General features: G+C 44.5%; 2 protein-coding genes and 1 pseudogene across 2 annotated transcripts in view; all 3 read left to right on the forward strand.

Moving 5' to 3' along the window:
* Nucleotides 1-34519: 34519 nt before the first annotated feature.
* Nucleotides 34520-35235, forward strand: LOC140708716 (large ribosomal subunit protein eL34-like). The gene is made up of 3 exons (XM_073005403.1): nucleotides 34520-34602; nucleotides 34634-34859; nucleotides 35155-35235. Exons 1-3 carry the CDS (start codon nucleotides 34520-34522, stop codon nucleotides 35233-35235), a joined length of 390 nt encoding a protein of 129 aa, XP_072861504.1.
* Nucleotides 35236-38611: 3376 nt separating this feature from the next.
* Nucleotides 38612-57399, forward strand: LOC119621899 (small ribosomal subunit protein uS9-like; annotated as a pseudogene).
* An 11368-nt stretch (nucleotides 57400-68767) lies between these two features.
* The window catches only part of WSB1 (WD repeat and SOCS box containing 1), a 19474-nt gene continuing 16152 nt past the window's right edge, over nucleotides 68768-72089 (forward strand). The window contains exon 1 of the mRNA XM_008010734.3: nucleotides 68768-69088. Within this exon, the coding sequence (XP_008008925.1) occupies nucleotides 69049-69088 (40 nt within the window). The 5' untranslated portion in view covers nucleotides 68768-69048. The remainder of the gene's footprint in view (nucleotides 69089-72089) is intronic.

Below are 72089 nucleotides of genomic sequence, written 5' to 3' on the forward strand. Positions count from 1 at the left end.
TTTCTAGGTACTGGTCCTGAATATGCCACTTCATAAGTAACTGTGTACTCTTGGGTCGGTCACATAAGCCCATTGAATCTTATTTTCTTCATCTCTGAAATGAGAGATTTAGATGAGGCATTCTGTAAACTTTAAGATTCTTATTTTGCTGGTTACTTTCAAGGACCTGGGATCTATGCAATCCCAAATATGTCCAGCAGAGGTCAGGAGATGTCACTAAAAGCTCTGAGGTCTACTTTAATCCCAGTTAGCTGTGTAAATCGTTTTATGGTAGTCCCTACTCTGTGTTACTTACCTGATTTTTTAAGGTTGGGCAGGCATTTTTCTTGAAAAATTAAAGTAGAGATGCATTGTGTTCTTTAGGCCTCTTTCTCAAATGTAAACCATTTCTCCACTGGTCAATGACTAGTAAACTACCCAGCAGAAGGTGACACGTGGGAACAGTTTAACCTTTGGTAAACGTAAGCAATTCCATTTCATCAAAACTCTCTCTTTACAAAGGATTTCTTTACAAAGGAATCCTTTACAAAGGATTTCTAAACTCTAGCTAGTGATCTAATATTTTGAAAAATATTCATGATCACACCACTGCACCAGCCTGCGCGACAGAGCAAGACTCTGTCTCAAAAAAAAAAGAAACATATTTATCCAGCAAAATTATTGTCACAATATGGGTTTCAATCAATATTTCTCTTTTTCTCTCTCTTCTGGGTTTCATCAGAAAAATTATCTGGGAAATATACCATTGCAGAGATAGAGAATCCTAATAAATATTTAAATATTATAAGCATTGGTTTATTTAGGCAGAAACAGGAGGACTGATTTAAATGTGGATTGAATCCAAAGAATTGGGAATCAGAGTAAGACCCTGCAGCAAGGTCAAGCCCGTCCCAAAGAGCTGTTTAAAGAAAATGTAGTAGAGACAGTCTGGAGGTTAAAGTTGACTCTGGGTAAGACCTCTGTTTAAACCTTGGTCAAGTTATTTGGTAAAGTTTCTTAACTTTCCTGGACATAAACTCCCTCATTTCCTTATCTATATAGTGAGGACAGTGGTAAAACCTCATGAGATTTGTGTGGGGATTAAATGAGCTAATACACGTATATAAAGAGTTTAGGAAAACACCACCACACATTAAATGAGCCATAAGTGAGAGCTATTGCTGTCATACATTTTACTAGAGAGGAGTGTTTTTAGAAAAAGCAAATGGAGAACAAAATCACTCTGTCTTTTTCCAAATCTCTCTCATGACTATGTCAGGCTAGGTTTGATGATGCTGTTGCGTGTTTCAGCCACCGGAGCTGACAGACCCCGACCTGGCCACCTGGCCTATTGATGGCCATGCAGACCTGACTGGCACCATCATCCCTGGCTCACAGGAGCAGCAGAGGCAGCTGGATGCCCATTCCTGCCAGCCAGTCCTTATCCGTCTGCCAACCCGTCAGCCACAGTGAGAGGCTGCCTTCCCCATGGAGCAGGGACGGTCGGTGGCTTTTCCCCTCTCTCAACCCCACGTGGAGCCTGGGCTGGTGCCGGCTTGCCTGCTCCCCGCTTGGAGGTCAACTTCCACCCAGTGCTTCACCTTTGGCCTCTGAGGCTTTTCTTTTTTTCAGCACTCAGGCCAGGTGAGGGTGGCTCATGCCTGTAATTTCAGCACTTTGGGAGGCTGAGGCTGTTGGATCACTCGAGCCTAGGAGTTCAAGACCGGTCTGGGCAACGTGGCAAAACCCTATCTCTACAAACAATAAAAAAATTAGCTCAGTGTGGTGGCGCACAGCTATAGTCCCAACTACTTGGGAGGCTGAGGTGGGAGGATCTCTGGAGCCCGGGGAGGTCGAGGTTGCAGTGAGCTGAGATCGCACCCCTGCACTCCAGCCTGAGCAATAGAGTGAGACTGTCTCAAAAAAAAAAAAAAAAAGAAAAAGAAAGAAAGAAAGAGAAGAAAAAGAAAAAGAAAATTAGCACGTGGTTTACTCATTGTTACTACTTCTTCCCCTGCTCTGGCAGGCTCCTCTAGGCAGGTCTGCACTGATCTCTCCCACCATCGCTAACACACGGTAGGATGGACTGGGCTCTGAGAGAGCTGGGAACAATGGGCCAAGCAGGGCAGAGAGGCCTATGTGTGTCCTGCAGGAGACAGAACTGGGTCGTGCTGCGCTCTGATGATGAGAGGTATGAGCTGGGTGGCAGGAGGCATGGCTCCCTCAAAGGTTGGAGAAGGGCTGGCAGGGGGGCAAATGAGCAGAACATTCCAGATCAGCTGTGGCACCCATCACCCACCCTGGGCTGTCCAGCAGGGTAGGGGCCAGAGCAGGATTGCTACAACCTGCTCACATCCTTGAGACCCTTCTGAAGACCCAGGCCAGTCATCGAGGGACCTCCCAATCACTCACATTCAAAATCAAAAATGAAAAGGGAGATAGCTATCTCCTTACACTGACCATAGCTGCAAACTTTCTGTAAAAGGCTTAAACTCTTAAGGTTTCTGCTTACTCAAATGGAAAGAAAATGGGAAGAAGTGTTGATTCAAAGAGAAACTTTCTGCTTCCTTCTAAAGATGATTGCAGCCTAATTCTGGCTCTGACACTGTCTTGCTCAGACCCAGTCAAGCTCCTGGCTCCTCCAGGCCTTGCTTTTGGTGCCTGTAAGGCAGCTCTGGAGTAATGGGGGCAAGCCTCACCCGCGAGGAGTCAGGGAAGGCGTGAGTGTGATTTGTGATTGCCAGTACGTGATGCCCACACACCCCACTCACAACATGTGTTACTGTCAATGTAATTTAAGATATTTTTATAAAACAAACAAACAAAAAAATCTAATGTCTTATCTCGTTGGAAATCCCCTTTAGGAAAGTGCTAATGCTAGCTACTGAACATGTATCCATTGCATTTATAATAATCCTGACAATAACTGCCATTTATTTAGTATATAGAAAAATATATAGAAAGCCATGGTGCAGTAGCACCATTCTTTCCATTTTACAGACAGGGACACTGAGCCTTAGGGAGATGAAGCAATCTGCCTAAATGCAGGCTGCTAGGGAACAGTGGTCCCCAGGCATGCATGAGCTCAGAGCTGGCGCCCTTACACCCTTCTGGGTCTCTCCATGCACAGTGAGTTCCTTCTTGGCCCACCCTTGGGGCTCTGGGGACAGGCCTTCCTCGGGACCTTTGCAGGTGCTGCTCTTTCCCCTTGGCATTCCTCTTCTCCCTCCCTCCCACCTCCCGCCCTTCTTCAGACCTCTGCCCCATGCCCGCTATTACTGAGCCTCTCCCTCCCACATGAATGGATCCACCTCTTCCCCCTTTCCCTTTCTTGTTTGTCTTCCTCCCTTCCTTGTTTGATCATTCTCTGTTTGCTTCCCCTACTAGAATGAAGGCCTGTGGGGTCTTTGTTTTGTCCGTGGTTGTATCTTTAGCATCCCGGAGAAGGTGCTCCCTCACTATCAATTCAACAAACCACAGAATGAATGAGTAGTCGCCAGGATTAGCGGGGCTGGTGGGCAGAGCAGAAGTGGTCTGGATGTTGAGATTTGAGGGAAAGTCCCCTCCAAGCCCTCAGGACTCACTGTAGAGTTAACTGTGCCACAGGGCCCAGCTCTGGCAGAGCATAGTTCAATAGCCAGGAATGAGCCCAGCTCCCCTCCCCACTCCCCGCTTCATCAGAAGACTGAGCAGCTTTTTCTCTCCACCGGGCTTCCAGCAATACCTTCCCTTGGGGCCTTTTCTGGTCATTCTCCCTAAGGAGGTACTGTGAGAGTTCAGGGGTTGGGGGTAAGCGCAAGGGTCTCTGGGGAAGGGAGATCTGTAAACACTTCAGTTTTAGCCTTGAAATCCCTGAAGTCTCTTCCCTCTGGCTGGTTTGTCCAGTCAGAATAAACTTTCTTTTGGGGTGAGCAGCTTGGCTGGCTTTTCAAGACTCAGTTCAAACATCTTTGCCACCCATCTTCCAGGTTAGTGCCCTCCTTGCCGTCCTCAGGACTGTCTCAGCCCTCTCCTTGCTTCTCACAGCAGCGTTGCCTCTGTCTGCTTCTCAGTGAACACTCATGGTCTGCGGTCTTGCCTTTCTTCCTCTGGGGCCCAGGCCCAGAACAGCAGGGTCTCAAATCAATGTTTGCTGAGTAAATGAAGTGGGATGGGGAGACAACCAGTGTTACCATCTGAGAGCTAGCACTGTGCATCATCAATGTTTGCATGCCTTCTCCAGCTACAAGTGCCAGGGTCAGCCGCAAATCCAGGGGGGACCATATTTTATGTAGGCCATAGGACTGATTCAAGACAAATGATGCTTTGCCCTGCAAAATCGGTGCTGCTGGGCCGGGAGTGGTGGCTCACACCTATAATCCCAACACTTTTGGAGGTCGAGGTGTGTGGAACACCTGAGGTCAGGAGTCGGAGACCATCCTGGCCAATGTGGTGAAACTCCATCTCTACTAAAAATACAAAAAAAATTAGCTGGGCATGGTGGTATGTGCCTGTAATCCCAGCTACTAGGGAGGCTGAGGCAGGAGAATTGCTTGAACCTGGGAGGCAGAGGTTGCAGTGAGCCAAGATCATGCCACTGCACTCCAGCCTGGGCAGTAGTGAGACCCCGCCTCAAACAAAAGTTTTAAAAAAAGAAAAACCAGTGTTGCTGGTAGCAGGCTGCCCCGCAGTTAGTCCCTATCCAGCTCAGAGAATGAAGACACCAGCATCAGGGGCATCTCCCTCCCTCCCTCCTCCCTTCGCTCAAGCTCCAACAGCTTCTTGCATGCATCCTCAGGCCGACTGCAGAGTGGGCGCTGGGGAGTGGGGACGGTTCTCATTTACAGGGGGAAAGAAATCCTGAGTGGGGCTGAGAAAGGGGAAGAGCAATAGGGGAAGCCCTGAGGGATGGGTGAGCACCCCTGGAAGCACAGAAACCCCGTGACCTTCCGTTCTGACTCATCTGTCTTCTAATTCTTTCTAGCTTCTTGGCAAGGACAGAGGACCCTGCTGAGAGGGCTTCAGGAATGGCCAAAGGCTGAGACGGTGCAGCCTCAGCCACGCCCAGAAAGAACCTGGATAAGTCTGTCTTGCTGTTTTTCCAGTTTTTGTTTGCACCTCACAGGAACAACTGGTCCGCCTTCATTCCTAGCCCCACCAAATTGACAGGTTAGAGTGACTCAGGGACCATCCCCTTTATCAGACAGTTCCCTCACTTGCTGGACTGAGTGTGGTTCTGCAGTGTGGTTGGGGCCCCTGCATAATGCTTTAGCCAGCAACGACATTAGAGAACTCTCTGTCTAGACTAAAGCCACATTTCCCAAAGTTGTCAGGTTAAAGATATCACCTGGAAGTCTGATTGGGTCAGTCTGGGGATGCCCTGAAATCGATTTCTGATGTGTGCCAGATGATTTATAAAATAGCTCAGTAAAAACCAACCTCAGCCGGGCACAGTGGCTCAAGCCTGTAATCCCAGCACTTTGGGAGGCCAAGGTGGCTGGGTCACTTAAGGCCAGGAGTTTGAGACCAGCCTGACCAACATGGTGAAACCCTGTCTCTACTAAAAATACAAAAATTAGCCAGACGTGGTGGCACATGCCTGTAATCCCAGCTACTCAGGAGGCTGAGGCAGGGGAATCGCTTGAACCTGGGAGGCGGAGATTGCAGTGAACTGAGACCGTGCCACTGCACTCCAGCCTGGGCAACAAGAGCAAAAATTCCATCTCAATAAATAAATAAATAAATAAATAAATAAATAAATAATAAATAATAAATACCAACCTCATAGAAAGTGATAGAAAATGTGAAAAAACAAACAAACCTCATTAGCGCCTGGCCCCTTCCCACCTGGCAAGCCTAATTTCCTGCACATGCGCCCTGAGCTTCCTCCCGCAGTTCGCTCTGCCTGGAAGGCCCTTTCCCACCTTTGCCTATCTGGGGAGCTCTGAGTCTGGGTTTTTAGCCTGGGGAGGCTTTCTCCATTACAGAGTTAGGCGAGTCCTCTGCTCCCATAGCTCTGTGGGTGTTTCCCATCTGGAGCCTGCAGCAGGCTGGAATGAGAGGTGGCAGTAGGAAACCAGCCCTCTTTATGAGTAAATGCGTATTTGGTCACCAATACAGCTGAGGTGCTGGTTAAGTCTTGCTTTCCCCGGAACAAAGCTGCTGATTTGTACAGTTGATGACTCTCGCTCACCAGCCCCAGATTATTTCAATGGCTTCCCATTGTGCCTGGGATGGAGTCCAAGATTCAAGTGCCTAGCATGCAAACCACCTGTGGGTCCCTCTGGCCTCATCTCCACCCATCCCACCCCTACCCTCCTTGCATTTCCTCACAAGGGCCACACTCTCGCCCCTCCCACCTTCATTCATGATGTTCCCCCTGCTTGGAATACTTTATCCTCATGTCCCACCCTGTCTCATCTGACTCCTGCTCATCTGTCAGAAGTCACCTCCTCTGGGAAGTCTTCGCAGGTTAATGAGAGGTGAGTCAACTTACTTCCCCTAGCAAGATGGAGAAATCAGGATGCCCCTAAATAGGGGGTTGGATAAATCCAGGATTCTACCTCCACAAAATGAAATAAAACTGGAGATGTGAATTTTCTCATTTCTTTATTAGGCAGTTTTTAAAATACTACTATGTTCGTGGCAATATATTCAAGAATATAAAGTGAAGAGTAAGTCCCCTCCTCCTGGCTTCAGTCTTCCCTGAGGCGTTCACTGTTGTCAGTTCCTTGGGTGGGTCTTACAGAGATGTTCCACCCCTGAACAGGTATACATGTATATCAAGGTGAGAGAGGGGTAAAGATGGGGGGATTTGAAATGTATTTAAGCCATGGCCCCTGCACCTGAGAAACTCACAACTTCTTGGGAAGGTTAAGTCAGCCCTGCCCCATGAGTTAGAGTATTAAAAAAACATGTGGAAACCTGAATGAGGTCACTCACTCAAGGCCACTCAAAGACACTCAGAGCCAGGATTCAAGCCCCAAAGAGACCGAATGGGCTTGTTCTATAAACCACCCACCTGCCATCAGTGAAGGGGACACCTTTCATAAGTGGTATCAAGACAGAATTCCTAACCCCCAGTCCCCAGGTATAGTTCAAATGCACATTATTATAATCCCTCTATTGCAAAGTCCTGGTTCTGGGACTTTTAAAGCTGGGACATAGCTGAGTCTGGGGCTGGAAACCAGGATTGGCAGGTGCAATAAAAGTAATAGTCCATCAAGCTTTGTTGCTTGAAGTACGGTTACCACAAGTTATTACAGGAAAACCAAAAACACTCCATGAAACTGAAGTATTCAAATGAGACTCCAGCTTTGAGAACAGAAACAGTTTTAAAATTGGGGCATCTTTTGGTCTGGTGTCTCCACCCAGGCCATTTGACATGTGAGAAAATCTCGAGAGGTGAAGAGACTTGCCTGAGGTCACTGGGTTGGTTTTGACAAAATGGAGACCAATATGCCTGGTTCCTGTTCTGAGTTAGTCACTGTCCACAGCACCAAGGGGAAGAAAGGCTGCAGGACAAGGTGGGTGCGCCCATGTCCTTCCTGAGACGCAGCCTGCGCACTCTTGAAGTATTCTCTTACTTCAAGGGAGAACCGATGGAAACGTCAGGCTTGCAAGACCAAGTCAGGGACTCAATTACTGCCTCACTGTCATTGTTCCCAGCTACAAACCATAGACACCGACTGCCTGAATGGAGAAGAAAATGTATCAGAAGGTAAACAGGCAGCTCAAAGAACCACCACAAGACTCTAAAACTAGGTTTAAAGCTGCACGGTCAGGGACAACACTCCTGACAGAACCCAAGCCCTATGTGCTGAGAAACCTCAACGTGTCCTCAGCTGGCTCAGTGGCCCCTGCTGTGCCAGGAATTCAGATGTGTTGCACTGCCCACCATCCACAGTGGACATTCTCAGGAGTCCTGGCCTCCCTCAGACCCCCCCAGGTTCCTCCAAGGTCTGGCACAGGTCCTTCTAGTTGGCCAGCCCTGGTCACATGCCCTGGCTGTAGTTGCAAAAGGGAGGCTAAGAAAGGGGAAACAGAACATTTCCGTTTCTCTAGTAGAAGGTGAGGACCTCCTCCCGATCAAACCATAAAGTGAGAGTCCCCCAAACATGAGAAAGGGGTTCAAATGCCCGGTGGCTCCAAAAAAGAAGAGACATGTCCTCTACCTGTTGGAAGTGGAGCATAAGGAAGGTGGATGAGTCCTAGAACAGGGAGGGACAGGAGACCCTCCACAGGGCTGGGGCAACTGGGTCTGTTAACTGCAATTTGACTTCGTGGTGCAGGAACGTGACACGTGAGGCGTAACTCCACTATCCCAATATCACAGGGCCAGGGTTGCCAGATGAAAGTCACATGCTCGGGGAATTGCAACACAGGAAGAGAAGTTGAGCAATGAAGAGAAATTGAGAAATGAAGTCTAAGTATGTTAAAGAGGAAGGGAAGGCTAATCTCTTCCTGCCCTGGTTAAGAAAGAATTTGAATGGAGAAGAGGAGGAAAGGAGGCTGACTTGTATTAAGCACCTACTGTTTTTGAGCACCAGGCCCTGAAATGTGGCTGACATGATCTCCTTTAATATGGAGAAAGAGAAACAGTACAATCTTGATAATTTGGGGGTTTGGGAAAAGATTCCTTCCCCGTATGTTTCTTCCGTTAGTGTCACAGCCTCCTGGCCTCTCTCCCCTTCCTGCAAGCCCCTCCTGGAAGGAAGAGGTGGCTGTGAGTTGCAGAGGACAGTGTAAGCCTAGCTCTGCCTGCCTCCTGCTTTCCCTTGGGGCCTCCCATTGGCAGCTGGCGAGCATAGCCATCAGGCAGCCAGCCCTGCAGTGAGGCCCGCATGTCTCAGTCCTTCCTATGACCAGGCAGGTGGGTCTAATTCTGAGTATGACATTAGGATGTTGGTTGTTGCCTGGTTCATCTAAGCCACACCCTCAATCCGGGCCTTCATCAGCAGAGGGTGATACTGTAATCCATACCTATTTTACTCCTTATGTCTCAATAGTTTAGAACTCACACTGAGGAAAAGGGATGCTCCTTACTGCTCCCTCTCCTCAAATCTCACCCATAATTTCTGGTAGGATTAGCACAACATTTGACAAATATTAAAGGATTCAATTTTTAATCATCCTGGGAAGAGGTGCTCTTAACTTGAGGTTTGGGGATGGACTTCAGAGCATGGGACATTCATTTATTTATTATTTTTCTTTTTTTTTTTTTTTGAGACAGGGTCTTGCTCTGTTGCCCAGTCTGGAGTGCAACAATGCAATGACAGCTCACTGCAGTGTTGACCTCTTGGGCTAAAGTGATCCTCCCACCTCAGCCTCCTGAGTAGCTGGGACCACAGGCATCCCACCACACTCAACCCCTCTACCATAAAGTCTGAGGGAAAATTACTTTCTCTCCAAGACATTCTTGCAGCTGAGAGTGTTACATAACACAGTTGGCCAATGAAGTATAAGCTGAAGAATTCTGGGAGCTTCTGGAAAAATTTTGCTTCCTTAATTGGAGCTGTGATTCTTTCTTTTTTTCTTTTTTCTTTTTTTTTTTGAGATAGAGTTTTGCTCTATTGCCCAGGCTGCAGTGTCAGCTCACTGCTACCTCTGCCTCCCAGGTTCAAGGGTTTGTCCCACCTCAGCCTTCTGAGTAGCTGGGATTGCAGGAGCCCACCACCATACTCAGCTAATTTTTTTGTAATTTTAGTAGAGACAATCTTTCACCATGTTGGTCAGGCTGGTCTCAAACTCCTGACCTCAGGTAATCCACCCGCCTTGGCCTCCCAAAATGCTGGGACCAGCCACTGTGCCTGGCCAATGTCACTACTTTCTTATGTGTCCTTTCAGAGATACTTTATTTGGACACAAGCAATTACAAATACAGTTGGCCCTCTGTATCCACAGCCTCTGTATCTGCAGGTTCCGTGTTCGTGGATTCACTCAATTGCAGATCAAAACATATTGAAAAAAAAAAAACAATAAAAATAGCAGTACAATAGTAAAAAATAAATACAAATACAAATAAATAAATAAATAATACAGAGGGGCGGAGCAAGATGGCCAAATAGGAACAGCTCCAGTCTCCGACTCCCAGCGTGAGCGACACAGAAGACCGGTGATTTCTGCATTTTCAACTGAGGTACTGGGTTCATCTCACTAGGGAGTGCTGGACAATCGGTGCTGGTCAGCTGCTGCAGCCCGACCAGCGAGAGCTGAAGCAGGGCGAGGCATCGCCTCACCTGGGAAGCGCAAGGGGAAAGGGAATCCCTTTTCCTAGCCAGAGGAACTGAGACACACAACACCTGGAAAATCGGGTAACTCCCACCCCAATACTGCGCTTTAAGCAAACAGGCACACCAGGAGATTATATCCCATACCTGGCCGGGAGGGTCCCACACCCACGGAGCCTCCCTCATTGCTAGCACAGCAGTCTGCGATCTAATGGCAAGGCAGCAGCGAGACTGGGGGAGGGGCGCCCGCCATTGCTGAGGCTTAAGTAGGTAAACAAAGCCGCTGGGAAGCTCGAACTGGGTGGAGCTCACAGCAGCTCAAGGAAACCTGCCTGTCTCTGTAGACTCCACCTCTGGGGACAGGGCACAGATAAACAAAAGCAGCAGAAACCTCTGCAGACAAACGACTCTGTCTGACAGCTTTGAAGAGAGCAGTGGATCTCCTAACACGGAGGTTGAGATCTGAGAAGGGACAGACTGCCTACTCAAGTGGGTCCCTGACCCTGAGTAGCCTAACTGGGAGACATCCCCCACTAGGGGCAGTCTGACACCCCACACCTCACAGGGTGGAGTACACCACTGAGAGGAAGCCTCCAAAGCAAGAATCAGACAGGTACACTCGCTGTTCAGCAATATTCTATCTTCTGCAGCCTCTGCTGCTGACACCCAGGCAAACAGGGTCTGGAGTGGACCTCAAGCAATCTCCAACAGACCTACAGCTGAGGGTCCTGACTGTTAGAAGGAAAACTATCAAACAGGAAGGACACCTACACCAAAACCCCATCAGTACGTCACCATCATCATCAAAGACCAGAGGCAGATAAAACCACAAAGATGGGGAAAAAGCAGGGCAGAGGAGCTGGAAATTCAAAAAATAAGAGCACATCTCCCCCGGCAAAGGAGCGCAGCTCATCGCCAGCAATGGATCAAAGCTGGACGGAGAATGACTTTGACGAGATGAGAGAAGAAGGCTTCAGTCCATCAAACTTCTCAGAGCTAAAGGAGGAATTACGTACCCAGCGCAAAGAAACTAAAAATCTTGGGAAAAAAGTGGAAGAATTGATGGCTAGAGTAATTAATGCAGAGAAGGTCATAAACGAAATGAAAGAGATGAAAACCATGACACGAGAAATACGTGACAAATGCACAAGCTTCAGTAACCGACTCGATCAACTGGAAGAAAGAGTATCAGCAATTGAGGATCAAATGAACGAAATGAAGCAAGAAGAGAAACCAAAAGAAAAAAGAAGAAAAAGAGATGAACAAAGCCTGCAAGAAGTATGGGATTATGTAAAAAGACCAAATCTACGTCTGATTGGGGTGCCTGAAAGTGAGGGGGAAAATGGAACCAAGTTGGAAAACACTCTTCAGGGTATCATCCAGGAGAACTTCCCCAACCTAGTAGGGCAGGCTAACATTCAAATCCAGGAAATACAGAGAATGCCACAAAGATACTCCTCGAGAAGAGCAACTCCAAGACACATAATTGGCAGATTCACCAAAGTTGAAATGAAGGAAAAAATCTTAAGGGCAGCCAGAGAGAAAGGTCGGGTTACCCACAAAGGGAAGCCCATCAGACTAACAGCAGATCTCTCGGCAGAAACTCTACAAGCCAGAAGAGAGTGGGGGCCAATATTCAACATTCTTAAAGAAAAGAATTTTAAACCCAGAATTTCATATCCAGCCAAACTAAGTTTCATAAATGAAGGAGAAATAAAATCCTTTACAGACAAGAAAATGCTTAGAGATTTTGTTACCACCAAGCCTGCCTTACAAGAGCTCCTGAAGGAAGCACTAAACATAGAAAGGAACAACAAGTACATGCCACTGCAAAAACATGTGAAATTGGTAAAGACCATTGATGCTAGGAAGAAATGGCATCAACTAACAGGCAAAATAACCAGCTAACACCATGACAGGATCAAATTCACACATAAAAATATTAACCTTAAATGTAAATGGGCTGAATGCTCCAATTAAAAGACACAGACTGGCAAATTGGATAAAGAGTCAACACCCATCAGTGTGCTGTATTCAGGAGACCCATCTCACGTGCAGACACACACATAGGCTCAAAATAAAGGGATGGAGGAAGATCTACCAAGCAAATGGAAAACAAAAAAAAAAAAGCAGGGATTGGAATCCTAGTCTCTGATAAAACAGACTTTAAACCGACAAAGATTAAAAGAGAGAAAGAAGGACATTACATAATGGTAAAGGGATCAATTCATCAAGAAGAGATAACTATCCTAAATATATATGCACCCAATACAGGAGCACTCATATTCATAAAGCAAGTCCTTAGAGACCTACAAAGAAACTTAGACTCCCACACAATAATAACAGGAGACTTTAACACCCCACTGTCAATATTAGACAGATCAACGAGGCAGGAGGTTAACAAGGATATCCAGGACTTGAACTCAGTTCTGCACCAAGCACACCTAATAGACATCTACAGAACTCTCCACCCCAATCAACAGAATATACATTCTTCTCAGCACAATATCGTACTTATTCCAAAATTGACCAAATAATTGGAAGTCAAGCACTCCTCAGCAAATGTAAAATAACATAAATCACAACAAACTGTCTCCCAGACCACAGTGCAATCAAATTAGAACTCGGGAATAAGAAACTCACTCAAAACCGCACAACTACATGGAAACTGAACAACTTGCTCCTGAATGACTACTGGGTAAATAACGAAATGAAGGTAGAAATAAAGATGTTTTTTGAAACCAATGAGAACAAAGACACAACGTACCAGAATCTCTGGGACACATTTAAAGCAGTGTGTAGAGGGAAATTTATAGCACTAAATGCCCACAAGAGAAAGCAGAAAAGATCTAAACTCGACACCCTAACATCACAATTAAAAGAACTAGAGAAGCAAGAGCAAACACATTCAAAAGCTAGCAGAAGGCAAGAAATAACTAAGATCAGAGCAGAACTGAAGGAGATAGAGACACAAAAAAACCTTCAAAAAATCAATGAATCCAGGAGCTGTTTTTTTTTAAAAGATTGGCAAAATTGATAGACCACTAACAAGACTGATAAAGAAGAAAAGAGAGAAGAATCAAATAGACCCAATAAAAAATGATAAAGGGGATATCACTACCGATCCCACAGAAATACAAACTATCATCAGAGAATACTATAAACACTTATACACAAATAAACTAGAAAATCTAGAAGAAATGGATAAATTCCTGGACACATACACCCTCCCAAGACTAAACCAGGAAGAAGTTGAATCCCTGAATAGACTAGTAACAGGCTCTGAAATTGAGGCAATAATTAATAGCCTACCAACCAACAGAAGTCCAGGACCAGACGGATTCACAGCCAAATTCTACCAGAGGTACAAAGAGGAGCTGGCACCATTCCTTCTGAAACTATTCCAATCAATAGAAAAAGAGGGAATCCTCCCTAACTCATTTTCTGAGGCCAACATCATCCTGATACCAAAGCCTGGCAGAGACACAACAAAAAAAGAGAATTTTAGAACAATATCCCTGATGAACATCAATGCGAAAATCCTCAATAAAATACTGGCAAACCAAATCCAGCAGCACATCAAAAAGCGTATCTACCACGATCAAGTTGGCTTCATCCCTGAGATGCAAGCCTGGTTCAACATATGCAAATCAATAAACGTAATCCATTACATAAATGGAACCAAAGACAAAACCACATGATTATCTCAATAGATGTAGAAAAGGCCTTCGACAAAATTCAACAGCCCTTCATGCTAAAAAGACTCAAAAAACTAGGTACTGATGGAGCGTATCTCAAAATAATAAGAACTATTTATGACAAACCCACAGCCAATATCATACTGAATAGGCAAAAACTGGCAGCATTCCCTTTAAAAACTGGCACAAGATAGGGATGTCCTCTCTCACCACTCCTATTCAACATAGTGTTGGAAGTTCTGGCCAGGGCAATCAGGCAAGAGAAAGAAATAAAAGGTATTCAATTAGGAAAAGAGGAAGTTAAATTGTCCCTGTTTGTAGATGATGTGATTGTATATTTAGAAAACCCCATCGTCTCAGCCCAAAATCTCCTTAAGCTGATAAGCAACTTCAGCAAAGTCTCAGGATACAAAATCAATGTGCAAAATTGATGTATAGGAATACATCAATAACAGACAGAGAGCCAAATCATGAGTGAACTCCCATTCACAATTGCTACAAAGAGAGTAAAATACCTAGGAATCCAACTTACAAGGGATATGAAGGATCTCTTCAAGGAGAACTACAAACCACTGCTCCATGAAATAAAAGAGGACACAAACAAATGGAAGAACATTCCATGCTCATGGATAGGAAGAATCAATATCATGATAATGGCCATACTGCCCAAGGTAATTTATAGATTCAATGCCATCCCCATCAAGCTACCAATGACTTTCTTCACAGAATTGGAAAAAACTACTTTGAAGTTCATATGGAACCAAAAAAAAGAGCCTGCATTGCCAAGACAACCCTAAGCAAAAGGAACAAAGTTGGAGGCATCACACTACCTGACTTCAAACTACACTACAAGGCTGTAGTAACCAAAACAGCATGGTACTGGTACCAAAACAAAAATATAGACCAATGGAATAGAACAAAGGCCTCGGAAATAACATCACACATCTACAACCATCTGATCTTTGACAAGCCTGACAAAAACAAGAAATGGGAAAAGAATTCCCTATCATATAATCTGACTTAGTCAGATACAATGGATTAAGAAAATGTGGCTCATATACACCACAGAATACTATGCAGCCATAAAAAAGGATGAGTTCCTGTCCTTTGTAGGGACATGGATGAAGCTGGAAACCATCATTCTGAGCAAACTATCGCAAGGACAGAAAACCAAACACCACATGTTCTCACTCATAGGTGGGAACTGAACAATGAGAATGCTTGGACACTGGGCAGGGAGCATCACACACTGGAGCCTGTCGTGGAGTGGGGAGATGGGGGAGGGATAGCATTAGGAGAGGTACCTAATGTAAACGACGAGTTAATGGGTGTAGCAAACCAACGTGGCACATGTATACCTATATAACAAACCTGTACATTGTGCACATGTACCCTAGAACTTAAAGTATAATTTTTAAAAAAATACAAAAATTAGCCAGGCATGGTGGTGCGCACCTGTAATCCCAGCTACTCAGCAGGCTGAGGCAGGAGAATTGCTTGAACCCAGGGAGCAGAGGACGTATGAGCCTTAATCACGTGACTGCACTTCAGCCTGGGGGACACAACGAGAATTCATCTCAAAATTCTGTAGATTGCTTTTGGTAATAAGGACATTTTAATAATAGTAATTTTTCAAATCCACGAGCATGGGATATCTTTCCTTTTTTTGTGTCCTCTTTAATTTCTTTTATTCACATTTTGTATTTTTCATTAGTTCTGTATCTTGATTGTAGTGGTGGTTACAAACATCTATATATGTGATATACATACGAAATGCTGATTTTGACATGATACCCTGATAATGTGAGATGTGACTACTGGGGAAAACTGGGTGAAGATATTCAGTTCTCAAGATCCGCATTGGGCCTGATCCAGCCCTTGTACAGGCTCTCAGATGGTGTATAATTCTACTTCCTGTGAAAGAGACAGAAAGACGGACCAGGCCCTGGGAAGAAGAGTGAGTTTGGCCCTGAAAAGGGGATTGGTGAGAGTAGAAGGGAGGGAACCCAGAAGATGTGCTCTGTTTATTCAACTCCTTTGTTTGTCGCCATATCTTGCCCACTGTCTATAGACTTATAATGAGTAACTAAATGAATGATGTCAAAAGCTGAGCCCTTGGTGTAAAACAGGCACTCTTCTTCAGTTCCTAAGTGACAAAACCCATCCCATTGCCTCTGGACCCTGGTCCTCTGGAAACTGGAAGGAGGATAATCATGCTTTTCCTAGAAGCTCCAGGCAAGCTGCCAGTGGTTTGGACATTTCATCCCTGCGGCCCTTGCCGGAACTGGACCTGCTGCCCCAGGTACGTGTTACAGTGCAGGAGTGTGGTATGTCAGCCCTGAAGCGTCCTGATGCAAGCCACTGAACGCTCAACTCGAAATGGCTTAAGCAATAATGAAAAGTATCCTTTCACATAAGAAGAATTCCAGAGGTCAAGCAGTTCCAGTGTTGGTTCATTTCCCAGCAAAATTTGGTCATCAAGTACTCAAATTCTTTCCACTTCATCTTCAGTGGATTGGCTATTCAGCTTTTTCGTATTTGCCAACCTGACACATAAAAAATGGTATGTAATAAACAAGACACAAGTTTATTGACATTCTGGAGTAGTCACTAGTAGGCAGGGTTCTGAGAAAATACTCAGACTCTTCTTGCCCCAGAAAGTATATCCAGCAAATCAACTCCTGGGATCTCCAAACAGATTGGATTAAAAATGGAAAATAGCAAAGGATCTTGGCAGAGAATCCTCTCTGACTTAGTCGGATACAAGATTAAAAAAAAAAAAAGTTCTTGTCTTGCTTTCTAAAACAAATTCTGATAAAGACCCCTAAGAATCTAAAATCAATTGAACACAGAAAGTTTAAGGCAAAGGAATTTCCCTACGTCCTGCCAAGAGGAGGAATGTTTACAATCTCTGCACATGGCCTAACATGGCTCCCCTAAGAACAGGCTTCCCTTGTTGTTTCAATTTCCATTAAAAGAGGAGCATAAGGGCTTTTTTTAATTTAATTTAATTTTATTTTATTTTTTTTTTGAGACAGAGTCTCACTCTGTTGCCCAGGCTGGAGTGCAGTGGCATGAACTTAGCTCACTGCAAACTCTGCTTCCCGGGTTCAAGCAATTCTCGTGCCTCAGCCTCCTAAGTAGTTGAGATCACAGGCATGCACCACCACACCTGGCTAGTTTTTGTATTTTTTGTAGAGACAAGGTTTCACCATGTTGCCCAGACTTGTCTGGATCTCCCAACCTCAAGTGGTCACTATGCCCAGCCTGCATAAAGGCTTTTCTAAACTAATGCTACCCCAGGAGAATTTTCTGTAATGCTGAATATGTTTTATATCTGAGCTGTCCAATGGAGTAGCCACTGCCATACATGTGTGACTATGTAGTACTTGAAATGTGGCTAGTGTGAATAAAGAACTGAATTTTTAATTTTAAGAAATTTTACTTAATTTAAATTTAAATAGCCACATGTGACTAATAGCTACCATACTGGACAGAGCAGTTCTAGGTAGACTTGTTTGGGGTTTTCTTTTGCTAAGAGCGATGCCCCAGGTCTTACTGGTTCAAGATGCCCATGACTGCAACCTCTGGACATAACTAGGGTTGTTGCTGATAAACCACAGGATAGTATAGCTTCAGGTTTTTATAGTAATAAAAATAAATAAAGAGAAAGAGTAGAGGATGCTTACACCCAAAATCACAGGCACCACTCCATGTCCACTCCGGCCACAGGCTGAGTCTGCACAAATGAAATCAAGTGTTGAGCTGAGATAAATACCTTGCTGAGAAAGGGAAGTTTGGTAGGAGAGGTGAGGAAGACGGAAGGTCTGAGCATTGTTGAATTACCTGGATGCAAGTGTTTTACTTCACCACTTTGGCCCTAATATCACAACACAATTATTGAAGGGAGTACTTGCCAGGTACAATTGCAATTTTACTTTATTAAATGTTCACAATGTGTAAGCAACTGTACAGAACATAGAAACAATTGTCCTCATCCTCCAGGACTACATACTCTGATGAGATGGGTAAAGATAATAATAAAGACCAGGCGTGGTAGCTCACGCCTGTAATCCCAGCACTTTGGGAGGCTGAAGCAGGTGGATCATCTGAGGTCAGGAGTTCAACACCAGCCTGGCCAACATGGTGAAACCCCATCTCTACTAAAAATACAAAAATTAGCTGGGCGTGGTGGCGGGCACCTGTAATCCCAGCTACTCGGGTGGCTGAGGCATGAGAATCACTTGAACCCGGGAAACAGAGGTTGCAGTGAGCCAAGGTCATACCACTGCACTCCAGCCTGGGCAACAGAGCAGGACTTTGTCTCAAAAAATAATAATAATTAATAACACTAACAATAATAAAGGAGACTGAGTGCAGCTAAAAGATATCATGATGAAAAAAAGATGGATAAACAAATGATGTGTTATTTTCTTCTATTATGGATTTTAAAAATACATACTTTTTCCCCTGTAATTATTGAAATGATATTTGCCCATTATGGAAAAACTGAAATAAACAGATAAGCACAAAGAAAATAAGTATCAGCTATAATAGCATGAAAATATTTCCTTAACCAATTTTCTTTAAAAATATATATATTTTTAGGTTGGGCACGGTGGAGGAAGTTCTCTAGCAAGGAGAAAAATCAAGCTAGAGAATGTTTTGAGGTAAAGGCATTGAAATAAATTACTCACGTTCATTGCTCTCTAAAAACATGATGACAAAAAAGGGAAAATATAATAAACCATAACCCAAACTCTAAATAATACAAACAGCAGACATAAAAAACCAGAGCTAGTGAAATATACCTAGGTACACATCCGTTTGGGAGAGAACACATAGATATTGATAAGGTTAAGAAGCTGACAACAGGGAAATATAGGTATTAATGTAAGGGGTAAACCCCAGAAGAATAAAAATAGAATGTACATCTTACGCAAAGAGTAAAAGAAAATTTATTCTATCCAGTGAAAGGAAAAAAGGAATAAAAAAGAAATAAAAGTACGAAATAGAAAATATGAAATTAAAATTATAGAAATAGCTCTAGTAGACTGGTGATTAGAATTTATGTAAATAGGTTAAATTCGCCTTTTAAAAAAATTACCAAATCGGATTTTAAAAATAGGCTGGCCACGATGGCTCATGTCTGTAATCCCAGCACTTTGGGGGGCCAAACTGGGAGGATCGTTTGAGCTCAGGAGTTGGAGACCATCCCTGGGCAACATAGCAAGGCTCCGTCTCTATTTGAAAAAAATAAAAGAGTATCAGGTAAGGTAGAACTTTAATTTCTCCCCCAAATTGTAAGCCAATTTGTCCTTCATTACTTGTTGAGAAATTTGTATTTGTATTCTCCCATTGCTGAATTGAGATGCCAACTCTGTCTAGTACTCATGATTTATATGTATTTGGGTTTGTCCTTGGGTGGTGGACACTGGCTCCTTCAATGGAAGACTTGTCCCACCACTGGGAGTGTTGTCAGTGGAGTCTTCAGGGGTCATCCCCTGCAAGCATTGTCTGAGCTGCAGAGAGCCACCACGTCTGAGGAGTTACCCCTTCCCAGTGGCCTACATCCAATGACTCATTCCTGTGGGTATAAATGCCTGGACACAGGTCCCACTTGAGACAACTCTGAAGGCCATTGAGCACCCAGCTCCTGTGGGTTTGGCCAGGGCTCCTGTTGGGTCTACTGAATCATGGTTTGACTTATCCCCCTGTTTGCCTGTCCTGCCTCCTTCCCCTCCCATCCACTGGTGGTGATCCCAAGGGTGCTCCTACATGTGAACACCCTGCATGCTCACCCTCGTCTCAGAGACTATGACACTTGACTTTGCATTCTGTGCCGTGCAGTGGCCTGTCGTTTCCCCGGTGCACTGTGAAGTCAGCTTCTCTTTAGCAAGCTTAAGGTCTACAGTGCAAGTCCTGCTCTTAATGACGCAGGACTGAGTTTGTTTAATTTGGTTACTTTTCCAGATGTTTCATTAAGTGCCAGGAAAAAATTTCCTTGTCACTTTGATTGGAATTACATTAAATTTATAAATTTATTTAAGGACAACATCATCTTGATAATATCCAGTCATCCCCTCAGGGAACATGCTTTACCTTGGCATATACTCTTTCTTTAATGTCCTTCATTAAAGGTTTGTGGTTTTCTATTTCTTTTTTCCTTTTCTTTTCTTTTTTTCTTTGACACAGGGTCTCACTCTGTCACTCAGGCTGGAGTGCAGCGGTGTGATCATAGCTCACTGTGGCTTCGAACTTCTGGACTCAAGCCATCCTCCTCCCTCAGCCTCTCAAAGTGTTGGGATTACAGGTGTGAGCCACCACATCCGGCCTGGTTTTCTATTTCCATTTGCATTGTTATTATTAAAATAATGCATACTATATATAGTATGTACATGATATATACTGGCTTTGATATAATCTATTTTTTTACTAACATGTAGAAGCTATTGATTTTTATATACTTATTTTATAACTGGTCTCTTGGGTTTTTAGGTAAATGTTCATGGGATTGTGCAAATGGCAATAAATTTGACATCTTTCCAAAAGTTTTATTTTACTCCCTTTTCTTGTCGTTATTCAATGACTGGAATTTTGAGACCAAGCTTAAGCAGTAGTGGGGATAGTTTCAGATTACTAATGGGAATGTCCCAAGTATTAACCGTTAAGGAAGGTATTAGTTTGGGCCATTAATCATGTCAAAAAAGCAACCATCTAATTCTTAACATAAGAGTTTTTGTTTGTTTTAAAAATCAGCAATGGGCCAGGCACAGTGGCTTACCCCTGCAATCCCAGTCCTTTGGGAGGCTAAGGCAGGTGGGCAGATCATTTGAGGTCAGGAGTTCAAGATCAGCCTGGCCAACATGGTGAAACCCCCATCTCTACTAAAAATATAAAAATTAGCTGGCCATGGTGGCACACACCTGTGATCTCAGCCACTTGGGCGGCTGAAGCATGAGAATCGCTTGAGCCCGGGAGGTGGAGGTTCCAGTGAGCCAAGATCATACCACTCCAGTCCAACTTGGGTAACAGAGTAAAACTCTGTCTAAAAAAAAAAAAATTAGCAATGCTGTCAGGGTAAGTTTAAATATTGGCATCTTTCTATTGCTTTTGCCTGGAATTCCTTTAAGTCTACATATATAGGCTTTGTTTTTCAATTTGGAAGTTTCTTTGATTACATCCTCCATTATTAGGTCTGTTTCAACGTTCCTGTTTTAGCCTCAGCAACATCTTAAGTTCTTAATATTTATCTTCCTTCTCTGTCTTCTGTATTTATTGTCTTTTCTCTTGTTATTTTGAACTTTATTCTTTTCTTCTGCATTTTAGGAGGACTTTTGGGCCTCCATATTGTGGATTCAGTTTTCCATCTTCTTGAATCTAGAGGCTTTACTGCTGCTCATATATTTTCAAATTGCATTATATTGTTCTAGTCTATTTATATTATTTTCTTATCCAATTCCCCTTTTGAAAAAATTTTACTGGCCTCTGTTTTCATCTCAGTCTACTATTTCAGAACATCAGTTTTGAGCTATTGTTTCACAGATCCATGTTTCCATTTTGTTAGGATCACAATAAAGTTTATCATCTAAAATTTATAGGTTGGTGCAAAAGCAATTGCAGTTTTTGCCATTAAAAGTAATGGCAGGGTATTAAAGTAACACTTCAGGCTTCTACCATAACTCTGATGTCAGTTGGATTCAGACAACCCTGGGTCAACCTTCCATCCCATGGGAAGTCCAGTGCCACACCCAAGATTTCTAGGGCTCCTTGTGCTCACTGCTTGCTCCATTTTCCTGTTCCTGCTCACTGGAGCTCATTTGTTTCTTTCCCTTCATGCTTGCTTTCCTCTCTGCTCAGAGCCTACTTTCTTCCCAAGGTTCTTGAACTTCTATCCCTTTCTCTCCCAAGACTCTCCCAGATCACATCCCCTCTGGTCTGTGCCAACTCCTCCCAATTCTGGTTCCTTTCCTATCACTGGATCTTTTTGCTCACCAAACCATCTTAGCTATGCCTAGAAGGCTTCTTCTTCATCTTCAAACATATCTCTGCAGGATATGTTCTTAAACGAAGACATTTCCCCCACCATGAGAAATGAAGTATTCTGCTCATTAAGTAATACTTTTTTCCTCCTCAGTATACTACCATTCACTTTATTCAATAGCTTGGTTTTCCTCTTGAGTGTTATGTTCTCTTCTCTTCGTGATACAGAATACTGCCATAGTTCCATGTTGGTTTTACCACCATTTCACCTTTGAAAATGGAGAGATTTATCTAAACTTTCTAGATGATCCTGAAACAGGGTAAAATGATTTTCTTGGGATTCCTTTACCAGTTGCTGCTACAATGCTCTTCTCTGATCTTAGTTTGAAGGCCTCTTTGATCCTCAGAATAAGGGAAGAGGGGATCCAGAGCTATGAGCTGAAGGGCAGATTCTGTGATTCTAGGTGTTTGGGGATGCACCAGGCTCAGCTTTCTGACTGACCCTGAGGTGACTGGCTTGGAGGCCTCAGCTTCCAGGTGTGTCCCAGCCTACTGTAGTGTCCACTCTCTCTGGAAGGAGTCCCATCCCTACTCCCACCCCCTGATTTTCTCCATGGGTGGCCGCTTTAACCTTGGACCACGTGCACAACTATTTTTAAAGGTAAAAAGGATTACAAGTGATGTGATTGACCCAAGGCCTATTTTACTGTTAACTCTTGCTCTTTCTAATTAGGGGATGTTACTAAGATCTCTATTAATTACTCTAGGATGTTGTTTCCTGGGGAGAAGGGAGGTCAGGGTATACCTGGAGCTTTTTCTTCCATGCAGACTTCTTGCCGTAGTCCAGTAGAAAGTCCTCAATATTTGTGAAATGTAGATGATATCCTTTTCTAGTTGTAACACTGATATTTATTTTACTTATATTGTATTCCTTTCAGTCAGGAGCTGGGGGTGTGGGGTGGGACAGGATTAGATGTTAACATTCAAAGTCAGGCTGGGCGCAGTAGCTCACACCTGTAATCCCAGCGCTTTGGGAGACTGAGGCAGGTGGATTACTTGATGTCAGGAGTTCGAGACCAGTCTGGCCAATATGGCAAAATCCCATCTCTACAAAAAGTACAAAATATTAGTTAGGCATAGTGGTGTGCACCTGTAAGTCCCAGCTACTTGGGAGGTTGAGCTGGGAAAATTACTTGAGCCAAGAGGTCCAGGCTACAGTGAGCCATTGCAGTCCAGCCTGGGAAACAGAGTGAGACCCTGTCTCAAAACAAAAACAAAGTCACCTATCCTATTCAAACATACCAATAATTTCTTAGTTTTTTGTTTTTAGTTTATAGAAAAGTTCTTTCGGTTTAAATCAGGCATTCATAATATTTCAAGTCTGAAACAAGTCTAGAGAAAGGGTCTACTCAAATAATACACCATCACAACCTAACTGTTTGTGCAGGCACGGAGCTGGGTAGCATTGCCTCTATTTTTGTTAGAATGATCTTTGGATTTCCTTACTCCTGTTCCGTTAGGGGAAAAAATCAGCTTAGAAAAATCTGAACAATTCCCAAAAATAATATGCAGCTGAAAATTCCTTTTGCTGTAGTTTTCTCAGGAAGCAGATCAAGCCTTTCCATTTCCTAGCAGATCCTCAACAGTAAAAAGGACAGGGAATGTTTGTAAGGGTATCTTGTGTACTTTTGTTCTCACCAGCCCTCAGGTCCCCTGGAAACACCAGACTCTAATAAGCAAAATGATCTAAGGAGTAAAGAAACAGCAGGCACCTTTTAGATAAGATGCGCTGCAGCCAAGACATTTATGTGAGGTCAGCTGGGCACCAAGTTGCTGTTTTGAATTTGTGAAAGTTCCATCTGTGTGATAACCAAAATCCAGGCGAGGAAAAAACTCTGCTCCAAGTAAACTCAAATTAAGTGGCATTGGTAGAAAGATATGAATAAGATGAGCTTCCATTTGGCAAGCAACATCTTTCTATCAGACAAGCCCATGGGGGAGTGGTACATGTGGCTTTGGGCTAAGTCACAGAGGGGTTCCAGAAATTCTGCGCTGCCAGACAGACAGTCAGGAGTTCAAGACCAGCCTGGCCTGGTAAAACCCCGTCTCTACTAAAAATACAACAATTATCTGGGTGTGGTGGTGGGTACCTGTAATCCCAGCTACCTGGGAGGCTGAGGCAGAAGAATCATTTGAACCTGGGAGGCGGAGGTTGTAGTGAGCTGAGATCATGCCACTGCACTCCAGCCTGGGTGACAAGAGTGAAACTCCATCTCAAAACAAAACAAAACAAAAATGATCTGAATGTGGTGGCACGTGCCTGCAATCCCAGCTACTCAGGAGGCTGAGGCAGGAGAATCGCTTGAACCTGGGAGATGGAAGTTGTAGTGAGCCAAGGTCATACACTGCACTCCAACCTGGACAATGGAGGGAGACCCTGCCTCAAAAAAAATAAAATAATAAAGAAGCTCTCTGAATATTTCCCTTTATGGTCCTCTCAAACACTCTTGCTTAACCTTTGTGTGCCTCAGTTCTTTGGTCCTTCCCTGTTCTGACATTGTTATCTATGGCACGCATTTTCTTACTTCCTTATGTGAGTTTGCTAAGCTGAAGTTGGAATTTGTGAACTTTGGACATTTCTTCTCCATTTCTCTTGTTATTGCTCAGTTTGGAGAAACGAGCGTATAGGATATGGGGGGGGTGTGTGTGTGTGTGTGTGTATCAGATAACAAAAGATCTAAGATACCTCTAGTAAAAAGGCCATCAAAAGAGAAGTGGGTCACCCCTAGATTAGTGGCACAACTAGTCTAAATGGACCCAATATAAAATCTCTGTGAGGTCTTTATGCTTTCTGCAACCTCTTGCATACACAAGAATACTTTGTTTTGCCATACTTTAGGACATTACTTTATTAATAATTAAACACCATTGTTTTTAATAATACCAACATATTATATAAACATTTTAAATCTAGGCCGGGAGTGGTGACTCATGCCTGCAATTCCAGCACTTTGGGAGACCAAGGCGGGTGGATCACTTGAGGTCAGGAGTTTGAGACCAGCCTGGCCACCATGGTAAAACCCCATCTCTACTAAAATTAAAAAAAAATTAGCCGCGTGTGGTGGCCCACACTTGTAATCCCAGCTACTCTGGAGGCTGAGGCATGAGAATCTCGAACCCAGGAGGCAGAGGTTGCAGTGAGCTGAGATAGTGCCACTGCACTCCAGCCTGGATGACAGAGGGAACTGTCTCAAATAAATAAATAATAATTTTAAATCTAACACTAAAATGCAGAAACACAATAACTTAAATAAATTCTGTCCATAGAAAAAATTGTATGTGATCTTATAATTAATCATCATCATGATTTCTTTGGCAAAGTAACCAAATAAGTTTTGCAGTTTCCAGTTGCTTGAGCTACTCTACTATTCAGAGCACTCTGTTAAATAATGTTCCATATTGTTTGCCTACCTTATCAGTATTTCCCAAACTTCCCTGATGATATGAATCACCTGAAAAACATGAGGTGCCTCTGTCACTCAGGATTTGGCGCCCATAGTTGAAGAACAATCTGCAATTCTCAACATCCACCAACATGTTCAAGCCCCGGTGCTCTCAGCTTTTGCTCTTTGTTTGCAATATGAAAGGTGACAGAACAATGCCTCAAAATTGGGCAATAATAGGCTTTATTTAGTTAGTTTATTTTTTTTTTACCAGTTTTCTGCAAGGTATTTATTGGTTTGCTTTTGAATTTTTAAATTGACACATTATAATTGTACTTTTTTTTTTTTTTTTTTTTTTTTTGAGACAGTCTCACTCTGTGGCCCAGGCTGGAGTGCAGTGGTGCGATCTCGGCTCACTGCAATCTCCCCCTGTGGGGTTCGAGTAATTCTCCTGCCTCAGCCTCCTGAGTAGCTGGGACTACAGGCGCCAGCCACCATGTCTAATTTTTGTATTTGTAGTAGAGATGGGGTTTCACCATGTGGGCCAGGCTGGTCTCGAACTCTTGCCCTCAAGTGATCCACCCGCCTCAACCTCCCAAAGTGCTGGGATTACAGGGATGAGCCATGGCACCCGGCCTATCCTGACTTTTTAGTTATTTTGCTAAAATGAAGGTAAGACAAATACACTTTGTGAAATAAATATATAAAATTTTAAAATTATGCTTGTTTCATTTTGTTTTATCTTCCAAACATTCCCGATCTATCAACTGAACATCAAGATATAAATAATATATTTACTAATTTGGATACTTTACATGTATTTTTTGAAATGTTGTCATTTTGAAAATACATTCATCGAGGAAGGAGAGTAGAACACAATTCGTTGAACAATTTGTTTACCTGACTTACGATTTTTAAATATTTAGCCATATGGTCTGTGGGCCTTAGTTCCAGAGACTGGAAATGTTAGGGCTGGCCCTAATGGGTACTTCCTGGGGAGGGCTGTCCATTCTTTTGCACTCATAGCCTTTCCCTTGGCAACAAACTTTTCTGAAGTTCTAAGAAATATAATTTCCTCTACCACCTTACACATAAAGTACAATTAATTTTAAATCTCCTGGACATCAGTTTCTGGCTTTCACATAATTTGTATGTATACCTTGATGTTCTCCTATTGTACCAGGACTAGGACTTTAAACAACAAACTGCTTAAGGTCAAAAGCCTGGGCTGGACGCGGTGGTTCATGCCTGTAATCCCAGCACTTTGGGAGGCCAAGGTGGGCAGATTACTTGAGGTCAGGAGTTCGAGAGCAGCTTAGCCAAAAGGTGAAACTCTGCATCTACTAAAAATATAACAATTAGCCAGACATGGTGGCGGGCGCTTGTAATCCCAGCTACTCGGGAGGCTGGGGCGTGAGAATCACTTGAACTCAGGAGGTGGAGGTTGCAATGACCCGAGATGATACCATTGCACTCCAGCCTGGGCAACAAGAGCAAAACTCTGTCTCAAAAAAAAAGAACATACATTTTCACAATATCCACATTGCCCTGTATACCCCTATACCCACTAAAGTGTGAGAAGCACTTCTGTAACCTCTGGACTGAGGCAAGTAAAGGAATAAAGTTGAGGAAGAGAGGAGAATGGTGGCTGTGGATCAGCTAGATGTCTGGGTCAGGGGCAACCATAGAAGTACTGGGTCCTGGGTTTTATTGCCAGCAGGGAGATTGGGTTAGCAACAGAGGAACCCAACAGTTATGACCGGGCCACTGGGTCCCAGACTGGGGAAGGTGTACTAAAGGATATTTTAGGATGTTTACCCATCCATTCCATCTTCTGGGAGATTCTGCCTCTCGATCCAGCTGCTCCTGAGTGATCATGTGTACTGTGTGACCTGATCCCCCGGGCCATAACCAGTACAATCAGAGACAAACATCAGGCAAAAGGCAGCTAAGTCCTGGCCTGGTCAGTGACTTGTGGCCTGGCTTGAATATATGAGCTGGGCCATCACATTCCAATTTGGGAAATTTAGAATGGTTAAGGCCGGGTGGGTGGAGGTAGGCATTCCAGCAAGTTACAGAGTTAAGGTTGGGTAGCTCTAATGGGCTGCACACGCACCTACTGTATAAGAGAATAGAGACAACGAGTGAGCAGAGGAAGCCAGGTGGAAAGGAATGTGGGAGAGGAGTGGAGAACACACACACCGATACAATATGGTTAGACTTTGTGTCCCCACCCAGATCTCATCTTGACTTGTAATCACCATAATCCCCTTGAGTCAAGGAACAGACCAGGTGGAGATAATAGAATCGTGGGCTGTTCTCATGATAGTGAGTGAGTTCTCATAAGATCTAATGGTTTTATAAGGGGCTCTTCCTGCTTCACTTGACACTTCTTGCCGCCTTATGAAGAAGGTGCCTTGCTTCCCTTTGCTTCCCCACGATTGTAAGCTTCCAGAGGCCTCCCCAGCCATGCTAAACTGTGAGTCAACTAAACCTCTTTCCTTGATAAATTACCCAGTCTTGGGCAGTTCTTTATGGCAGTATGAAAATGGGCTACTACACACATATACACACATACACACACATATGCACACATAGATATACGTCACACATATAGAGAGACACACATATATACACATATACATACTATACACACATACATATATTAACACATACACACAGAGAGACACACAGACACATATATACATAAACATATACACATATACACATATACACATGCATATATACACATACATATACACACGTATATACACACACATTCACACACACATATATTTGTGCACATATATACACACATGCACGCATACATATACACATATGCATACGCATATATACACATGCATATACATACATATAAACATGTGTATATACGTGTATGCACATACACACACCTATATGCACACTTACATATATAATACACATATATACACTTGTGTATATACACTATATATACACATAGATACACACATATATATGCACACATACATACACATATACACACACACACACACACACACATATATATAACACACATACACCCTGAAATGAAGCTGAGCAAGAAAGAGACAAGAGAGAGCAGCTAGACTCCCAAACAGCCTCAGTTTCTGCCCTTCCTCAAATCTATGGTTAATTTTAGGGGCTATAAGCCTTTGCTTCCAGCAACAAAAAGACTCTTGACTAGAAGGGCAGGTAAACTAATGCTAGTAACCTAATTCCAAATACTCTAAAACTATCCATTTATAATCCTTCTATTAGTATTGGCCCAGAAACTGGGGAGAATGGGAAGAGTGAATTTGGGTGGGAAGACAGAATGTGTCTCTGAGGATTGACACCTGGGTGAGTGGGCACTCAGTTTTAGTACTCACATCTAGCCTACAGGTTATCATAGCACATTTTATTTCTTATTAGTTGGTTTATCTCTGTGTTTTTTAAAATTGGAGAAAACACTAAAAATTTCAATAGAAAGTGCGGATTAGGAGTATTGCTGGTTAAGTACTTATTTAGAGCTTAGATTATCCAAGTCAATTTTGCTAATAGGCTCTTAATATTTTAACATGCTAGAGAAGATTAATTAGGGAGATTTAAAATAATACTGCGCTAGCCGTCTTGGCTTTAACTTGGGTCTGGATTGTTCATGACATGTATGGGGGAGTGAGGGACAGTTGGGGGGTGGTGCAAGAGGGGCTCTGGAAGAGTCAGTTCTGGATAATCCATTTACATAAGAGTTGTTGCCAAGGGAACAGGAACATCTGCCTACACCAGAGAACAAGGGTCTTTGGAGGGCAGTGCTGGTCTGAGTGCTAGGGGAGAAGTGGTTCTAAAATATGCTGAAGGAGCTGTTGCCTATAAAAAGTCTAAAATATCAGGTGCAAGCCTCATTGTTTTCATGCCCAGGTGGATCAACATGAGACAAAAAATGGAGGCGGGGTTCCCCACGCCAGCAGCAGATCCTCATGTGGACCTCAGGGCACTGAGGCCAGCAGTGTTGCTCAAGCACCTCGAGCCTCCTGGGCTGTCTAGGTTTTCTTTTAAGCTGGCTTACTGTGTAATGTGATCTTGCTTTGTTCTTAGTCTACACATTTAAATTCTTGTCCAAAATCTGTTTTTTATTTTTTTTCAACCCTGACGTCATGCGTATCCCAAATCTTTACTTGTCTGCTAGTCTCCAACAGGATTTACAATGATGGTCTCTTAAGAACCTGGTCTCCCTGCTCCATTCTTGTCATCCTCTCCATTCTCACCATGGTAGCTAGAAGGAACTTTGAACAATGGAAACTTCCTCTTAATATCCCAATGTCAGCTGCTGTGCCTACGGATAGCCATTCTTTATTCCTTTACTTTCTTAATAAACTTGCTTTCACCATATAGAGATAGAGATAGGGCTATCTCCCAATGTCTTCCTGCCATCCTTAGCACAAGCCAAATCTCTTACCCTGGTCTATACTTCCTTGTGTGATCCAGCCCCTGCCTTCCTCTCTGACATTACCTGCTACCTGCTACTGCTCTCCTTGCTTTTTTTGCTCCGTCCATACGATTTCCTCTTTCTCAAACACCCTGAGCTCCTTCTGCCTCAGAGACTTTGTAGAAGCTGGGCTGGCTGCCTGGGCTCCACCTTGTCTCACCTGAAATGCTACCTTCTATTGCTAAGCCTTTCCTGATCTCTCAGTCTAAAGGGCATGCTCTCTGCTGAAGCCACTTTCTAGTATATCATTGTGTTTTATTTTTTTTTTCACAGAATACATCTCCATCTAGAATTTCCATGAGTCTGTTTCATTCCCTGTCTCCCACCAGTACAATGAAAGTTTCGTAACTGCAGAGACCTCATCTGCCTCCATAGCTGCTGCATTGCCAACACCTAGAACAGTTTCAGGGACGTAATAGATGCTCAATAAACATTCATCGAAAACACAAACAAGCAAACTCCCCAGCATTGCTGATCTCCCACTTGCCACTTGGATTGATTGCACACCTGCTTTAATTAGCTCCTGTGATATGGAGACTCCACCTTCCATTTACACCTCTTTCTGGAAATCCTAATAAACCTCTCAGATCAAGCCCTGCCCCTGGAATTTTCTCTAGCACTGGGAAAGGAAAGCTAATGCACAATTTGACTTTGTGCGTTTAAACTTTTGGTGATTGGAGTAACTGCTTCCTACTTCACAGCCACTTGACTCTGTAGAGAAATATTTCTATAAGTATTTTGCCTTCGGTCTCGCTCCTTCTGCATGTTGACTTTGTGCTCTGAGACAGCAGCCCTGCTGCCTGGCAGCACCTGAGCCTCACATCCAAGGAGGCCACCAACAATGAGGTGCTGATTCTCCCTCTTAAGTTCCTGTTTGAAAACTCCTGGAGGACGCCGGGTGTGGTGGCTCACGCCTATAATCCCAGCACTTTGGGAGGCCAAGGTGGGCAGATCACCTGAGGCCAGGAGTTCAAAACCAGCCTGGCCAACATGGCGAAACTCTGTCTCTACTAAAAATACAAAACTTAGCCAGGCATGGTGGCATGAGCCTGTAATCCCAGTTACTCAGGAGGCTAAAGGAGAATCACTTGAACCCAGGAGGCAGAGGTTGCAGTGAGCTGTGATCATACCACTGCAGTGGTATGATCCACTCTGGGTGACAGAGCGAGACTCCATCTCCAGTAAATACATAAATAAATAATATGGTTTGGTTGTGTCTCCACCCAAATCTCAACTTGAATTGAATCTCCCAGAATTCCCACATGTTGTGGGAGGGACCCAGGGGGAGGTAATTAAATCATGGGGGCGGTCTTTCCCAAGCTCTTCTCGTAATAGTGAATAAGTCTCATGAGATCTGATGGGTTTATTAGGGGCTTCCACTTTTGCTTCTTCCTTATTTTCTCTTGCCGTCACCCTGTAAGAAGTGCCTTTCACCACCCACCATGATTCTGAGCCCTCCCCAACCATATGGAACTGTAAGTCCAATTAAACCTCCTTTTCTTCCCAATCTTGGGTATAGGTTTATCAGCAGTGTGAAAATGGACTAATATAATAAATAAATAAATATTTTTAATTTCAAATATTCAGTTTTTAAAACCAGGTTGGGAAAACTTGAATTTTTAAAGGATGAGAAATATTCCCAATTACATTTCAAAACTATGATGTGGCAGTTACAGTTCTAATGCAGTTATTTAAGAGCAAAGCTTGTGAAACGTATCACTTCTGACAAATTCTTCACTTTCCTCAGTTATGGTTAAGGCTCTCTTGAGTCCTTTCAAATTCTAACCATTCTATTTGTGGCCTGAAACTTTATCCCAGTTGTCCACATTATCTTTGAGCCAGCAACCAAGTAGAAAGGACTGTGTTTATCGTAGTTTCTCAAAACGTGGGATAGCAGAATCACTTGGGGTGGTTGTAAAAACAGATTGCTGAGTTGCACCCTAAACATAGTAACTGGAGGGTCTCTGGGGGTGAGTCCAGAGCTTTTTTTTTTTTTTTTTTTTTTTTTTTTTGAGATGGAATCTCACTGTGTCACTCAGTCTGGAGTGCAATGGCAAGATCTCAGCTCACTGCAACCTCCTCCTCCCAGGTTCAAGCGATTCTCCTACCTTAGCCTCCCGAGTAGCTGGAATTGCAGGCACGTGCCACCACGCCCAGTTAATTTTTATATTTTTAGCAGAGACGGGGTTTTGCCATTTTGGCCAGGCTGGTCTCGAACTCCTGTCCTCAGGTGATCCACCCACCTCGGCCTCCCAAATGCGGGGATTATAGGGGTAAGCCACTGCATCTGGCCCAGAGCACTTTTCTTAATACTCAAAATTTTATAGGTATCCAGCTTCACCTACCCTACCCTCTACGGAACAGCATGCATTGTTCTTACTTGTTAAACGTTATAAATAGCAATTCTCAGATTCCACTGTGGTGATGACAGACAAACTTAAGCCTACCTACTTAAACATAAAGCAAAAGAAAAACAGAATTCATTTAAATGCCAAAAAGTAAGAAAATACATGCAGATCATTCATTTGAAAGTCTTTTGTTTGTATTTGTTTTATTTTAAATAAGATGTTTATTTAAAATGAAAGGGCTATGCATTAAAAGCTTTGCTCTGCTATATTTTATTTTATTTTGAGACAGAGTCTTACATTGTCACCCAGGCTGGAGTGCTGTGGCGCAATCTTGGTTCATTACAATTGCCGCCTCCCAGGTACAAGTGATTCTTGTACCTCAGTCTCCCAAGTAGCAGGGATTATAGGCACGTGCCACCATGCCTGGCTAATTTTTGTATTTTTAGTAAAGATGGGGTTTCACCATGTTGGCCAGGCTGGTCTTGAACTCCTGACCTCAGGTGATCCACCAGCCTTGGCCTCCCAAAGAGCTGGGATTACAGGCATGAGCCACCACACCTGGCCTATTTTATTACTTTATGGTACAGGGAATACAATTTCAGAAACCTTGGTTCATCCAGTAGTTTTCTTAATTTGGGCAAATGTCCCTGATGATGGACTTCTACGTAGTTTCTAGAGATTAAATACCACTATTATTCTTTTTTTTCTCATACAAATAATTTTTCCCCAGAGGTGCACATGGGGCCCCAGTAATGTTAGATGACTCTTCCATTGCCCTCTTGCCAAAGGCGGGAGGATGTGAACTTGAATCTTGAAAATAATTTTTTAAAACTTTTTTTTTTTTTGAAACAGGGTCTCACTCTGTCACACAGGCTGGAGTCCAATGGTGCAATCTTGGCTCATTGCAACTTCCACCTCCCCGGTTCAAGCAGTCCTCTTGTCTCAGCCTCCCAAGTAGCTGAGATTACAGGCATGCACCACCACGGTCAGCTATTTTATTTTATTTATTTATTTATTTAATTTTTTTTTGTATTTTTGGTAGAGACGGGGTCTTGCCATATTGTTCAGGCTGGTCTTGAACTCCTGGGCTCAAGTAATCCGCCTGCCTCAGCCTTCCAAAGTGCTGGGATTATAGGCATGAGCCACTGCACCTGGCCTAAAAATACGTTTTAATATTTAAAGATTCATAAATAATTAACATGATTTTGAGAAAAGAGGAACAAAGGAACAGACTGTCTCTACCAGACATTAGAATGACACAGCAAGAAAAAGTGTGACACTGTCATACAAACAGGCAAAATAGAGAGACAGAATAGAATAGAGTCCAGAAAGAGACACAGTTATATGTGAGGGAAGGATGTAGAGTTGGGAAACCTGACTCACTAAATGGATTTTTAAAAATGGCTCTCCAGGCATGGTGGCATGTGCTTGTAGTCCCAGCTACTCAGGAGGCTGAGGCAGGAAGATTGCTTGACCCCGGGAGGCTGAGGCTGCAGTGAGCTGTAATGGCACCTCTACACTCCAGCATGAGTGACAGAAAGAAACCCTGTTCAAAATAAATAAATAAAAGGTCTATTTCACACCATAAACTCCAAGTGTACAAAACACTTAAATATGAAAGGTCAAACCATAAAAGTAATAGAAGGAAATGTAGAAGAATATATTCGTGACCTTGGATTGAGAAAGAGTTTCTTAAATAAGACTCTAAAAGCATAAAACCATGGGAAAAAAAAAAAAGATGAAATTCACTCTATCTGTGGGCTTATAGAATGCTTTGTCCATCGTCATACTATTCCACATGCATTATTTCTAACCAAAGAGCTCATTTCACAGTAAATAAAGTGTGACCAAAGGCCCATGCTCATGGAATTCACTGTTCTTACCATGTTCCTCATTGCCCTGAAGCAGCTGCCTCAATGGAACAGTAGAATGGCCTTTGGAAGACTCAATTATAGTTCTAGCTAGATGGTAACACCCGTGTGGCTGGGGCAGTGTTCTTCAGAAGGCAGGGTGTGTTCTCAATCAGCATCCAACATATGGTATTATTTCTCTCATAGCCAGAGATTCCCGGGTCTGGAAGTCAAAGGATGGGAATGGAAATAGTTTCTTCTCACTATTACTCCTAGCAATCCATTAGCAACACTTCTGCTTTCCAGCCTCATGAAAGGTCCAGAGATTTTGGCTCCAAAGGGGTAAATACTTCCATCAGGGGCACAACAATGATTCCAATGAACTGGAAGTCGAGAATGCCACCCAGCCACTTTGGCCTCATGCCTCTGAATCAACAAGCAAAGAAGGAGTACTGTCTGTGGTGACTGATCCTGACCATCGAGAGAAAACGGGGCTCTTCCGGGGATGCTATCTACAGGCACTCAGAATGGTCCAGTATTTGACATACCGTGGCAGGCTTTCCTACAATACAGCCTCTGACAAAACTAGGCTGTCCCGAACCAAAACTAGGCTGTCCCAAACCCCTATTTGGGTTTAATAGAATTGTTTATCTTTATACCAAGGTTGGGAAAGCACCAAAATCTACATGCGGCATGTGCCCAGGCAGACTTCAAGGGGTTCCTGCTGTTAGACCTAAAGTTCTTAGGAGATTGTCCAAAACAAAGAAACATGTCAGCAGGGCCTGTGGTGGTTCCATGTGTGCTCAATGTGTTCGTGACAGGATCAAGCATGCTTTCCTTACCAAGGAGCAGAAAAACGTTGTGAAGGTGCTGAAGGAGGCTCACGCCTGTAATCCCAGCACTTTGGGAGGCCCAGGCGGGCGGATCACGAGGTCAGGAGATCGAGACCATCCTGGCTAACATGGTGAAACCCCGTCTCTACTAAAAAAATACAAAAAATTAGCTGGGCGAGGTGGCGGGCGCCTGTAGTCCCAGCTACTCGGGAGGCTGATGCAGGAGAATGGCGTGAACCCGGGAGGCGGAGCTTGCAGTGAGCTGAGATCGCACCACTGCACTCCAGAGTGAGACTACGTCTCAAAAAAAAAAAAAAAAAAAAAAAAAGGTGTTGAAGGCACAAGCACAAAGTCAAAAAACGAAATTTAAAAATGAAACTTTTTGGAGTAATAAAAATGAAAAGACTTAAAAAGAGAGAGAGAAAATGGGGATGCTGTCATGAAATGAGGGTAAGGGGACATATGCATGAATGCAGGAGATTTTCCAGGGTTCCCCTTTGTCCTCCCAAGCCCAGGGATTAAAGTCAACTGAAAACTATAACAACCCAATTAAGACAGCGCTGCTGATGGTCCAGACGGTTCAGGAATGAAGGTCTGGGTTACTCTAGCAGGCAGGGAACTAAAATCAGCTTAGGTGCCTGCTGAGGACACAAATAATAGGAATGGGTAGTGGAAGAAAGTAGTTATAAATAAAGTATGGCAAGGGACTCGTGCTCATGGAATTCATTTTTTGGTTTGTGTATGTGTGTGTGTGTGTATTTTTTGTTTTTTTGTTTTTTTGAAGACAGAGTCTCACTCTGTTGCCCAGGCTAGAGTGCAGTGGAGCAATCTTGGCTCACCGCAATCTCCACTTCCTGGGTTCAAGCGATTCTCCTGCCTCAGTCTCCAAAGTAGTTGGGATTACAGGCGCCCACTGCCATGCCCGGCTAATTTTTTTTTTTTTTTTTTTTTTTTTTTTTTTTTTTTTTTTTTGTATTTTTGGTAGAGATGGGTTTTTGCCATGTTCGCCAGGCTGGTCTCAAACTCCTGACCTCAAGTGATCTGCCCACCTGGGCCTCCCAAATTGCTGGGATTACAGGCAGTAATATGAGCCACTACATCCGGCCGGAATTCATATTCTTATCATGTTCCCATCATTCCGAAGCAGCTGGCTTGATGAAACAGTTTACAGCCATGTAGCAAGCTGCAGAAATAAGAACTGTAATGAATATTTCTTCCTTTTTTTTTTACATGAATATGTTTGTGTCTATATGAATAAAGTAGTTTGATTTTCTTTCCCTCTCCCATAGCCATACTTAATAGCAGGTTAGGTTTATATCAGTCTTTAAATTGTGGAATACCAAAGGACAAGTGTGAATTAGGTAGGAAAATGAACACCCTTCAAAAACTGAAAAGGAACTTTGCCTCGTCTTTCTGGGGAAAGTGTTAACATGTTTTGGGTTGTACATGGTACAGTTGTGCCATGTTAGACAGAAAGATGACTTAGTTGTTATCTTTATTTAGAGGTTAAGTATGGTTTAAAACAGGGGTGCCTTAATCCTGGCCTGTGGAGTCCAGGAGTGGAAGCAGGAGAAAGGCGGGCTGGGAACTGTAGAAGTCTCACCTTGGTGTTCACACAGGTAGGTGGTCATTTTGCTAATGGTTTGGTGAGCGTGCACAGTAATTAGGCTTTCGCACTTTGGAGGATGGTTCTGGCTAAGAGAAGCAAAATGCTTCTTGGGTGAAAGGGCTTTTATTCTTTTTATTTATTATTTATTTATGTTTTGTGGACGTGTGGGGGTGGGGGTGGGGGGAGTAGTGGGGGTTACCATGTTGGGCAAACTGGTCTCGAACTCCAGATTTCTAGTGATCCGCCCGCCTTAGCCTCCCAGAGTCCTGGGATTATAGGTGTAAGCCACAGTGCCTGGCCAGGACTTTTATTTGCGCTTCCTCTTACACATGGTGAGTGAGCACCTGAGGTTCAGAGTGCCTCCTTTGCAGAGGACGCCTATAGTAGGGGCTCAGTGTTTGCTGAATTAAAGGGAATTTGTCTTCCTACCTTTAAATTCGCAACACTTCAGAATTGAATGAGAGACCTCCCTCCATAAAATTGACTTTATAAATCTTTTTCTTTTCTTTCCTTTTTTTTTTTTTTTTTTTTTTTTGTTAGAGCCAAGGTCTTGCTCTGTTGCCCAGGCTGAAGTGCCATGCAGTGATCACAGCTCCCTGCAGCCTTGAACTCCTGGGCTCATGAAATCCTCCTGCCTCAGTAAGTCACCAAGCCTGGCTAATTCTTTCTTTCTTTATTTTTTTATTTTTTATTTTTTATTTTTTTGTAGAAAAGTGGGTCTTTCTCAGTTGCCCAGGCTAATCTCGAACTCCTGGGTTCAAGTGATCCTCCCTCCTCGGCTTCCCAAAGTTGAGGTTGTAGGCATGAACTATCACGCCTAGCCTATAAATCTTTACTCATGTTTGCAAATTTCTAATTATCAGAGAATATAGTCAGGTCTAATCCATCATTTTACAAATAAAGTGACTTCCTGACATCCCCGAGCTAAATAAATAATGAACAGATAAATAAATAAACTCAGGTGCCAAATTCAGAAGGGGTAGACCATGGTGGCTTTGAAACGTATTGTGGCCACTTGGCAAGGTGGAACTACATTTTCCAGCATCCTCTCTCGATATATTTCTGGTTAGGGTGGGCCACAGGAGACATTCCTATGCAGATTTGGGGGCGGAAGTGAAGCAGCAGCCATTCTGTGGCTCGTGTTATTGTTTATCTGCTGGTTTACCTCCTTGGCTTGGGCCAGCAGCTGGGCCTAAAACTGCTCCGCCTTCCCCCAAGTCCTTCTCCAGTGTTTCCTATTCCTAGGCTAGATACGTACTGAAGGAACGCAGCTTCTTCTGCAGGATGGCCATACCATCAAGGTCAAAGGCAAAGAGAATTGACATGGTTTTAGTTTGCCTTGGTGGGTTCCAACTGGTATTTGCTTTTCTCTATGCCTTCCTGACTGCCTTCCCTGACGTCTTCAAGCTCCAGGATCAAGTGTGAAGATAACAGCTTTACAGGGATTGCTTAAGCAGTTCCCACAATTGTGTAAGATTATATGTGGTATATATGATATATAATATACATACCCTAGTGGATTCTGCTCTGCTTCAATCTCTTCTGTGCTAGAATCCTGACTGAATGTATTGTAATGATTTTGTAATCGGGTAAATGCATTATCTTCTTCGGATTTGCACTTCCGAAAACTTTTCATTCAGAATGGTGTGTAGTGGATTAAATCAGGGTGTCCAATCTTTTGGCTTCCCTGGGCCACATTGGAAGAATGGTCTTGGGCCACGATGAAAATAGGTTAACAATAACAATAGATGATGAGCTAAAGAAAAAAAATCGCAAAAAAATCTGATAATGTTTTAAGAAAGTTTACAAATTCGTGTTGGGCCACATTCAAAGCCTGAGCCACATGCAGCTAGAGGGCCGTGGTTTGGACAAGCTTGAACTACATTGAAGTCAATATTGCTGTGTTGCCCAGGCTGGAGTGCAGTGGCCAGTCACAAGCACAATTATTGTGAGCTACAACCTTAACCTCCTGGGCTCAAGCAATCCTCCTGCTTCAGCCTCCCTAGTAACTGGGCCTACATGAATTTTGAAGAACGATAAACTTGATCAGATAAACAGTTCATATGTGTAAGCTTTTCACAATTGCCTAACATAAAAATTGCTATATGGACCAGGTGCTGTGGCTCACGCCTTTAATCCCAGCACTCTGGAAGGCTGAGGCTGGTGGATCACTTGAGGCCAGGAGTTCGAGACCAGCCTGTCCAACATGGTGAAAACCTGTGTCTACTAAAAATACAAAAATTACCTGAGTGTGGTGGTGCACGCCTGTAATCCCAGCTATTCGGGAGGCTGAGGCATGAGAATCCCTGGTACCTGGGAAGTAGAGGTTGCAGTGAATCACTGGGCTCCAGCCTGGGCGACAGAATAAGACCCTGTCTCAAAAAAAAAAAAAAAAAAAAAAAAAAAAATGCTATGTGACAAACTAGAGATACTATGTACATATTTCTTAGATATAACAGGGATAGGCCGGGCGCGGTGGCTCAAGCCTGTAATCCCAGCACTTTGGGAGGCCGAGACGGGCGGATCACGAGGTCAGGAGATCGAGACCATCCTGGTTAACATGGTGAAACCCCGTCTCTACTAAAAAATACAAAAAAACTAGCCGGGCGAGGTGGCGGGCGCCTGTAGTCCCAGCTACTCGGGAGGCGGAGGCAGGAGAATGGCGTGAACCCGGGAGGCGGAGCTTGCAGTGAGCTGAGATCCGGCCACTGCACTCCAGCCTGGGCGGCAGAGCGAGACTCCGTCTCAAAAAAAAAAAAAAAATAAAATAAAATAGATATAACAGGGATAAATGTCCAAAGAGATAAATTTTGTTTTCCCACTCTTATTATATACCCAAAAAGCAATAAATTGAACAAGTTGAGTAGTTGCCTCTGAGTGGTAGGAAGTGATGAAGGGGTGGGAGTGAAACTGTTGCTTTTGGTCTAAACCTCTTTAGGATTATTTGACCGCTAGACTAGTTGCATGGAATATTTTTATAAAAATAAACGTTGGTTACAAACAAAGTTTTAATATAGGCAAAAACCATGCCACCTATTTGCAATAGGGTGGGCAAGAAGAAAGAAAATAAGAAAGGTTATCATTTGAGTTGGACAATAGACTTCAGTACTGGAGAGTTTCCAATACAGGTTGAAAGGAAGGTCAGGTTTAGGGAGGATTATGAAGCTGCAAGATTTAAAAGGATAAGAGAATGAGCTCTTCCTTCTTTAACAGTCATTTTCTACAAAAAGAACATCTTGGCAACATATTATCAGGCTCTCCCTCCTCTCCACCTCTCTGCCTTCTCTTTCTATACTATATTTATTGTGCTAAATGAATCTAAATCCCAGAAATAATTGAAACAAGATAATATTTTGAAGCAGCTCCTTTCAGAGCTGTGTTTCATAGACTTGAGGACTCTTGAGTTCTGGGATTGGTATAGTAATGGCCATAAAAAGTAATTTTCACTTAAAAAAAAAATGGCTAGCTACTTGGAGGCTGAGGTGGGAGGATCACCTGAGGTTGGGAGGTCAAGGCTGCAGTGTGCTGTGATTGCACCACTGCCCTCCAGCCTGGGTGACACAGTGAGACCCTGTCTCAAAAAAAAAAAAAAAACCAGGCCGGGCATGACCCATGCCTGTAATCCCAGTGCTTAGGGAAGGCGAGGCAGGTGGATCACTTGAGGTTAGGAGTTCAAGACCAGCCTTGAGGCAGGTGGATCACTTGAGGTTAGGAGTTTAGCACAACATGGTGAAACCCCATCTGTGCTAAAAATACGGAAAGTAGCCAGGTGTGATGCCACTGTACCTGTAGTCCCAGTTACTCGGGAGGCTGAGGCAGGGGGAGGTTGAGGTAAGAGAATTGCTTGAACCCTGGAGGGAGAGTTTGCTGTGAGCTGAGATTGTGACATTGCACTCCAGCATGAGCAAAAGAGTGAAACTCTGTATCAAAAAAACATAAAATAAAATAAAATAAAATAAAATAAAATAAAATAAAATAAAAGAGTATCTTCAATGGCAGAATAATTACTGGTTATAAAATTACATGATGTGAGAGAGGGTCCCAGCTTAAATGCCATTTACTACCTGTAGTCTTTAGGTTCCTTTCCATCCTTCCTTCCTTCCTTTCTGTTTTTCTTCTTCTCAGATAACAAGCTGAGAAATTTAGAGTCTCACTCTGTCACCCAGGCTGGAGTGCAGCAGTATAATCTCAGCTCACTGCAACCTCCACGTCCTGGATTCAAGCCATCCTCCTGCCTCAGGCTCCCAGGGAGCTGGGACTACAGGTGTGTACCACTATGCCTGGCTAATTTTTGTATTTTTAGTAGAGACGGGATTTTACCATGTTGGCCGGGTTAGTCTCGAACTCCTGACCTCAGGTGATCCTCCCACCTTGGCCTTCCAAAGTGCTGGGATTACAGGCATGAGCCACCATGCCCAGCCTAAGTTTCTTGACAAAGAAAAGTATTAGGATTTTTTTTTTTTTTTTGGTGTGTTATGTTGCGGGTGAAATGAATGGATGAATGATAGATGAGTTATCCAAAATCAGATTGCATCAGACAAGACACTGAGAAATAAGAAGAATCTATCACTTGCTAGTTCCTTGTGTGTTATGGGTCCACGAACTTTTTGGCTATATTTCAATAAAGAAAACAGAAAGAACTCTAAGGTATTCCCCATATGTTCTATAAAATGGGTGCATTGAAATATATGACATCGGCTTTTCCAGGGGCAGTGCTGCATGGTGAGGATCTCTCATCTACGCCCATAGCCAAGAGCCTGCTGCAGTCCATGCAGGTCTTTGGACAGAGGAAGATGACCACAGCCATGGCGGGCTTCAAACATGGCAGTGGCCTCATGGAAGTGAACAGGCGGCCCCTGGAGATGATGGAGCCATGCACACTGCATTACAAGCTGCTGGAACCAGTTCTGCTTCTGGGCAAGGAGTGATTTGCTGGCGTGGACATCCATGTCCTAGTGAAGGGTGCTGGTCAGGTAGCCCAGATTCATGCTGTCAGTCCATCTCCAAAGCCCCAGTGGCCTGTTACCAGAAATATGTGGAAGTGGCTTCCAAGAATGTCAAAGACATCCTCATCCAATACAGCTGGACCCTGCTGGTGGCTGACCCCCGTCACTGCCAATCCAGAACGTTTAGAGGCCCTGCTGCCCGTACTTGTTACCAGGAATCCTATCTTAAAGCCCATCACGAGTTATCAGTAAAAGTCCATCATTGTGTAATAAATACCTATGTAACAAATCATGTTTGAGTTTAAAAAACTAAAACTAAAATAAAATACATGACTCAGTGGGCCAGGGACACAGAGTGCTGGGGATTTAGCATTTAGGAGAACTGTGAGGGCAGCAGCATCCATGGAGGCTGAATGAGGTGGGGACTGTAAATGACCTGCTGAAAAATGAAAAGAAGTTTCCATCTGAGAAGGCAGCAGGCTTAGTGTCCAAGAGTCTGCAGTTTGAAAACACATCATGCCTGGCATGAAGCAAGTACAATGATATTCTCCAAGGCATCAGCCTGCCACAGGGGGCTGCTATTCAAAAGGGGGTAAAAGACAAACCAACCAACCCAACAGGGCTCTATACCTGGCTGAGGGCACTGCCAGCTCCTGGAATGTGAAAAGGCCCTAAGTTACGTGCAAGAGCTGCTGTGAGCAGAGAAGCCAGAATCCACCTTTTCCTCCCCTGTTCTAACTCTCCACCATCCCCATCTCTGCCAGACTTAGCTCCTCATCCTCAAGTCCCCCTGAATTCCTGGTTATTAAGGCCTTTTCCCACCCCCATGCTTAGGCCTTTTAAGTCTCCTTTTAAATCATCTCCTTCCAGGCAATTCCCCCTCAACATCCTCTCACCAGCTTAGGGAAGTCCTCCTGATGAGATTTAGGAGGACAGACAGGTCGCACGACTATCTCTCTGTGGATTATTTCTACATATGAAAAACATCCAGTTTGGATTGATTCTTAACAGCATTCATCTTGGAGTTTCAATTTTTCAAAATAATGTATCAAATTTTGCAATGCTCTAGCATATGGTACAACATAAAATAGTCAAATGAATGATATTTATGCAGGGAAGAAAGTTGAAGTCAGGAGGCCTACTACGTGGATCCACTTGTGTCCCCGTGTGAAGTGATGAATAAGCTAAGGAAGCCCCTGACCAAGCAAAGGGGCTGGAGATGTTTATGGGTCTGGATTGGTGTCTCTTTTGATCAGTGTTATTTCAGTTTGGTGGCAAAATCAGCCTAGAGGCCAGGTGTCCAAATTTATAATTTCATGGTTTCCACGAAGCACATGAACTCAAGAAGTCAGAAAGAAAGGTTTCAATTCTGACTCTGCCTCTTACTATAAGTATGTGAATTTGCAGAAGTTACTTAACCTCTGAAACTTTCCTTATCTGTGAAATGGGGAAATATTTGCTGGAAGGATTAAATGAGCTAAGCCAGCAAAGGGCCAGACAGAGTTTAATGAAGGGTAGCCTTCTCCTTCTCCTTACCTCCTTAGTGCTTGCTTGAGAGCTGGAAAAAAACCATAAGGATTGCACAACTTCCAAATTCCCAGATCACATCAAGGTGGCCAAATCCTTAACAGGAATTTAAGCTCCTAGGCTTAAATTTTGCTTGGCTTAATCACACTTATGTGCTATGCTGGGATAATTCTCCAAACCTCTCTGAAACTGAGTTCATTCCTCTGTGGGATGAAGAAATAACAGTCTATGCCCTTAAGACACAAGGTTAGATAACAGCCAATTAATGCTTACAAAGTACATTGGTATCCAAGGATGAAAGTGCAGAGCCAAAACATATTTTCAGCTGGGCATGGTGGCTCACACCTGTAATCCCCACATATTGAGAGGCCAAGACAGGCAGATGAGGAGTTTGAGACCAGCCTGGGCAGCATAGCGAGACCTTGTCTCTGTTATATTTTAAATTTTTTTTTTAATCTTTTTTTTTTTAATTTAGACCCAGGGAGGTGGCTCACACCTGTAATCCCAGCACTTTGGGAGGCCAAGGCAGACAGATCACTTGAGGCCAGAAGTTTGAGACCAGCCTGACCAACATGGCAAAACCTCACCTCTACTAAAATATAAAAATTAGCCAGACGTGGTGGCATGCACCTGTAATATTCCATAATTCGACACAGATGATTAGGGCATCTTCTGCTCTTTTCACTAAGAGTTAATGGTTCCGTTCTTCTGTCCCACTTTCTTTCCATATCCTTCTTCAGGTGTTTTGATATCTAATCCAGAAGAAACATGGATTTCCATTTTATTAACACTCATAAATTTAACTATTGTATATGTTATTCCAAAAATGCAAAAGAAAGAGATTATTTGTAATGGAAGGAATATTGGATTTTGAGAGAGCTGATGATGTTCACTCTCATCCTTGATTTGCCATTTACTGACAATGTGATCTTAGGTAACCTAAGTTCCTGTTAGCACTAAAATTTTAGGAAATGCAAATGAGTCTATAAAAGGGAAATTGCTCAGCTAAAAATTCACTTCCTTCCCTTTCTAATTGAGAATTGAACACCCTCACAGTAATATTTTAATAGAGACCCAAAACTGAAAGTAGATCTTCATTTTAATTCTCATTTTTTATCTTAGTCCGGTACTTGGCACATAGTAAGGTATCAGTAAATATTCAATGAATAGAGTGGCTTCTCATGAACATGAGACCAAGAAAAAGAATGTTTCATCATCTAAGAACCCAATTCAAAGAGAATTAACTAAGCATCTGCTATTTGGCAGCTGTATTTGCCAGGCATTCTAATTTTTTATCTTTCATAAAAACTGAGATGAGGCTGGGTGCAGTGGCTCACACCTGTAATCCCAGCACTTTGGGAGGCCGAGGTGGGCAGATCATGAGGTCAGGAGTTCAAGACCAGCCTGGCCAATATGGTGAAACCCTATCTCTACTAAAAATACAAAAAATTAGCCGGGTGTGGTGGTGTGTACCTGTAATCCCAGCTACTTGTGAGGCTGAGGCAGGAGAATTGCTTGAACCCAGGAGGCAGAGGTTGCAGTGAGCCGAGATCATGACACTGCATGCCAACCTGGGTGACAGAGCAAGATTCTGTCTCAAAAAAAAAAGGTTAAAAAAATTGAGATGAATGGATATGACCTCTGTCTTCCATTAACTTATGACTTTGGGGAGCGATAACCTGTATACAAAATTCAGTGTAATAGGAAAAGTGCTGGGAGTCTTGCGAGGAAAACCATAACTCATCCTCATTTTATCACTAACCAGTTGTATGAATGTGAGAAAGTTATTTATACACTAAGACACCAGCTTCATCATCTGTAAAATAAGGTAATACTGCATGATCTGTCCTCTAAGGCCCCTTCTAGCTATGAGTCTGAAAATGATTCTATGCCTCTGAAACATTAGTTTAAATGCCTGTTCTTAAAATCTCTTAAATATTTAGTGAAGATAACCTCTTCAATACACTTATTTTTCCATCTACAACTAATAAGCAAAGTCACACAAAACAGTAATGCTTACTTATCTTGGAGGATACTTCCAAGACCCCAGTAGATGCCTGCACCTGCAGATAGTACTGACCTTTATGTATACTACGTTTTTTCTTATAGATACCTATGATAAAGTTTAATTTATAAATTAGGCACAGGGCTGGGCGTGGTGGCTCATGCCTGTAATCGCAGCATTTTGGGAGGCTGAGGCAGGTGGGTCACCCGAGATCAGGAGTTCAAGACCAGCCTGGCCAATATGGTGAAACCCCATCTCTACTAAGAATACAAAAATGAGCTGAGAGTGGTGGTGTATGCCTGTAATCCCAGCCACTTGGGAAGCTGAAGCAGGAGAATCGCTTGAATCCCAGAGGCAGAGGTTGCAGTGAGCCAAGATCACCCAGCCTGGGCAATAGAGTAAGACTTTGTCTTTAAAAAAAAAAAAAAAAAAAAGGGAATCTGAAAATAAACAAACAAGAAAAAACAAAATTCAATAACTAAAACAATATGGAAGATTAAAAAGAACTTAAATAATGTGGAGGAGTGTTAGAAATCAGTCAGAAGTTCCTCAGCCTAAAAAAACTATGACCTATATTCTAGCAAGTAAAGACAGCAATAGCAGATCTTGGATTCAGATCCATTGCACCAGGACAGGACTGGCTGGCAGGGGTGAAATCTCGAGGAGAGATAGCCTGTGACCTGTCACTAGGACTCTCTGAGACCCCTTGAAAAGGATTCAAATTCCAGCCATGTCATTGCACCAGAAGTGGGAAATAGCTGATTAAAAAGCTTGCCAAAAAAGCCAGGCACCTGGAGATAAGACTCAGGAAGCATTTTCCTTTTTTTTTTTTTTTTTTGAGACGGAGTCTCGCTCTGTCGCCCAGGCTAGAGTGCAGTGGCCAGATCTCAGCTCACTGAAAGCTCCGCCTCCCGGGTTTATGCCATTCTCCTGCCTCAGCCTCCCGAGTAGCTGGGACTACAGGCGCCCGCCACCTCGCCCTGCTAGTTTTTTGTATTTTTTAGTGGAGACGGGGTTTCACCATGTTAGCCCATGTTAGGATGGTCTCGATCTCCTGTCATCGTGATCCGCCTGTCTCTGCCTCCCAAAGTGCTGGGATTACAGGCTTGAGCCACCGCGCCCGGCCTTCAGGAAGCATTTTCCAAACAAGAAACAAAAGAGTGAAGGAGGAGGCCACGGAAGAGAAATCCTGGAGTTTTATGCAGTTGGTGAGGGATCATTGTTTTCTTCCTCGCAATCTCTGTGGGATGGTCACAGGCAAAAACATCAGAAAAATGAAAGTGCAGAGCTCTATTAGAGGAAGAGGAAAATGATTGATAGGAGGAAAATCTCCATCATCACATGGAATATTCCATTTTACACAGATTTCTTCTGAAGGTCAAGGACTGAACTAAAGGACACAGGCTGCGTGTAACTGCCCTGACTTTGGGGGTAAGAAGAGGAGAGGGAGCCGGCTTATCTCATCAGTGTGCATAGGAAATCCAACAGAACAGTAGAGATGCTTACTCTTTTTTTATTTTTTTTTTCTTTTTCATTTTATTTTATTTTATTTTATTTTGAGATAGGGTCTCACTCTGTTGCCCAGGTACTGGAGTGCAGTGGCAAAATCATGGCTCACTGCAGCCTTGTCCTCCTGAGCTTAAGTGATCCTCCCACCTCAGTCACCCAAGTAGCTGGAACTACAGGCGTACCACCACACCAGGCTAATTTTTAAAAATTTTTTGTAGAGATGAGGTCTCATGTTGCCCAGGCTGGTTTCAAATTCCTGGACTCAAGTGATCCTCCCGCCTTAGTCTCCCAGAGTGTCAGGATTACAGGCCTGAGCCACCACACCCAGCCCCACTGCTTACTCTTTCAGATATAATTTCCTGCAAGCCTCCAGCATTCTGGCCCAGACACAGATGCAGAAACATCTAGGCTGGCTGCACCATTTTCCACACTTTAAGCTTTTTTGGGTACAGTTTTAAACTAAGATCAAAGTATACATCTTTGAAAACCCAATACTAACATTCTGCTCAAACCACACTGTCAAAACACCCCACACACAAAAAAATGTGAAATCAGGGAAAAAGTGAAATATAAGACTACAGCGTAAAAATGGGAACACTATTAGATATTTCATCCCCAGCAAGACTACCACCGCCAAAAGTGGTTGCCTTCAGAATTTTCCTCTGGGTCCATTATTTTTCCAGCATGTTCCACAATTATAAAGATATCTATTACTATTTATTAATGTATATGCTTACGTGTATAAATTGTACTTGCCCAGCTGACTCCTGGTCAAATTCCATATCCTTTCATTCTAGAATCCCAGACTTAGTGCCACAAATCCCATCATTTGAAACTCCTGGCCTAGAATCCAAACTCTGCATAATTTTGCATGCATCCTTAGACTTAGCATGGAGAAGCTGTAAAAACAATGCAATAGCAGAGAGGTCCAAAAAGCGAAAATAAGCAATTATCCTACTGCTTAAACAATGTGTGCTGTGCAAGGTATTTTTAATTTTTTTTGTTTGGACTTGGCCAGGACAGAGTCAAAACACTATGATAGGCATTTATTTATTTATTTATTTATTTATTTTTGAGACAGAGTCTCATTCTGCTATCCAGGTTGGAGTACAGTAGTGCCATCTTGGCTCATGCCACCTCCACCTCCCGGGTTCAAGTGATTCTCCTGCCTCAGCTTCCCAAGTAACTGGGATTGTGGGCACCCACCACCATGCCTGGCTAACTTTTTATATTTCTTGTAGAGAGGGGATTTCACCATGTTGGCCAGGCTGGTCTTGAACTCCTGATCTCAAGTGATCTGCCCACCTCAGCCTCCCAGAGTGGTGGGATTATAGACATGAGTCACTGCGCCTGGCTATATGATAACCATTTTTGTCTTTGAGATTTGATCACACTAGGAAACAACAAAATATTGGCATTGTGTTAGTTGAGTTTGATTTTTAGGCTTAAAAAATTTTTTTTTGTTGGTAGTGGGCTTCATTCAATTCCCTATTACAGAATTTATTAGCTTTTCTATTTTATTCATGTGTGGTTTTTTCCTTTATTTTCTTTGTTTGTTTGTTTTTTTTTTTTTCCAAATGAAGTCTCGCTCTGTTGCACAGGCTGGAGTGCAATGGTGTGATCTCAGCTCACTGCAACCTCCATCTCCCAGGTTCAAGTGATTCTCCTGCCTCAGCTTCTAGAGAGAGTAGCTGGGACTACAGGCGCCCACCACCACGCCCAGCTAATTTTTTTGTATTTTTAGTAGACACAGGGTTTCACTATGTTGTCCAGGCTGGTCTCGCACTCCTATCCTCAGGCGATCCACCCGCCTCATCCTCCCAAAGTGCTGGGATTACAGGTGTGAGCCACCGCACCTGGCGTGAGGCATTTGTTTTAAGTAAATGTTGCTTCCTTTTAGTTATAGGAAGGGGACATTTCTTTTCTTCTCTCACCAAGATAAAGATTCAAAAGTAAGAACCTGCAGGAATTCTTACGAATTCTAAATTTATTTAGAGGTTTGTCTGCAACTGCAGAGCTCTATATGGATGCACAACCTGATAGCAACCCACTTGAATTGCTCAAAAAAAGACCACAGTTGTGAACTGGATACATTCATGATACCAAGGGAAATATACTTGTAATGTCTATAGGAATAATGAAAAGTCAATTACAGGAGAAGCCCAATCTTCCACGATAGTAAGTATTGTGAAGAAAAGAAAAATGTTCAATGCCAAATGAAGTCAAAATTACCTACAGTGATGCAGTAAAAAGTGTCATTGTTGTTGTTGTTGTTGTTGTTGTTGTTGTTTTTGAGATAAAATCTTGTTCTGTTGCCTAGGCTTGAGTGCAGTGGCAAGATCTCGACTCACTGCAACCTCTACCTCCTGGGTTCAAACAATTCTCCTGCCTCAGCCTCCCACGTAGCTGGGACTACAGGCATATGCCATCACGCCTGGCCAATTTTTTTGTATTTTTAGTAGAGACAGGGTTTCACCATGTTGGTCAGGCTATTCTTGAACTCCTGAGCTCATGTAATCTGCCCGCCTCAGCCTCCTAAAATGCTGGGATTAGAGGCATAAGCCACCACTCCCAGCTAATTTTTGTATTTTTAGTAGAGACAGAGTTTCACCATGTTGGTCAGGCTGGTCTTGAACTCCTGACCTCAAGTGATCTGCCTGCCTTGGGCAAAGTGTTGGGATTACAGGCATGAGCCACTAATCGGCTGAAAAGTTTTTTTAATACAGGAAAACATTATTTTATGATAGGAAATAAAAGGCAAGACACAAACTTTTAAATTGTAATCTACTCCAAATGCTAATTATTTCCATACGCATGGTTATATTCACTCCCCCTGAACAACGAATGTGACTATTGTTCCACCTCTTTTATGCTTCTGCACCTCCCTGTTCGTATAAGAAAATGGTGTAGAAAAAGCAAAGGTATAACTACATGAAAATACCTGGCTGTTTATACAACATTTTGCTGAGATGTGAGAGAATAGCATGATGGAGGATGCATATACAGTTATATATACAGGTTGACTATCTCTCATTGGAAATGCTTGGGACCAGAATTATTTCAGATATCAGAATATTTGCATATACATAACGAGCTATCTTGGGGATGGCACTAAGTCTAACATGAGTCTAAACATGACATTCATTTATGTTTCATATACCTCTTACATGTAGACCGAAGGCGATTTTATATATATATATATATATATATATATATATATATATTATTATTTTTTTTTTTTAGACGGAGTCTCACTCTGTCACACAGGCTGGAGTGCAGTGGCACGATATCGGCTCACTGCAACCTCTGCCTCCCAGGTTCAAGCGATTCTCCTGCCTCAGCCTCCCGAGTACCTGGGACTACAGGCATGCGCCCCCCACACCCAGCTAACTTTTGTATTTTTAGTAGAGATGGGGTTTCAACAGGTTGGCCAGGCTGGTCTCAAACTCCCGACCTTGTGATCCGCCCACCTCGGCCTCCCAAAGTGCTGGGATTACAGGTGTGAGCTACCCGCACCCGGCCTTATACAATATTTTTAGTAATTTTGTGCATGAAACAAAGTTTTGACTGTGCAAACTTTTTTTTTTTTTCTTTTTGAGGCAGCATCTCATTCTGTTACACAAGGTTGGAGTGTAGTGCTGCAATCTCTGCTCACTGCAATCTCTGCCTCCCAGGCTCAAGAGATCCTAGCACGTCAGCGATTGATGCCAGCTAATTTTTTGTATTTTTGGTAGAGACAGGGTTTCACCATGTTGCACAGGCTAATCTTGAACTCTTGAGTTCAGGTGATCTACCCACCTTAGCCTCCCAAAGTGCTGTGAACCACTTTGCCCAGACTGTACAAACTTTTGACTGCGACCTGTCACATGAGGTCAGGCGTGGAATTTTCCACTTGCAGCATTATGTTGGAATTGAAAAAGTTTTGGATTTTGTAGCATTTCAGATTCTCAGATTAGGGATGCTCAACCTGTGTATGTATATGTGTGTGTGTGTATATATATCTCAGTATAACAAATGTTGGTAAAATTATGCGTAAATTGGCCTTAACAAATAACTATATAACAGTGATATTTTTTGAATAATTCAAGAATGAGAGTCAAGAGAATGGGTTTTTAGTGGTTGTATCAGCTTTGTTTTTGAAATGAATGCTTTCTAGAACTTTTGTTTATTATTATTTATTTATTTTTGAGATAGAGTCTCACTCTGTCTCCTAAACTGGAGTGCAGTGGCTCAATCACAGCTCACTACAATCTCAACTTCACCAGGCTCAGGTGATCCTCCCCACTCAGCCTCCTGAGTAGCTGGTACCACAAGTGTGTGCCACCATGCCCAGCTAAATTTTTTGTATTTTTTTGTAGAAGCAAGGTTTCACCATGTTGCCAAGGCTAACCTAGAACTCCCGGGCTCAAGCAATCCACCTGCCTCAACCTACCAAAGTGCTGGGCTTATAGGCATGAGCCATTATGCCTGGCCTTTTATTTATTGTTTTGATTATACATATACTTAATGTTATTTCACAACTTTCTTTCTATGAGATTTTAATCTTTCAGTTTTGCAGTTAGCTAGGATTACTATATATACAAATAGTATTTAACACTTATATAGTACTCTGTGTCAGGCCCTGTTGTAAATACTAATCCTCAAAACTGTGAAGTAGGCATTATTACCATCCCCATTTTCTAGATGAGAAGACTGAGGCACAGGGAGGCTAAATAATTTGTCTAAAGACATGACATTACTAATACAATTTTTTCAGTGGAAGGAAATAACACCAAGGTGTCAATGATGGTTTTTCAGGGTGTGGAGTTACAAAGGATTGTTAAGAGGTTTGAAATGAAAAGATCTTGAACTAAGCCCATGGCAGCTGAGATGAAACAGACAGGACAGACTCAAAAACAGTGTAAGAGAAAATATTGGCAAGCCTTATGGATTGATTGATTTGATGTTGGGATGAGGCAGAGCAGGGAAGCTGGGAAGACTTGCCTCTGGCACCTGTGACTGGGTGGACATTTCACTAGAGTAGTTAATACAAAAGGCGGAGCAGACTGGGGAGAAATGATGTGCTCGGTTTTGACATTTTGAGTTTTATCGTAAGTATCTGAACACATGAATTTTAAACTTAAGACAGACTGGGCTCAGTGGCTCACACCAGTAATCCCAGCACTTTGGGAAGCCGATGCAGGTGGATCACCTGAGGTCAGGAGTTCGAGACCAGCCTGGTCAACATGGTGAGACCCTGTCTTTACTAAAAATACAAAAATTAGCCGGGCTTGGTGGTGTGCATCTGTAATCCCAGCTACCAGGGAGGCTGACACAGGAGAACTGCTTGAGCCCAGGAGGCAAAGGTTGCAGTGAGCCGAGATCACGCTGTTGCACTCCAGCCTGGGCAACAAAGTGAGACTCCATCTCAAAAAAAAAAAAAAAAAAAAAAATTAAAGACAGCAGTTAGGTCTCAGCTTGACAGTCTTCACACAGAGCTGGTATTTAAACCCAAGAAAGAGGTTGCTGTCACCCAGGGAGACTGTGGAAGAAGGGAAACAAAAGGCTGTGGGCCAAGGACAGAACTCTAGAGAACCCCAACATCTATGCGACATGTAGGGAATAAGAAGCCCCTTCAGATTTGACATTAAAATAGCAAACACAGATATGAAATGCCAAGGTATCTATTTGCTTTTCAAGCTAGGTTTCATTTATGAGAGGCACGGTAGCATGGAAGTAGGGCAGTCAAACAAGTCTGAGTTCAGATCTAGCCCCTGCAGCTTTCTCTGTCCTGTGGTTTCTCAAGTTACTAAGTGTCTATGAAATGTATGTCAATAAACTGCATGTGCACTCCAACCTGGGCGACAGAGTAAGGCTCCATCTCAGGGAGAAAAAAAAAGAAAAAAAGAAAAAGTCATTACAATAATTCACTGTTGGGACACTCAAGAACTGGTATTTCCCATGAATTTGTATGGTATAGTACAAGTAATAGAGATAATAGCAGTTGGTTAAAATAATTAACTGAGACAGATATAAATGTTGGTATATGAGCTACAAGACTGCATTAAAGGTTTTCTTTAATGTATGTCAATATACTGCTCAAATGTTGTGAGCATGAAATCGGTTAATCCACAGAAGCACTTATATGGCTCAGTGCTTAGAAGTATTACTAATGAGTACACAAATCATAAAATTATTACCGGACGCGGTGGCTCACGCCTGTAATCCCAGCACTTTGGGAGGCGGAGGTGGGCGGATCAATCGCGGTCAGGAGTTCGAGACCAGCCTGACCAACATGAAGAAACCTCGTCTCCACGAAAAATACAAAATTGGTTGGGCGTGGTGGCACATGCCTATAATCCCAGCTACTAGGAAGGCTGAGGCAGGAGAATTGCTTGAACCTGGGAGGCCGTGGTTGCAGTGAGCCATGATTGTGCCATTGCACTCCAGCCTGGGCAAACAAGAGTGGAACTCCGTCTAAAAAAAAAAAAAAAAAATCATAAAATTATTTTTCATTCCATTGTCATGCTTTGCCAGTTGAGAAAATGGCCAGGAAGTCTGTTGGCTTGCAGGAATAAATTAAAATAGAAATTAAACAATTGTATTAAAAAGTCTGACTGGAGTAGCTTACGCCTGTAATTCCAGCACTTTGGGAGGCCGAGGCGGGCAGATCACTTGAGGTCAGGAGTTCGAGACCAGCCTGGCCAACATGGTGAAATCCCATCTCTACTAAAAATACAAAATTTAGCCGGGCATGGTGGCGTGTGCCTGTAATCCCAGCTACTTGGAAGGCTGAGGCAGGAGAATCACTTGAACCCAGAAGGCAAAGGTTGCAGTGAGCCAAGATCGTGCCACTGCACTCTAGCCTGGGCGACAGAGTGAGACTCCATTTCAGGGAGAAAAAAAAAAGAAAAAAAGAAAAAGTCATCACAATAATTCACTGTTGGACACTCAAGAACTGGTATTTCCCATGAATTTGTATGGTATAGTACAAGTAACAGGGATAATAGCAGTTGGTTAAAAGAATTAACTGAGACTGATACATGAGCTACAAGACTGCATTAAAGTTTTTCTTTTGTTCTACTCTAAAAATTCAGCAACCAGACCCAGTGCCTGTTACAGAGTGAGTCCTCAAGATATGTGTTGACTGAAGCTAGCAAAGTGATTTATTGATTTATTTATTTATTGAGACGGAGTTTCACTCTCGTCACCCAGGCTAGAGTGCAGTGGTGCAACCTCAGTTCACTGCAACCTCTGCCACCTGGTTTCAAGCAATTCTGCTGCCTTATTCTCCCGAGCACCTGGGTCTTCACCACCACACCTGGCTAATTTTTTGTATTTTTAGTGGAGATGGAGTTTCACCATATTGGCCAGGCTGGTCTCGAACTCCTGACATCTGCCTCGGCCTCCCAAAGTGCTGAGATTACAGGCATGAGCCACCGCCCTCAGCCTAACAAAGTGATTTTTTTTTAAGAGGAGGGGCAGGCAGGGCACAGTGGCTTACGCCTCTAATCCTGGCAGTTTGAGAGGCCAAGGTGGGCAGATCACAAGGTCAGGAGTTCAAGACCAGCCTGGCCAATATGCTGAAACCCTGTCCCTACTAAAAGGACAAAAAAAATTAGCCGGGCGTGGTGGCAGGCGCCTGTAATCCCAGCTACTCAGGAGGCTGAGACAGGAGAATCACTTGAAACTGGGAGGTGGAGGTTGCAGTGAGCTGAGATCGCGCCACTGCACTCTGCTCTGGGCGACAGAGCAAGATTCTGTCTCAAAAAAAAAAAAAAATACAACAACAACCAAAAAAAAAAAAATGGGAGGGGCGATGTTTTATTAAACATTTCGCTATTTGAATAATTAATACATTCATGCAAAGAAAAGATGAAGCAAACATGCCCTACAGTGTTATCATTTGAGATCTCTTAAAAGCGGCTATGTGGCCGGGCGCAGTGGCTCATGCCTGTAATCACGGCACTTTGGGAGGCTGAGGCAGGTGGATCACTGGAGATCAGGAGTTCGAAACCAGCCTGAAAAACAGGGTGAAACCCCCCTCTCTACTAAAAATACAAAAATTACCAGGGTGTGGTGTCACATGCCTGTACAAATCCCAGCTACTGGGGAGGCTGCGGCAGGAGAATTGCCTAAACCCGGGAGACGGAGGTTGCAGTGAGCCAAGATCACACCATTGCACTTCAGCCTGGGAGAAGAATCAAGACTTCATCTCAAAAAAAAAAAAAAAAAAAAAGACAGCAGCTATGCAACACCCCATGAATATCTGCCACATATTTGAAATTCCCGGTTGTCAAGCTTCTGAACCCAAGCTAAGCCATCATATCTCCAGTGACCTGCACGTATACATCCAGATGGCCCCATGCAACTGAAGATCCACAAAAGAAGTGAAAATAGCCTTAACTGATGACATTCCACCATTGTGATTTGTTTCTGCCCCACCCTAACTGATCAATGTACTTTGCAATCTCCCCTACCCTTAAGGAGGTTCTTTATAATCTCCCCCATGCTTAAGAAGATTCTTGGCCTGGCGCGGTGGCTCAAGCCTGTAATCCCAGCACTTAGGGAGGCCGAGACGGGCGGATCACGAGGTCAGGAGATCGAGACCATCCTGGCTAACACGGTGAAACCCCGTCTCTACTAAAAATACAAAAAACTAGCCGGGTGAGGTGGCGGGCGCCTGTAGTCCCAGCTACTCCGGAGGCTGAGGCAGGAGAATGGCGTGAACCCGGGAGGCGGAGCTTGCAGTGAGCTGAGATCCGGCCACTGCACTCCAGCCCGGGCTACAGAGCAAGACTCCGTCTCAAAAAAAAAAAAAAAAAAAAAAAGAAGATTCTTTGTAATTCTCCCTACCCTTGAGAATGTACTTTGTGAGATCCACCCCCTGCCCCTGAAACATTGCTCTTAACTCCACCACCTATCCCAAAACCTATAAGAACTCATTATAATCCCATCACCCTTGCTGACTCTGTTTTCAGACTCAGCCCGCCTGCATCTAGGTGAAATAAACAGCCTTGTTACTCACACAAAGCCTGTTTGGTGGTCTCTTCACACGGACACATGAGACATTTGGTGCTGAAGAGCCAGGTCAGCGGGACTCCTTTGGGAGACCAGTCCCTTGTCCTCACCCTCACTCCATGAAGAGATCCACCTACGACCTCGGGTCCTCAGTCCAAGCCCCCCAGGGAACATCTCACCGATTTTAAATCTTTTTTTACTCTCTTCTCCAACCTCTCTCACTATTCCTCAACCTCTTTCTCCTTTCAATCTTGGCGCCACCCTTCAATCTCTCCCTTCTCTTAATTTCAATTCCTTTCATTTTCTGGTAGAGACAAAGGAGACACATTTTATCCGTGGACCTAAAACTCCGGTGCCAGTCACGGATTCGGGAAGGCAGCCTTCGCTTGGTGTTTAATCATTGCAGGGATGCCTCTCTGATTACTCACCCACGTTCCGTTGGTGTCTGATCTCCATGGGGACGCCTGCCTTGGTCACTCACCCACATTACCTTGGTGGCAAGTCAATTGCGGGGATGCCTGCTTTGGCTGCTCACCCACGTTGCAGCCCAGGACTGCTCCCCATCCCCCTCCTCCATGTCTTTACCCTTCTCTTTAAACTTGCCTCCTTCACTATGGGCAACCTTCCACCCTCCATTCCTCCTTCTTCTCCCTTAGCCTGTGTTCTCAAGAACTTAAAACCTCTTCAACTCTCACCTGACCTAAAATCTAAGCATCTTATTTTCTTCTGCAATACCGCTTGGCCCCAGTACAAACTCGACAGTAGTTCCAAGTGGCCAGAGAATGGCACTTTCGATTTGTCTATCCTACAAGATCTAGACAATTTTTGTCGAAAAATGGGCAAATGGTCTGAGGTGTCTGACGTCCAGGCATTCTTTTACACATTGGTCCCTCCCTAGTCTCTGCTCCCAATAAGACTTGTTCCAAATCTTTCTTCTTTCCCTCCCGCCTGTCCCTGCAGTCCCAACCCCAGACGTCTCTGAGTCTTTTGAATCTTCCTTTTCTACAGACCCACCTGACCTCTCCCCTCCTCCCCAGGCTGCTCCTCACCAGGCCGAGCAAGGTCCCAATTTTTCCTCAGCCTCTGCTCCCCCAATCTATAATTCTTCTATCACCTCCCCTCCTCACACCCAGTCTGGCTTAGTTTCATTCTGCGACTAGCCCTCCCCCACCTGCCCAACAATTTCCTCTTAGAGAGGTGGCTGGAGCTGAAGGCATAGTCAGGGTACATGTGCCTTTTTCTCTATCAGACTTTTCCCATATTTGCCAGCGTTTAGGCTCTTTCTCATTAGACCCCACTAAATATGTACAGGAATTCCAGTACCTAACTGTGCCCTACAATTTAACCTGGAGTGACTTAAATGTCATCCTAACTTCTACCCTCTCCCCAGATGAACGGGAAAGAGTTTTTTCTCTAGCCCAGTCTCACACTGATAACCACCAGTTTCGTAAGCCAGACCGCAGAGGAAGGCCATCTTATTCTCAATATGCATTTTATTAGCCAATCTGCTCCAGACATTAGAAAAAGGTCCAAAAATTAAATTCCAGCCCTCAAACCCCACAACAGGACTTAATTAACCTCGCCTTCCAGGTGTACAATAATAGAGAAGAGTTGCAATTACTTCCTCTGCTGTGAGAGAAACCCCAGCCGTATCTCCAACACACAAAAACTTCAAAATGCCTAAGCCACAGTGGTCAGACGTTCCTTCAGGACTTCCTCCCCCAGGATCTTGCTTCAAGTGCCAGAAATCTGGTCACTAGGCCAAGGAATGCCCACAGCCCGGGATTCCTCCTGAGCCGTGTCCCATGTGTGTGGGACCCCACTGGAAATTGGACTGTCCAATTGGTCTGAGGCTCTGACTGACTCCTTCCCAAATCTTCTCGACTTAGCGGCTGAAGACACACTGCCTGATCACCTCAGAAGCCCCCTAGACATTCACAGACACCGAGCTTCGGGTAACTCTTACAGCGGAGGGTAAGTCCGACCCCTTCTTAATCAATACAGAGGCTACTCCACATTACCTTCTTTTCAAGGGCCTGCTTCCCTTACCTCCATAACTATTGTGGATGATGATGGCCAGGCTGCTAAACCTCTTAAAACTCCCCAACTCTGGTGCCAACTTAGACAACACTCTCTTAAGCACTCCTTTTTAGTTATCTCCACCTGCCCAGCTCTCTTATTAGGTCAAGACATTTTATCTAAATTATCTGCTTCCCTGACTATTCCTGGGCTACAGCCACACCTCATTGCCACCTTGTCCCCCACTTCAAAGCCTCATTCGCAATCCTCTTCTTGTATCTCCCCACCTTAATTCACAAGTATAGGATACCTCCACTTCCTCCTTGGTGACAAATGATGCACCCCTTACCATCCCATTAAAACCTAATCACATTACCCTGCTCAATGCCAATATCCCATCCCAAAGCATGCTTTAAAAGGATTAAAGCCTGTTATCACTTGCCTGTTACAGCATGGCCTTTTAAAGCCTATACACTCTCCTTACAATTCCCCCATTTTACCTGTCCAAAAACCGGACAAGCCTTACAGGTTAGTTCAGGATCTTCACCTTATCAACCAAATTGTTTTGCCTATCCGCCCCGTGGTGCCAAAGCCATATACTCTGCTATCCTCAATACTTCCCTCCACAACCCCTCCACAACCCATTATTTTGTTCCGGATCTCAAACATGCTTTCTGATTTGTTTTATTCAACCACCAGAGCAGGCGCCAGAGAAAAGGCAAGTAGGCAAGGTAAAAAGAAACTTTATTAGCTAGCCAATGTGAAGGAAGAAAGGGCGAGGTTCACCAGTCTCCGGCGGTGGAGGCCGAGGAAGTCGCTCCGGCGTTCTCGGGTGAGGTTCCTAGGTCCGCATATGAGGAGGGGCTGAGGAAGTTCATGCCGCGCCTGCCGGGAGCGGCTTCTGTCTAAGGCTTGGGAGTGGGAGGGCAATAGGTGGGACACGGATGTGTCGGGGGCGTTCCATAGGTGTGGCCAGATAAGTTTTGGTTTCCTCGATCGGACACCATGTTGCGCCTGCGCAGTTGGTCTGTATTTTTCCTGGGCGTGGGCTGCATTTTCCTGTGCGCGGGTAAGTTGGTGATGAAGAACCCGGAAATGTGCCATCTTAGTCGTCTTTGTCCTCTCCCCCCGTCCAGACAGTCCAACCTTTTATTGATTATAGTGATTGGGGGCGTCATTGTCTGTCTGGCTGCTTCCTGCTGTTAAGGGGCGTAGTTAGGGTCTGTGGTTGGTATCTGGACGTAGGGATGTAGGAGCATCTGGTTGAAGGCGACACGGGTGATTTCTTGGACCCTGGCTCAGAGAAATTTTATTAAAATGGGAGCAAAACATCAGGCAAGGCAGAGGATTAGTATGGGAATTAGGAATGGGAGCATCTGCTGTACTACGGGCAGCAGCCATACCGGTGGTCCGGGGGTGAAGGGGGCGTTAAATTGTTGAAGTTCTTTTTTGATCTTGTTAAAAGTTTGGACATTGGTGTCAACCAGGCCTCATTCATTTACGTAGTAGCAACACTCCTCTCCTAGGAAGAGGCATGTCCCTCCTTTTTCAGCAGTAAGAAGATCTAATGCCCGTCTATTTTGTGCTGCTACCTGGGCCACTGAGGTGATTTGACGTTGTAAAGAGGCTAAGCTTTCAGCTGAAGCCTCTATGGCTGCCTGGACCTGAGTGGAGAGGGTCTGTGTGGATTGAATCGAGTGGGTGAGGGCCCCTGTTCCAAGTCCTGAGGCTACTAGGGACGATGCTAGGGAAACCCCGATAATTAAGGGAAGAAAAATGGCCCGCTTTTGGATGTTATTGCTGGGGCTGAGCTGGGAAGCTAGTTCGGACAATTTTTCTTCGCTATATAGGGTTAAGCTAGGCACTAAAGATACCAGAATGCAAAGGGATTGGGTGATGGGGATATGGTTAAGAGTTTTAGATAGAGTTTGGTTACACTAAAAGTAGCCTCCAACGGGGGCCACCTGGATCTTGCTGGGAACTTGAGTGCAATTACACCATGAAGAGTTTAGAGTAGAGTAGCAAAAAGGAATCTCTGTCTCACTCTGTCTCTCTTCATCTGTCTCCCCCCATCTCTGTCTCTGTCTATCTCTGTATCTCTTCATCTATCTCTCTCCATCTCTGTCTTACTCTGTCTCTCTTCATTTCTGTCTCTCCTCATCTCTGTCTCTGTCTCTCTCCACCTCTGTCTCCCTCCATCTCTGTCTCTCTCCATCTCTTTCTTTCTCCATCTCTATCTCTTCATCTCTGTCTCTGTCTCTCCACCTCCCGCTCACCAAGGCTGCTCCCCTCACCAACTCCCCTACCTCCTGGCTTCTCCCTATCTCTGACTCAACAGGGACTGAGTGCAGCAGGGGCCCTTGGGGAGGTCTGGGCTTTCTACTGCCTTCTGGTTACAGCCTCTCCTTCCCCGTATCTGTCCTTCATCCTGGCCTAATGAGTCCACATTTTATTTAGGGAGAGGGCAGAGTGACAACCCTGGGGGGGGGGGGGCACAATCTGCAGTGCCCTGCATGACTGAGTGTATCTGGTTGTCTGTAGACCAGGTTTCAGTTATAGAGAATCTCCATACAAAGTTAGGATTAGTAGGGGTAACTAGGGGGATTAGAGTGAACCATAATAATGGTGGCAAGCGTGTGGAGAGTAAGTTCAACATTGCTGAAATTACAAAGGGCACCCTGCCAAGCTAGGTCTTTTATGAGAGTAAAAAGTCAGGAAATCCACCGGTTGGGGGATGGGTCAGGCAGGAGGGTGTCTATGGGGTCTATAAGGGAAAAATCAGTTAAGTTAAGATGAAGACTAGTGAGGAAGTGGGAAAGTTTGAGGAGGGTGTTGATCCTTGAGTAGAAGCTGGTCACCTGGAGAAAGGGAAGGGGAATAGATGTTTTGAGTTAGGTTAAGATGTCTCGTCCCAAGATGGGGGTGGGACAAGAGGGCATGATGAGGAAAGAGTGGGCAAAGCATGCATAGTCCAGGCAGTAATTTAACATTGGGGTCTGGCGAGGGTTAGACAGTTTACCGTCTACCCCAACTACTGAGATAGTGGATGGCTGGCTAGGACCTCCATAGGTTGGCAAAACAGAATATAATTGTAAAACAGAATAGGTAGCCTCTGTATTGACGAGAAAAGAAATTGGCTTACCCATCTACCTGTAGAGTTACCCTAGGGTCGGCGAGGGTGACCGGGGTCTCTGAGTGTGGGCACCGTCAGTCGTCGTCCAGGTGTAGGAGCTGGAAGGAGCCTTCCGACCCTTGAGGAGAGGCACCACGCTGAGCCGCAATGCCTGCCCTGCTGGTGGGGCAATCAGACTTCCAGTGTCCTTCCTGTTGGCAGGTTGGGCATGGCGTGGTAGGCAGGCGAGGATTTGGACACCTTTTTGCCCAATGCCCAGTTGTGCCACACTTAAAGCATGGACCAGATGGAGTGGCCAGCTTGGCCTGGGGACACTGGTTTGCCCAGTGTCCTGGGTCTCCGCATTTATAGCAGGATTCCTTAAGAGACTTATCTTTGGTTTTCCCTGCCGGCAAAGTGGGCAACACGGGTTGGAGGGCAGCCACTAAAGCTTGTGCCTGAAGGGTGGCCTTCTATTCTACTCTGGCTTGTCAAAGAGCCTCAGCTGTTTCCTCTCTAGAGTTAAAAACTTTGAAAGTGACTAAGTCCTGAATGGGGGTTTGAGGTCCATCCTCTACCTTTCTTAATTTTTTTTTTTCAGATGTCGGGGGCCAACTGGGAAATAAAATAACTGGCAAGGACAGTAGCTCCTGCCGGAGAGGTAGGATCCAGTCGGATAAATTGGACAAGTGCCTCTGTAAGGCGATTTAAAAAGGAGACAGGATTTTCCTCTGAGTATTGAATAACCTCCTATAACTTATTAAAATTTACTATTTTGTTAGAGGCTGCCTGCATGCCAGCTAAGAGGCATTGTATCATAAGGTCTCTTTTGCGACGCCCGGGTTGTTGAGGTTGGTAGTCACATTCAGGATCTGTAGATGGGACAGCTTGTTCGCCTACTGGGCTGGCTGGGTCAGTTAAGTGTAACTGGTCTGCATGCTGCCTGGAGGCTGGAAGAATGCACTCTCTTTCCTCTGGGTTAAGAGTGGAAGTAAGAATGACATGTAAGTCATGCCAGGTAAGGTCATATGCCTGGCCTAGGTATCGAAACTCTTTGGAATATTGGGTGGGGTTGGCTGAGAAGTCACCTAGTCATTCTTCAATTTTGGAAAGGTCAGCCAGGGAAAAGGAGACATGGACTCTAACCACGCCCTCAGCTCCAGCAACTTCTCAGAGGGGGGCCAACAAACTAGCAGGGGAGGTTGGAACAGACTGACTAGTCGGGTAGGTTGAGACCAGCTGACCGGTAGAGGGGGTTGAGGCAGGCTGACTGGTAGAGGGGGTTGGGGCAGGCTGACCCGTAGAGGGGGTTGGGGCAGGCTGACTGGTAGAGGGCTGACTAGTGGGGGCCGCTCTCGCAGTCTTGGAGCGAGTGTGGGCAGAAATGGGAGGTAAGAGGAGTGGCTGAGGGAGGGGTGGTAGGAGGACCATAGGGAGGGGGGTTGGTAGGTCGGGAGGGAGGTGCCCCGCCGTCGGCCCCATCTGAGATGGAAGTAGAATCTTCCTCCGCTTGTGGTGTAGGGGCCGAGGGCTGGGTTTTAGCTAACAAGACCTGGGCCATTGAACACTGGGCGCACAGGTCTGGGCGAAAGCGCAAGTCCTAAAAGCCTTGGACATAGATAATCTCTGACCACTTTCCAAGCCTTTGGCAGAAATTAGAGAGATCTAATATAATGTTATAGTCAAGTGTGCCGTCTGGTGGCCATTGAGATTGGTTGTCTAATTTATACTGTGGCCATGCCACAATGGAGAGGAAAATTAGCTGAAGCCTTCTAAGTTTCGGAGGAGACACCCTAAGGGGGTGTTCCTAGGGATTTTCGATTGTGAGGTTCCCATTGTTTAACCACCAGAAATGGAAACCGACCTCACGCAGTGGCAAAGCGTCCTTTGCTGCTGCTAGAGACCGGGGGCTCCTGGAGCCACTAACGGAGAATTGAGGAACTTCAAGATGGATGTCTCCAGGTTGAAGACCTCACTGTGCCACAGGGTGGCTACGTCCTTGGGCGTACATACGACTCTAGGCCAAGGACACAGAAACGGACGGAGATGGTTAACAAAGGGGAGTACTCACCGAAGAAGAAATTCTCAGAGTGGCACCAGTGGAAAGCTGGAACACTTGTTTGGTGTTGGTGGCTGGTTGGGTTGGGAGCCAGTTCGCTGGGGAGGAGTTTCCTCAGACCCCTAGGGGATGGTGAGGAAGGGTCTCCTCCCGGGTCTGGTTTCGGCACCAACTGTTTTGTTTCTCTATTACTACTATTAATAGACACAAAGACTAAATATCAATAAAGGCCAAAATGAGCAAAGAAAGTGGCAGCCCTTTTATTTGCAAATACGCACGCACTCTCGGGCGAGGTTCACTGGTCTGCGAGAAAGGACCAGGGAAGTTGTGCCGGCGCTCTCGGGTGAGGTTCTCCGGTCCACAAATGCGGGGGCCGAGGAAGTCACACCAGCTCCTGCCAGTGGCAGACTTTTAAGCATTGGTACTAGAAGGGGGAGGGCAGTGGGTGGGATAAGGGCGTGATAGGGGTGTCTCTGTAGGCGTGGCCGGGTAAGTTTCAATCTCTTCGGATTGACGTCACCTGGCACATGCTCAGTTGTCCTGCACTTTCCCGGGCACGGGAAAGTTGGTGATGAAGAACCCGGAAGCAATCGGGACTGTGCCACCTTGTTCACCTTCCTCCATTTTGTCACTTCTCCCTCACCCAAACACTTTCTTCACTATTCCTTTACATCCTTATCCCAGCCTCTCTTCGCTTTCACTTGGACTGACCCTGATACCCACCAGGCTCAGCAAATTACCCAGGCTGTACTGCCGCAAGGCCTCACGGACAGCCCCCATTACTTCAGTCAAGCCCAAATTTCTTCCTCATCTGTTACCTATCTCAGCATAATTCTCATGAAAACTCACATGCTCTCCCTCCTGATTGTGTCTGGCTAATCTCCCAAACCCCAATCCCTTCTACAGAACAACAACTCCTTTCCTTCCTAGGCATGGCTAGGTACTTCCGCCTTTGGATACCTAGTTTTACCATCCTAACTAAACCATTATATAAACTCACAAAAGTAAACCTAGCTGACCCCACAGATCCTAAATCTTTTCACCACTCCTTTCTGTCCCTTAAAAACAGCCCTAGAAGCTGCCCCCACACTAGCTCTCCCTAACTCATCCCAACAGTTTTCATTACACACAGCCAAAGTGCAGGGCTGTGCAGTTGGAGTTCTTATACAAGAGCCAGGACCGTGCCCTGTAGCCTTTCTGTCCAAACAACTTGACCTTACTGTTTTAGCCTAGCCCTCATGTCTGCGTGTGGTGGCTGCTGCTGCCTTAATACTTTTAGAGCCCCTCAAAATCACAAACTATGCTCAACTCACTCTCTACAGCTCTCATAACTTCCAAAATCTATTTTCTTCCTCATACCTGACACATATACTTTCTGCTCCCCAGCTCCTTCAGTTATTCTCTTTGTGGAGTCTCCCACAATTACCATTGTTCCTGGCCTGGACTTCAATCCAGCCTCCCACATTGTTCCTGATACCACACCTGACCCCCATGACTATATCTCTATGATACACCTGACATTCACCCCATTTCCCCATATTTCCTACTTTCCTGTTCCTCACCCTGATCACACTTGGTTTATTGATGGCAGTTCCACCAGCTTAATCGCCACACACCAGCAAAGGCAGGCTATGCTATAGTATTTTCCACATCAATCATTGAAGTTACTGCTCTGCCCCCCTCCACTACCTCTCAGCAAGCCAAACTCATTGGCTTAATTCGGGCCCCCATTCTTGTAAAAGGACTACGTGTCAATATTTATACTGACCCCATATCCTGCACCACCATGCTGTTTTATGGGCTGAAAGGTTTCCTCACTATGCAAGGGTCCTCTGTCATGAATTCCTCTTTAATCAAAACTCTTCTCCAGTCCACTTTACTTCCAAAGGAAGCTGGAGTAACACACTGCAAGGGCCATCAAAAGGCATCAGATCCCATCGCTCAGGGCAACGCTTATGCTGATAAGATAGCTAAAAAAGCAGCTAGCATTCCAACTTCTATCCCTCACGGCAGTTCTTCTCCTTCTCATCTGGTCACTCCCACCTACTCCCCCACTGAAACGTCCGCCTATCAATCTCTTCCCACACAAGGCAAATGGTTCTTGGACCAAGGAAAATATCTCCTTCCAGCCTCACAGGCCCATTCTATTCTATCATCATTTCATAACCTCTTCCATGTAGTTTACAAGCCATTAACCTGCCTCTTAGAGCCTCTCATTTCTTTTCCATCATGGAAATCTATCCTCAAGGAAATCACTTCTCAGTGTTCCATCTGCTATTCTACTACTCCTTAGGGATTATTCAGGCCCCCTCCCTTCCTTACACATCAAGCTCAGGGATTTGCCCCTGCCCAGGACTGGCAAATTGACTTTACTCACATGCCTCGAGTCAGGAAACTAAAATACTTTTTGGTCTGGGTAGACACTTTCACTGGATGGGTAGAGGCCATCTGAGAAGGGTGGTCTGAAAAGGCCACCACAGTCATTTCTTCCCTTTTTGTCAGACATAATTCCTTGGTTTAGCCTTCCCACCTCTATACAGTCCAATAACGGACCAGCCTTTATTAGTCAAATCACCCAAGCAGTTCCTCAGGCTCCTGGTATTTAGTGGCTCCTGTTTTTACCTTAAATCACCACCTTTAAGTCTCTCTTAAAGTGGGTAGAAGATCTTCAGTGCAAGGTACCCTCCAATACTTTCACCCTGATGAAGTTCTATTCTTTACTTTTATACTTACTCTTATTCTCGTTCCCGTTCTTATGCCACCCTCTACCTCTCCCCAGCCATCTCCACCACACTATCAGTCTCAGTCACTCTCTCCTAGCCGTTCCTAATCCTTCTTTAACAAACAATTGCTAGCTTTCCATTTCTCTTTCCTCCAAAATCATCAAGGCCTCAACTTACTGCTAAAAAAAGAGGACTCTGTATGTTTTTAAATACAGAGTGTTGTTTTTACCTAAATCAGTCTGACCTGTTATATGACAACATAAAAAAACTCAAGGATGGAGCCCAAAAAAAGCTCCAACCAAGCAAACAATAATGTTGAACCCCCTTGGACACTCTCTAATTGGATGTCCTGGGTACTCCCAATTCTTAGTCCTTTAATACCTATTTTTTTTTTCCCCTTCTCTTATTCGGATCTTGTGTCTTTCGTTTAGTTTCTCAGTTCATACTGAGAGGTGACAACATGCTAGCAGCCCTCGCTTTCGGTGCCTCCTTGGCCTCAGCGTCCACTCTGCCAGTGTTTGGGGAGTCCTTCAGCCTGCCACAGCACTCTGGGAGCCTCTCTCTGGGCTGGTTGAGGCCAGAGCCAGCTCCCTCTGGAACTGGGGCTGTGCACAGTGCTCACGGGCCAGCACAAGTTCCAGGTGGGCGTGGGCTCTGTGGGCCCTGCACTTGGAGCGCTGGCTGGTGCCACTGGCCCCGGGCAGTGAGGGGCTTAGCACCTGGGCCAGCAGCTGCAGAGAGTGTACTAGGTCCCCCAGCAGTGCCGGCCTGTTGGCACTTCTCACCGGGCCTCAGCTGCCTCCCTGCAGGGCAGGGTTCAGGACCTGCAGCCCACCACGCCCGAGCCTTCCCACCTCTGCTGCGGGCTCCCACACAGCCAGAGCCTCACCGATTGGCATGCCCCTGCTCCATGGCGCCCGGTCCCATCCACCGCCCAAAGGCTGAGGAGTGCAGGCACGGCAAGGGACTGGTGGGCAGCTCCGCCGGCGGACCTGGCCTGGGATCCACTAGGTGATGCCAGCTGGGCTCCTGAGTCCAGTGGGGACTTGGAGAACCTTTATGTCTAGCTAAGTGATGGTAAACGCACCAATCAGCACTCTGTATCTAACTTAGGGTTTGTAAATACACCAATCAGTACTCTGTGTCTAGCTCAAGGTTTGTAAATACACTAATGGGTACTCTGTATCTAGCTAACCTAGTGGGGACTTGGAGAACTTTTCTGTCTACCACTCTGTGTCTAGCTAAAGGATTGTAAACGCACCAATCAGCACTCTGTCCAAACGGACCAATCAGCTCTCTGTAAAATGGACCAATCAGCTCTCTGTAAAATAGACCAATCAGCCCTCTGTAAAATGGACCAATCAGTAGGATGTGGGTGGGTTCAGATAAGGGAATAAAAGCAGGCTCCTTGAGACAGCCAGCTGTCCTCTTCCACACTGTGGAAGCTTTGTTCTTTTGCTCTTTGCAATCAATCTGGCTGCTGCTCATTCTTTGGGTCCACGCTGCCTTTATGAGCTGTAACACTCACTGCAAAGGTCTGCAGCTTCACTCCTGAGGCCAGCGAGACCACGAACCCACCAGAAGGAATGAACAACTCCTGACAAGAGGAACAAACATCACCAGATGCGCCGCCTGAAGAGCTGTAATGCTTACCACGAAGGTCTGCAGTTTCACTCCTGAAGCCAGCAAGACCAGAAACCCACCAGAAGGAAGAAACTCCAAACATGTCCGAACATCAGAAGGAACAAACTCCAGACACACCATCTTTAAGAACTGTAACACTCACCACAAGGGGTCTGCGGCTTCATTCTTGAAGTCAGTGAGAGACCAAGAACCACCAATTCCGGACACAATACAAAACCACATCCAGGCCATCACCAAAAATTCTGTATGACGAATGCTCCTTCGAACAACCCCATGATATCACCCCTTACCCCAAAATCTTCCTTCAGCTTAATCTCTCCCACTCTAGGTTCCCACATCGCCCCTAATCCCGCTTGAAGCAGCCCTGAGAAATATCACCCATTATCTCTCCTTACCACCCCCCAAAATTTTCACCACCCCAACCCTTTACCACTATTTTGTTTCATTTTTCTTATTAATATAAGAAGACAGGAATGCCAGGCCTCTGAGTCCAAGCTAAGCCATCATATGCCCAGTGACCTGCACGGATACATCCAGATGGCCTGAAGCAACTGAAGATTGACAAAAGAAGTGAAAATAACCTTAACTGATGACATTCCACCATTGTGATTTGTTTCTGCCCCACCCTAACTGATCAATGTACTTTTGCAATCTCCCCTACCCTTAAGTTCTTTATAATCTCCCCCATGCTGAAGAAGGTTCTTTGTAATTCTCCCCACCCTTGAGAATGTACTTTGTGATATCCACCCCCTGTCCCTGAAACTTTGCTCTTAACTCCACCACCTATCCCAAAACCTATAAGAACTCATGATAATCCCACCACCCTTGCTGACACTCTTTTCGGACTCAGCCTGCTTGCATCCAGGTGAAATAGCCTTGTTGCTCACACAAAGCCTGTTTGGTGGTATCTGCACATGGACACATGAGACACCAGTCTCATACGCCCCAGTCCTTTGCAATGTTTAGGGTTCACACAAGAAGCCATTAAATTACAAATATGTCATCTGTGACCAGGAACCAAGTTGGCATCTGGCAGACACTGACACATTGATCAGTCTGATGTGCAGACAACCAGGTGCCTCCCAGAGGCCTTCAGGTAAGGTGCAGGAAGTACCAATTCTGAGCTGACACAGTGGGATCTATCTTGGCCAGCGGTCGGAACTCTGAGGACAACCAGCACCTACACAGCCCATCAGGCTGCAGGCACCAGCCACGACAAAGGCGGTCCACGGAGGCCTCGCGGCGCGTTGCGGGCGATCACACCAGAGTCTCCTTCTCGTTCCCCTCGGCCCTTCCTAAAACCTGCTGGCTCAGGTCCGAACAATCGTAGCTGGACAGGTGGTGCACAATGATGTTAATTTTAATCCTATCTTTTTCATCAGTGTATCCGTCAGTTCCCCAGTACTTGTGGGCTGGGGAGTTGGCCAAACTGAGTGAAAACTTGAAATGTCTTTTTGTTCTTTTCCGTTCAGCCAGTTGAAGTTCCATGCAATCTTTAAGCTAGAAGGCTAATAATACAATTCTCTGCTTGCCCTTTTCAAAGGCACTTCAGCTTATAAACTCCATATCGGACATCCAAGCCCAGAAGACGCCACAGGCTTACAGGCAGTCAGCGGACCCAGCCTGGGCTGGATCTCCCCTTGCAAGGCCCCCAGGTAACACCCGCGCGCTAGCGCCGGGCGGGGAGATCACGTCCCGTGCGTTGGGAGGCGGAGCCACGGGTTGTGACGTCACGTGACCGCGCCCCTGCCGCCCAGTTATCTCCCGCGCCGCCCGCCATTTTGACTTCAGTGTCTCGTTTGCGGTCGGCAGCGTTGGGGGAACTGACTTGTTCCGCAGGCGCGAGGCTGGGTACAGGGTCTATTGTCTGTGTTTGACTCCGTACTTTGGTCTGAGGCCTTCGGGAGCTTTCCCGGGGCAGTTAGCAGAAGCCGCAGCGGCCGCCCCCGCCCGTCTCCGCTGCCCCGGCCCGGGGGGGACCAACCCCTCGTCACGCCCCTCAGCGCTCGCCACTCTCTTCTCTGTCGTTGGGTCCGCATCGTATTCCCGGAATCAGACGGTGCCCCATAGATGGCCAGCTTTCCCCCGAGGGTCAACGAGAAAGAGATCGGTGAGGATTGGGACTGTGGGTGGGCGCGTGAGGGCCGGGGAAAGGCAGGGACTCCCCGGAGGAGGTTTGGGAGGAAGCGACTCCGAGGTGCGCCAGCGCCAGCCCAAGAGCGAGGAGGAGGAAGCCGCCTCGGTAGGAGTTGGTGGGGGGGTGGGAGGGGGCGGATAAACGCCACCGACGTGGATGCACCACCTACTGTGCTCTCTCGCGGTTACTGTGTGGCTGGGGCGGGCACGGACCCTGGTTTCTTCGTCGGAGGTCTGCGCAGGGCTCTTGTCCTGGGAGTTCCTGGCTCAGGTCTGCGCAGGGCTCTTGTCCTGGGAGTTCCTGGCTCAGGACTTGACTGTCGAGTGGACAGGGAAGGGCCACTCAGGGGCTTTGTTTAGGTTTACAATGGGGAAAAGTAAACTTGTGGATTCCGAGCGGTAACGAAAGGAGGGGGTCCTCGTGTGTACCAACCACACTTAGATGAGAAATGAGACGGAAGAAGTCCCAATAGCCTGGCAAAAGTAATACGGTATTTTAAAAAATGTTGTGGCGTTAAGAAACGCAGCAGTTCGGGGGAGGAGACTCTTTCAGAATTATCTTTCAAACACATAAGGGAGGAGCTGGGCGGTTGGGTGGAGTGACTGAAGGAAAGCTTTTGTGCGGAAGAGGAAACTCTGGAAAGGCTTTTCTGGCTTAGTGTGTACCCCTGGCCGGCCGAGTAAAGGGCAGTTAGTGTTGAAGGTTGTGCGTCCACACCTACTTAGTGGTTAAATAATGCACGTCGCATTATTTAAATCATCTTTTAAAGTAAAATAACTGGAACAACGTTTGATGGTGTTGGGGGTGCTGTACATTGGCTGACACACTCAGCAAACACTGATCTTACTCTGTTAAGTAATAATTAGCTGTGGCCACTGAGCAGAGAGCATTTACATTTTCTTGAAGTGAATGTGTGCCTTTACTAAGTACAAGGAGGAGTTATTTCTAGAGAAGGAAAGAGGCTGAAGTAGCCAAAACGCCCACTCTTTTCTATGTGGGTGAATTTTTATATCTAGAAACAGCTGTTTTAGAATTCTGGACTTTTGTTGTCTTAGGGATGATTGATTAGGAAGGGACTTTAACCCTGGTTTTAATAACCATTTTTAAAGATACAAACGCAGAAAAAAAGGAAAAAAATTGCAGCAGAGTTCACACAGAAAAAAGAAAAAAAAGATGCAAAGAACACAAAATTTGTGTCCAGTTATTATTTTAAGTGTATTTTAAGACTAGAAAGTATATCGCGAAGTGGGACAAAGAACTCAAAAGTTCTTATCAGTTCAGTGGGTTTTTCTTTTACTTACTTCACTACACCATAATGTTATAGATGAGTGATCTGCCTTTTTTTTTAATCTGTATTTTACTTTCATCGTGATAAACCATTTTGAAAACTTTCCGGTCTTGTTTTTTGTTTATTTGTTTGTTTTTTCTTTTGAGACGGAGTTTTTGCTCTTGTTGCCCAGGCTGGAGTGCACCATCTTGGCTCACTGCGACCTCCGCCTCCCGGGTTCAAGCGATTCTCCTGCCTCAGCCTCCCGAGTAGTTGGGATTACAGGCATCGCCTCCACACCCGGCTAATTTTTGTGTTTTTAGTTTCTCCATGTTGGTCAGGCTGGTCTCGAACTCCCGACCTCAGGTTATCCGCCCGCCTCTGCCTCCCAAAGTGCTAGGATTACAGACTTGAGCCACCGCGCCCGGATTTCCGGTTCTGTTTTCTAAGAGATGGATAGCATACCTACATAAAGTAGAACCATCCACTAAGTGTTCCCCCGCCAGCCCCTGGTTTTCTTTTCTTTTCTTTTTTCTTTCTTTCTTTTTTTTTTTTTTTTTTTTTTTTTTTCATATTTAAGTCCCAGTGTTATTTCCTGGATATGGTATAAAAAGTTACTAGTACAAGGTTAAACATTTCTCCTGTGTAGCTTTTTAAATCTATGATTAAGGATTTACGTTTTTTCTTTTCTTGGGTGTTAATTAAAAGCCAAGCCAAGTTTAATTTCTCGAGGACATACAGAGAGTAGAGGCAAGATTCCATGAATGATCAAATAATTCTGTATGATGCTACTGCCGTCTTTCGCAAGGCACAGCCATAGATCATCCCTTTCTGGTTATGAAATTTTGGGGAGGAATGTAAAGAAGGAGCTAAATCTGATTTGCTTGGTTCAGCAGTGACTCAGATGATATGTTATTATTTTACAGATATTAATAATGTAGTGTTGTATCTTATGGCTGATTTCCCGTGGCAGGCAGCCTTTCCCTTAACAAGGTCATTAAATCATACATTTCTGTAGCTAACCTTAAACAATTACAGATAATGTAATAAAAGTTTAACTTAAAAATTTTTTTTCAAAGCACTGTATTACAAACTTTGTGCTAGGTTTATAAAATTGTGCCAGTATTTAAATTGAGCACTTAAAACGTTTTATTAAAGTGCCAAAGGCAATTTGATATACCTGTTATCCAGCAAAGAAACACAATCAAGACAATTATTAGTAATTTTTAACAGATTAATGCATTTATTTGGTAGGTTTTATAATGGCTCTATTTCTTGAGTTTGTATATATTTGAGAATTACATTATCAATATGTTGTTATTTCATTGTCTCTGCTATCCGAACCAATTTTTTAGTAATTGTTACCGCTCTTTTGCTTTTTTTTTTTTTTTTTCCTTTGGAGACTGAGTCTCGCTCTGTCGTCCAGGCTGGAGTGCAGTAGTGCAATCTCAGCTTACTGCAACCTCCACCTCTCAGGATCAAGTGATTTTCCTGCCTTACCCTCCCGAGTAGCTGGGATTACAGGTTCATGCCACCACACCCGGCTTATTTTTTGTATTTTTAGTACAGACGGGGGGAGGGGGGGTTCACCGTGTTGGCCAAGCTGGTCTGAAACTCCTGACCTCAGGTGATCCACCCTCCTCGGCCTCCCAAAGTGCTGGGATTACAGGCGTGAGCCACTGCCTCCGGCCTACTCTTTTTTTTTTT

Source organism: Chlorocebus sabaeus, chromosome 16, assembly GCF_047675955.1.
Source record: "Chlorocebus sabaeus isolate Y175 chromosome 16, mChlSab1.0.hap1, whole genome shotgun sequence".
NCBI classification, from domain to species: Eukaryota; Metazoa; Chordata; class Mammalia; order Primates; family Cercopithecidae; genus Chlorocebus; species Chlorocebus sabaeus.

Bases quoted from the DNA above. Each gene is read 5' to 3' on its own strand.
- LOC140708716 (XM_073005403.1), top strand. From the start codon at position 34,520: ATGGTCCAGTATTTGACATACCGTGGCAGGCTTTCCTACAATACAGCC. The intron at 34,603-34,633 runs GCTGTCCCAAAC...TGGGTTTAATAG, and splicing joins CTGTCCCGAACCAAAACTAG to AATTGTTTATCTTTATACCA. The intron at 34,860-35,154 runs GTGCTGAAGGAG...AAAAAAAAAAAG, and splicing joins AGCAGAAAAACGTTGTGAAG to GTGTTGAAGGCACAAGCACA.